Below are 71,712 nucleotides of genomic sequence, written 5' to 3' on the forward strand. Positions count from 1 at the left end.
GGGATACCTCGATACGTGTGCTTTAAATAGAAAGGCACCTGCATACGAGATGGATTTCCGTGTAGCCGTAGAAATGTTGCGGTAGTTTACACTTTCTGTAACCGTGATCTTTGTACCTTCGGTTTTGGTGGGCGATACTGTGACAGCATGGGAGCCTGAAAGCCGAAGTGGAAATCCCACGTTTGTAGTGGTCATTTCATCAAGAGCCAAAGTTATTCACCAACCCAACAGCCCAAGCTACAAACCATCCCTCCTCCCCTTCCCGTTTTACCCCCTGCGTAGAATAAAGGCTGGCACCGATAGTTACAAAATGTGGCAGTGTTAACGTCAGTCGGTGTTTTTTAATGCTTAAGTATTCTTTACAGAGTACCTATAAAAACCGTGTAATGCCTGGTGAAGACACCAAAAACGAGCGATTAGTTGCCTAAAAAAATTTCCCCGCATTTCCCCGAGGGGCAGAATGTGAAAGTGCGAATGCACGAGTTGAATTTGCGCGGTTCGGTAATGTTCGCGAAAGAGAGATCACACACACACACACAACTACAAAGAAAGAAAGATGCATTTATTCACAGACACCTATTTGTGTTGTCGTTGTACTTGATTGCTAGAGCGGATCTCAGCTTTGAAATTTCGTGTCAGTACTCCTTTAAGCGGGTGCATTAGCCCTTCTCACGCCCGATTCCTGGCCAATCCCCCACGTGCGTATGTGCCATGTCAGCGGCCAGGCAGCGCGCGCCCATCTCCCCCCGTTGCCAAGGAAGACGAGGAGATTCCTGGCCAATCCCCCCCCGTGGGTATGTGCCATGTCAGCGGCCAGGCAGCGCGCGCCCATCTCCCCCCGTTGCCAAGGAAGACGAGGAGCGCGCGCACCCGCAGCTGTTGCTATGTGGACGGACGGCGGTCGCCGGAATTCAGGGTCGCTTATAAAGTGCATTCGCACTTAATATAGGTGCATGAGCCCGAGTCCTCTACCACAGACAAATTTCCGACACGCTGGAAAAAGTTTAGATGTGGAGAGGGGGCATGGAAGTTTAAAATTTAACAGCAAACTCATCTAGCCCTCGGTCTAATGATTATGGTGGTTGAACACGAAGCTTTCTTCGTGCGAAATCGAATGGGAAATGGTCAAAGTCAAAGACGCTGCGATCAAAAGACCAAACTGCGTGCTGGTCAAATTCGACGCTTAACTAGTCAAAGTTTAAATCCAGAAGGCAACCAAGGAAACCCATACGATAGAGCTTTGCGATAAACAATCATCGTCGTTAGACGGAGGTGTGCATGATTTTTCAGCGTAGGTAGCAGCTTGTAAACCGACCGCAGCATTCAGTTGTGAAGCTGAGTACAGGAAGGACTCTGGTACAGGTTTCGGGCACCCTCCTGTCTTGCGTCCTTCAGCCACGCAGGAATTGGTTTTTGAAAAACCATTTACCAACTAGCCAGCGACCATTGCAATTCTTGTAAAGCAATGCTTCTCCACGACAAGCAATAACATTCTACTATCATGCGGTATTTATTCTATCAATGATTCCCGATGACTGTAGTAAGAGCATTTCTGTGAAATTAAACACGTTTCAGCCGTAGGTAAAGAAGATACGGAAGCGTCGTCCGTCACAATTTCTGTTTTGAGGTAAATCTTCGAAGACACCCTCCAACTTTGTCTTTCGCTTGTGCACGACGTCGGCGCCGTTTCGTCATCAACTGCCAAAGGCCAGCGCCGCAGCATTCCTAGATCGGTTGCACACACCGGCTTTGTGGGAGCATTTAGCGGCAATATACTCATCGATTCGCGAAACTGCATGCAGTCATGAAAAAATTACAGGAAGCAACGAACTTTCACTTCCAGCTTGACTTCCAGCTTGGCGCATTGAGCGTCGTCTGCTATTTGTAAATACTGAGTATGGGCGTAAATAACACACATGGCATGCCTCGTAAACATCACATCCACACTCAAGATTTACCGATCTGAAAAATGCGCGTGGGGTTACGTTCGCTTTGCAAGCCGCACCGCAAAAAAACTAAAGAAAGCCATGCACAACTACGCTGCGCTGACCGCCACCGACATTCCACTGACGAGCGGTTCGCCACGGGCGGCGCTGTTCGCTGAAACGACGGTGGTGCCATACAACGGCCGCCCGGCCGCCGGTTCCGCGACGCTGGCGTGTGACACACACCTGGCGCTTATACAGACCGAATATACCACACTAAGATCGCGTCAGAAACATTTACACTCTCGTAAGCACACCCCATTTGCGAGCAGAGTGACTGCTCAACATAAACATGGATTTCAAACGCCCGCAAACGGTAAATCTCAGTCGTGAACGGGCCGCAAAAGCAGCGGAGGCACTGGGGAGCGTGGCGCGGACTCCCGCGGCTGCCTTTGAAACGGACCGCTAGGGGGATTTCAGTGGCGCCCCTACAGGCCGCGCTCGAGGCGTATAGGCGCGCCTATAAGATGTCCCAAGTTCGACCCAAAACAGGTGGGCTCCTTGAGAAGGCTGGAGGCCGCGTGGGGTGAGGAGACCAGGCTCACGACTCTAAACTACTCGCACTAGACCGCTTTTGAGATAAAAGTGTGCAATTAAAGCCAGCATGGAGGGCTCCAGTGTACGAGGGTCAATGTATAAAGAGGATGTATTTGGAGGAGGCTTGAAGGTCCTGTAACGCGCGAATTTCGAATTGTGCCAAATTAGGTGCTGGAGATTGGCGGGCGTGGGGGAGGCGCAGAAGGGACATCGAGGCTGCAGAGGTGGGGTGTGCCATTTACGGAAGGTCTGTGGGGTGAGGCTACCATTGGCAAAATATTCGTTTACGAAAATTTCGGCTGATCTTGGGAGCGAGGGCAGAGCGGATAAGAAGCCGGTTGGAGTGAGGGGCTTGAGGCGGTCTTTTTTTTTTTCCTTTTGTAACGTAGAAGCTGTATCGCTGGTGGTAATGTCTCAGAAGGTGGAGGAACCAAGTCGGGTAGCAGTGGAGGACTAGAGGTTATGCACTCCCGTGCAGCCGAGTGGGCTGCCTGGTTCCCCGGCGATGACTCCTCGTGTCCAGGTGACCAGTCATAACACCAGACATATGATGAAGGATTTTGTTGGCGATGGTACTGTTTGATATGGGACTGTAGGGATTCAAAAGAGTCCGTCAGGATGCGTATCTGGGAAGGAACGGAGGAGTGAAAGTCAAACATGAGGTAGTCTAAGGCTTGAATGATAGCATGGAGTTCCGCTTCCAGAGTGATAGCACATGGATGGAGGTCAGGTGAAGCCATGCGGTGTCAACTAGCAGAGGAGCAATGCTCGCGTAGGTGCAAATGTCGATTTCGTGGGGGAGTTCACTATTTCGAAGAGCGTCGATGCGGGCAGCGCGGACGGAGCGGGCGCTACGCGGGATGGGATGGGTGGCCGTAGAGTCCGTGACAGAAGGGCGACTCCAGGGAGCCAGAGGAGGTGAGATGTCGTGGGGTAGTATTGGCTTGAGATTGTCCCAGGCAGTAATGGAGACACCTTGATGAGTGAATGTGCGTTTATGAAGGGACTGAAGAGCAAGTAAAACAGAAACGAAATAAAAATGTTCTCATTTAAAGCGAGGGGGCTGACACGAGCAGCACAGCTCTGTTTCGGCTGCCGTTTATGTCGCTCAATCAGCGAACCTCGAGTTCATCGAGCCAAAATCTAATTAGTATCGGCTAGCGGAAGTCACGAGCTCTCTTTGGACACCAAAATTATCCAGCTACTCCCAGAATTCATCTAGAGACTACCATCAGAAGATCCGAGGCTTCACCAACCGAGCTGGGCCTACTTTGTAGAGCTGGCTACGAGCCCCGGCGGCGCGAGCTCGAGCGCAGCTCGAGCTTGCGTTCCAGACAACCAGGTCAGTGCACGTGCTTCAAGCTCACCGCCTGTTTGCGCCGACATGGACATAGATCCGCTGAGCGGGCGCACGCGCCCACCTGACAATCCCTGGATCCCTGTGCTTCGCAAGAAGTCAACTGCGTCGCAATCACCGAACAGGCAAGCTAACGCTACTGCGAAGACCACCACATCTCGAAACCCACCGCCTCGGCTACCGAAAGATCAATACACGATCGTGTACCGCCCGAGAACTGGACTGAACGTTTCAGCGTGGACACCGAGAGCTATTTCTCACAGCATTGCCGCGGCGAGCCAAATTCCACAGCAAGACTTCTACGATAACGTAGTAGTCCAAGTACAAAGCCCCAACAACCTAATTGTTGCTTGCACCCCGGATCCTGAACAAGCCATCACGCTAAGCGCAATCCAGTCCCTCAGGCTTGGAGCAGCGGACTACGAAGTCCAACCGTACATGAAGCCACCACCGAACACAAGCAGGGGAGTCATCCACGGCCTTGATCCGGAAGTGAACACTGAGACGCTACAGGATATGCTGCAAGCCAACAAGCCTTTGCTCCTGCACGCACCCCTCATGGGTCGAACCACCTCGGCCCTACTGACTTTTCAAGGTCCACACGTCCCATTTTACGTTAAAGTGGGAAGCCTTCTGTACCGATGCCGCCCATTCCGACGTTCTGTGCAAGTGTGTCGCTTGTGCGGAGAACTCGGACACCGACAAGACGTGTGCCCAAACCCGGACCGACCAAAGTGCATTGACTGTGGACTAAACAACCCAGCCAGTGACCATCAGTGTGCACCAACATGCAAACTGTGTAATCTGGCCCACTCCACCGCTGGGAAGGACTGCCCTAAGAGGTTAATCCCAACGATCCCAAAAGCTTCGACGGCCCGTCACACCGCTGCTCAAGGAACAACAGCGCAGAAGGTAAGCTGGTCAGCTATAGTTTCTAATGCTCCCGCTGCTCCAGAGTTTCCCCCTCTCCCAGTCATAACGCCTGACACACAACCACCACACACACAACCGGCATCCCAACTCACACAACTACTCAAGGAGATTAAACAACAAAACGCCGACTTGCAAAAGAGGATAGAGGCGTTGGAAACCTCCATACAGCGCCAACCTAGCCCACCACCCGTCCCAGAGCCAGCCCAGACATTCATGGAAGAAAAGGTGCTGCCAAAAGTTGTGAGCCTCATAACAGAGTCCACCCAGGTCCTCAACAAGCTAATCTCTGAAACTACTGAAAATATGCTCGGTCTCATCAACCAAATCGCGTCGCGGCTGTCAGCATTAGAAAACCGGTCAGCTCAAGAAATATTACTCCCGTCGCTAGAATCTCGGATTACCCAGTTGGAGACCACCATTGAAAAAGCCCACAAAAAGCCACGCCAAGATGGCTCCCAGCAGTCTCCGATGATGCAGTACGCTAGCGACTCTCCACCGTCATCATAATTCACTCCTGATGAATGGCGGGGAAATTAAATGAAATAAAAATCTACCAATGGAACTGCCGGTCATTCCGAAGTAAAAAAGCCCAATTAGAAAACTACATCTAGGCATCGCCTCCAGAAATTCTCGTTCTTCAGGAAACGGATACGCCACAACCTACCTTGCGTGGGTATGAAACGTACTCGAGTGATCGCAGTCACAGAACGGCGGTATTAGTTAATAAAGATTTGACGGCCCAAGAGCATTTAATCGCCTCACCCATCGCTCATACCTTCATAGAAATCATTCCGGTGAAGCCTGGCCAGCGGAGTCTATTCATCCTTAACATATACAGCCCACCGAACCAACCCCTTACGGAGATCAACCCACTTCTGGCGGAGGCAATCAAGAAGGCAGGCCCAAACCCCTTAGTGTTCCTTGGGGATTTCAACGCACCTCATCACTCCTGGGGCTACCCACAGGCAACTAAGAAGGGAACGGCGTTGCTGCAAGCAACACAAAATTTCCAGCTTGTGCTTTGCAACGACCTTACCTATCCTACGAGACTGGGAACAAGTGTGTCAAGGGACACCATTCCAGATCTTACATTTGTACGACATGTCACCCAATTTGATTGGCAACGGCTACCGGACAATCTTGGGAGCGACCACTATATCGTCAGCCTGACACTGGCTCACGGCACCCTACGCCGCGGCCTAGGACAAGCCAAGCTCACAGACTTGCCCGCGGTTCGGCAAGATTTGACTGATTTACCACCTGTAGAAGAAAATCTTGAACTTTGGACAGCAAAAATAGAGGAAGTGATACAACGCCACACCAAAACTGTGACTTTGACTACTCAAACACCGGTTATTGACACTCACCTCGACCATCTATGGGCTGCACGCAGAGGACTAATCAAACGCTGGAAAACCAGAAAAACCAACCGAAAACTAAAACTAAAAATAGCTCGAATTACCAAAGAGGCAGCAGAGTATGCCCTAACACTGCAAAAGCAAAATTGGAGAACATTTTGTAGTGAATTAAGTGGCACGTTGAGCACTAAAAGAACGTGGAAAATACTACGACATCTACTGGGCTCGAAACCGTCCAAGACCACGACGCAACAGCAGATCCAACGCCTGGTGCATAACCACCCAAACCCACCGGACCAATTATTGCGAACTATACAAAACAAACTATTCGGCACAGAACAGCGGCAACAAAATCACCCTCCGTACCAAGGCGAACCGAACGCATGCATGGACGCCCCTTTTACAATGCAAGAGCTACAGGGGGCACTTGCGCGTCTGACCCGTAACACCACGCCAGGCAAGGACAGAATTACCAATAAACTTCTACGAAACCTGAACGAGGACACGCAGGAGTCCATACTGGCACTTTTCAACAAACATTGGCTAGCCGGCACCCTACCACCACAGTGGAGGCACGCCGACATAACGCTAATTCCGAAACCTCACAAACCAATCAGCATTGAAAACCTTCGACCAATCTCGCTTACATCATGCCTTGGAAAGCTCTTCGAACACCTGGTGAACCGTAGACTGACAGAACATCTTGACGATAATAACCTCTACCCTCACACAATGTTCGGATTCCGCGCCCATCTGTCTACCCAGGACGTATTGCTGCAGCTGAAAGAACAAATTATAGACAACCTCAGCAAAACCACCCCCAGTACCATCCTGGCTTTAGACGTTCAAGGCGCCTTCGACAACGTCACCCACGAAGCGATCCTCCAAGGACTCCGAGACACCAACTGCGGAGAAGCGACGTACAACTTTGTACGAGCGTTCCTGTCAGGCCGTACCGCTAAAATTCGACTGGGTCCAATACAAACGGGCACATTCTCAACACCGTAGAAAGGCATGCCTCAAGGCTCCGTTATTTCTCCCTTACTATTTAATATTGCCCTGCTTCAACTGCCTTCCCAGCTTTCAGAGATCCCCGAACTACATCACGCCTTTTACGCCGATGATCTTACAATCTGGACGAACACGGGATCAGCTGGAGAACAGCAGGACAGGCTTCAACAGGCCATAGACTGCGTGACGGAGTACTTGGAAAGACGGGGCCTTGCGTGCGCCCCTACTAAGTCAGCTTTACTGGTCCTTCGGGCACGCACACGAGGTAGGCCACCCACTGATCTCCACTTAGTTGCTGGATGGCGCTTCGCCGCTGTCGCGGCCGGGCGCGCGCACGGCCACCGGAAGTTCAGCGGCTCGTCCCGGAAGTCGGGCGTCTGCTATGCTTTTCAACCGCTGATAAGCGTCCCGATTGGCGGATTTTGGCATTTTGTTCTCACTTTATTGCATTTTGGCTATACACATTGCGTTCAGATCGCAACATATGCTATACCGAAATATGCGACGTTAATATGAAGCAGAATTTAATTGCAAAGGAGAACGAAAATGTCACTTGGGTCTTGGTTTGAGAGACGACGCAGCTCTAACGGGATTTATGCTAGAAATTTATGCTAGGGATTTATGCTAGAAAGAAAACAACGTGGGCACGGTGACAGGCTGTAGCCGAGTTCGTGCGCCCGTTCTGTCAAAACAGTTGTCAGTAAAGTGGTCACTGCAGAGCCTGCCTGGGGATGGAGAGCTAGTTACACGGGCACAGTTAACCACGGTTAAGCAAACCGCGGTTAGACAAAACCGCAGTTTGCTGCGTTACACGACAGACGAAACTGCGCTTACGTCGCTAACCATGGTTAGCGCAAACTGATCTTGGCACCTCAGTTCGGTTACGCTAACCGCACTTTCTGCAGCCGCAGTGCTCAAAATCGCACAATTCAGTTCGGACGCAAGTGGCGGCGCATCAGCGGAGGCGAAAAAAAAAAAATCACCTGGCGTTCGGAAGAGACAAAGGTTCTCAAATAGCGGGCGCCCAAAAGCTGTCCCCAAGACGCGCTTACGTTCTTTGCATCGCTCTCGCAATCAGCGCGACTGCCCGTCAGCAGCGGCTCGTTTCCCGATCCGCCCGATCAACTACGACAAACGCCGTGCTAAATTTGTAAATTCCGCGCGTCGTCCGCCAGAAATGGATATAGCAGGCAATCTTGAAGCGTTTTCATGAAACGCACACGGAAACGATCGGCGCGCGCGTCGGCCGTGCCTGTAAACACGCCGGCGCGCCTGCCCGCACGGCACTGCTTGCGGCCCGAACCGTCCCAGACCGCGGCACCAACAGCTTATCGCATCGCCGCTCTTCGAAATCAATCTGGTCGCGGAAAAGAACTTCCGCATTCGAGAAAATGGATTTTAGTGCGGTGAAAAATTGTGCTATGGATTGTAATTCGCAGTTGTAGAGATAGCGGTGGTCAAATATCTACCGCGATGCTAAGATGAAAGTTCCCAACACCGAACAGACCTAAGCAAACCAAGCCGGTTGCGAGCTTTGGGGAAGCCCCTCTTCTCGCCACGCACGAGTGCGTTGCGTTTGTGTCAGAAGCGAATGCTTTAACGATATTTCTTTTTGTCTACACTGCTTCTCTTTTTTTTTATCGTGAAGTTAAAAGTGTGGTAATTTATTTTTGTTGCGCTCATAATCAAGTGACTGCGGTTACCAAACTTGCAATTTCGCGTGCAACATCCAAAACCGCAGTTGGCGATAACCGCGGTTAAAGTTTAGTATCCACGGTTAAACTTAACTGCGGTTACTTTCGCCATGTAACTAGGGCATAAGTTTGCCACCCAATGCAGGTATAAATCCGGCTTGAGCGAGGGAATCTGCGTAACAAGAGCCCCAGCTTAAAAACGACACTGATATGACATTTGCGTTTCGCTGCGTATCACGCACGTCGTTCAGAATATTGTAATACTTCCAAGTAGAACGTCTTCCCTGACGACTTCTCTGGTCTGCTTGTGCAGTTTACGGCGCAACAAGCAGGCATTTTTGGCGGAATGCGTGCGAAACCAGCCCATGCGTAGCATGCGCTATGCTGGAACAGCCCGACTTCCGGGACGAGCGCTCGAACTTCCGGCGGCCGTGCGCCGGAGAGCTCGAAGCGCCATCCAGCAACTCTGGTGGAGATCAGTGAGGCCACCCAACCCAACGCCCGACCCAACCGTCAGCATCGCGTCCAGCCCGGTACCTCAAGTCACATCACTTCGCATTTTGGGAGTGCCATTTCATGCAGACGGCTCCGGTACCGACTTACTACCACAACTTAACACCACGGTCATGCAGTTGATGCACTTAATCCGACGGATCTGCACCCAGCAGAGCAGTCTTAAAGAACAGGACACCTGCTGCATCGTCCAGGCACTTCTGACCAGCCGCATCACCTACGGCACCCCATACGTCCAACTACGCCCCAAGGAACACTCTAAAATAGATGCCCTAATTCGGAAATCGTATAAGCTGGCCCTGGGACTTCCAGCCTTTACACCTACAGACAACCTACTCAAGCTTGGACTCCATAACACCTTGAGCGAAATTCTGGAAGCGCAACGAGCAAGCCAACTAAATCGACTAACTCTAACTCCAACGGGCCGGGTGGTTCTGGACAAACTGGGCTACCCCATCCCTGCACCATCTAACGCGCCTACCCGGATCCCATTAAACATACGAACCAACATCAAAGTAGCCCCCATTCCAAGACACATGCACCCGGAATACAACAAAGGGAGAAGACAGGCGAGAATAAGATACTTAATCAATAAATTCACCGACAACCCGGATGTATATTATACAGACGTCGCAAGAAATCCCCACCGCCAGGCCCACGTTGCAGTGGTCGTGGGTTCCGAAGGGACATCAATCTCAGCTGCAACAGTCCGAACAACCGACACCGATGTCGCAGAAGAGACAGCCATCGCCCTAGCGGCCACCTCCAGCAAAAAGCAAATTATTACAGTCATTACTGACTCTCAACAGGCGTGCCGGCATTACCTATCAGGACGAATATCTCTGCATGCGCTCACACTACTAAAACACGCCAAAACTCTCCCGACCATTCACATTGTTTGGACGCCTGGTCATGCCTCCCTCCCGGGGAATGAGGCGGCTCACGCCGCTGCCCGCGACATTTTACACCGGGCATTCCCAAGGGAGGCCGACGACACACCTCCAATCGCCTCGCCCAGCCAGTCAGTCCCAAAAACATACACGGACATCTTATATCATTATCGCCGGGAGCGCCTCCTTTACCCTCCTCCTCACCCATCACTCAATACACAAGACTCTCGAATCTGGCGCAGAATCCAAACACAGACTTACTACAACATGGCAATTTTGCATCATATTTCACCAACTGCTTTTCCCTACAACTGCACAACATGCAATACACCAAACACCACCTATCACCTCGTATGGGAGTGCGCCAAACATCCCAACCCAATTCCATCACCTACATTGGAGCAATGGGAGCACAGGCTGACCAGCTTCCAGCTCGAGGATCAGGAGTAGACCTGTGCGCCGCCGCGCCACGCCGCCGCCGCCGCTTATTTTGGTCGCGCCGTCGGCGGCGCCGCCGAAGTCGCGGGAATGAGCACGCCGCCGCCGCCGCCGGGCAAAATTTTCGGCGCGCCGCCGGCCCCGCGCCCCGCCTATTATTCTTTTCTTTGAGGGGAGCTTCTGAAGGGCGACTCTTCTGAAGAACGAAGGAGTATGAAAGGAAAATACGTCACTTCGCTTGAAGCTGTCGTTTCTCCCTCTGCAAGAAATCCCTCTCTCAGCGGTGCTGTTCGTTGGGAAATAATCGCGATCCACCATGCATCAATGGATGATTTCTTCTTTCTGCCTGGAATCAGTCATTCTGCTGCTCGTGTGGGGAGACTTCTAGTCCCCTTCCTTCTCCTCCTTCTCCGAATACCTTTTATTCCCGGCCCGTCCGCCCCATACCAATCCTCTTACATTGCATGCGTACCGCGACCTTGTTAACAAAGGATAAATGGGTGATTGCCTACCGTCTCGACGCGCTTGACTCGGAATCCTCTTGAAGCACCCCAGCTTCTCCCGCGGCCACACAAGCGCGACATCTTTCTTGTGCTATCCGCTTTCTCAGAAACTCTAAAATGACCAGGCACCCATATGTTACTCCAGGCATGGTTAAACAGGCCCACCCGACTCTCTCTGTGTCAATAGCCCTCTTTCTTTCTTCTCCAAAGGGAAGTAGGACGGAGGACAGGAGCGAACGCCAACTTCAGCACCTCAAGCCATATAAACATGACCAAAAGTGTTTGACCACCTTAATTCCTTCTTGATAAAGGCCGGTCCCTTGGCGTATTAATAACATCGTCATCTAACGTGGATAAAAGTATACACTGCAGGGAAAATAAAACATTAACACAAAAGATGCGGTCGCAGACAGACTGAAAAGAATAACTGCGGATGAAAGAGAACGACCGGAGTACACAAGTCTCCAAAATCAGTGCGCCAGCTCCTCCCACCACTCGCCGATTCTCTCGAGGGGACAAGCCGCTAACATCGAAGAATGAAACCCCATAATCAGCACGGGAACAGTGCACAAGAAACCGCCGCAGTAGCGCGCAAGCTTGAATGGGCAGCGTCATTACGGGAAGAGTGCACGGGAAGTGGGTCAATAAATGAACTGTCCAGGTACTCAGGAAGGGTCAATGAAAGCGCAGCTAGGATCTCCGGAACTGTGATCCTGGTACAAGCATCACAACTCATTAACATCACCAATGCATTGTGAAACACAAAATTGGAAGGAAATTCTAATACCCGCACAATTTCAGATAACCAATGTCGTATTTGAGCACTGTGATAAAATAGCATCCCTGAGGGCAGAGGAGCGTACGTCATGCTGCCCTTTCTGCGCTGGAGGCCAGTTAACTAGAAGGTTTGGAGAAAAAGAATTCAGAAATAATGGTGAAAGGTACCATAAGAAAATCTACAGAAATTGAGAGGGTTGTCTACCAATGCATTCTTCGACGAGCAATGTCCACGCTCCGCACGAAAGCTATGATTTTGAAACGTAAAAGTTGTATATTAATAGCGCGTGCTGCGTGACGATTGATTGTGGGGTTTAGCGCACCGAAGCTACACATGGGCTATGAGAGAGAGAGAGAGAGAGAGAGAGAGAGAGAGAGAGAGAGAGAGAGAGAGAGAGAGAGAGAGAGAGAGAGAATAAATTTCGTCAGCACAAAAATTGCGAAGTAGTGTCCTCATTTCAGAACTCCATTCGTGGTGCCAGCTGGCCGTCCGAAGCGCCTCATAGCCCATGTGTTTTTTGACACCTGTGATAAAAAAAACCCCATGGGCTATAGAGGCGCGCCGTAGTGGGGGGCTCCGGATTAATTTTGATCCCCTGTGGATTTTTACCGTGCGCCAACATCTCAACACAATGGGATTTTCGCTTTTCCACTCAATCTGAAAAGCAGCCACCGTGGCTGTGATGGGTGAATCCCGGAAACGGAAAAAAATGGTCCCACCATACTCCAGTCTACATTTTTCCCTTCAAGTTAAATCTTAACTTTTTTTGCGGTTTTGATTTTATCCCTTTGAGTTTTAGCAAAGGGTTGAGGAAGAGATGGAATGCTTTAATATTCCTATAGGGGCAGAAATTAACGCCTCTGGAGGCTAAAACCCAACAAACCAAATTGGGTCGACAGACGGAGGGTTTGATGGATGGAGGGATGAATGGATGGATGGATGGATGGATGGATGGATGGATGGATGGATGGATGGATGGATGGATGGATGGATGGATGGATGGATGGATGGATGGATGGATGGATGGATGGACGGATGGATGATGGATGGTAGGGCTGAGTATCGATTAAAAATTTTAATGCAAGTAATTGGATTAAAACCGCAAACAAGAACTGCGAAGCCTGGAACCGTTGGTTTAGTAGCTTAGTCGGACATAGCCATCTAAGTGTCTGGAATGTCATAGAAGCTCTACGCTGCGAGGTTTCATCAGTATCGGTGAAAATTGCACTAGAAGCCGTGGGAGCTCCACCAAAGAAGCGCACAGCGTCGTCCCAGGTCTAGGACTTTTCGTTGCTGGACATTCCAGTGCAGGACGTTTCGGTGCGGACATTTTGGTGTACGGACGTTTCGGTGTACGGACGTTTCAGTGTACGGACGTTTCGGTGCAGGGCATTTCGATCCTTGGGCGAACATTTCGGCGACCGTATTATCGGGTGCTTGTTTGTTTGACGCAGCCGTTATATTTTTATTTTTGCTTAACATGGGTTTTGGACAACAATCTAGGGCAGCGATTGCATTTTAACATTGATGCAGTGTTCGCGATTTTTTGCCAGGTATTTTTAGAAACTGAACATTTGTGTATTTTTCTTTAATACCTAGTTCAGGGAACATCTGTTTTGCAGCCAGCTGATTGAATTCTTTTGCACATGTTTTTTTTATTTACGACAAGACGTTATTTATATTCGCTCTTTTCTGGGCCATGCCAATCAGCAAAGACAATTACCCGATGTTTACGATGGCTAACGCATTCTCTATGTTATTATTTCTAAATAAAATGCACACAATCTAAAACTTTACACACATTCGGTTGCCCCTAAAAATGCAGACAATCTTATGCATAGTTTATTTAGGCTGCGCTGTCAAGTTTAAATGAATTTGGAGACACTGTTCTCGCCAGCTTTTTTTTTTTTTTTAATGGACAAGTCCTGGATATTGTCGCGGAGGAAGAACGGGCCTATTGAAAACAGCTGCAGCTTCTATATCTCCTCAACGCTGAAGCGCGCAGGTTGTGCGTACAAATACCAACAATTCTGTTCGGTCAAACCACCTCCGTTTTAGCTTTACATGCTTACTTTCATTTCCCTTTAATTGTCCCAGCCCCCTCCCCCCCCTCTCCGTCTGTAAGTTTTAACCTTCCCTGATTTATTTTTCAGTAATATTATGTATTATTTTTCAGTAATCTTACAGGCATAGCGGCCATCACCTTCTCCAAAGAGTCACCGCATTGATGCAAGAAACAGCGATACATTCGGCGTGAGCTCGCACAACCACTCGAGTGCACAACAAAAAGCCACCCGAAAAGCCGCTGAGGACATAATGACCAGGATCGTGGGCGCCTGTCCCCCCCCCCCCCCCCTCCCCCACTGAGGAACCAGCTCGATGGCTGCATTCTTCCGCGCGTAGGCCACACGGAAGGCGCCCCTCTCCAGGAATCGCTTTCAGTCGCCCCACCTGCAATTAACTCTTCATGTCGCGCATATCATGGACACCGCAGACATTCCTCCTTTTCTTCCATTGTAAGAGGGGAAAATTTTGAATAGGCTGGTTTTGCGAGAGCTGCGACAGTCGTATTCACTTTTTCGATGCCCAGTTTACACTTTGAAGAAGCACAAGTGACACCCCCCTCTCTCTAGCAAGGGGGCTGGTTATGCCCGGCAGTGCTTAGCCCTCCCCACTCCCACCCCACTCCCACCAACACCGACTGCAAGAATAAACCGATAGAGAAAATTTTAATTATTAAAATGGATGCACGCGCGCGTAAGCTAGCTTGTTTCCTTCCTTTCTTTCTTTTTTCGCGGCGGTTTGGCGGACGGGGAAGTGGGGGGGGATAGGAATGGACTAAACGCAGCAGCATCTTGCAGGGGTGGGTGAAGTGAAATCAAAGCCTTTCGGTAACACTTGAATTAAAATCTTAGAGATGTTCACATGAATGCTAAAATAAAAAAAAAAGAGGTAGAAGAGAAAGAAATTAACAACGTTAATTTTTAACATTTAATTTCGAAATTGGGTTTTAGGCGCTAATGCTCCGCCTCGGTTTAGCGTTTTTTTCCTTGCAGTGCGGCCCAAACACAACTCTCGAACGTAAAATTATATCATCTGACGAAACAAAAGTATTAAAGCTAAAATGTTTAAAGAAATGCCTGGGACATCCCGTGCACCGAAATGTCCGCACCGAAATGCCCTACACATAAATGTCCGGATCCCCCACGGTTTTTGCATATTTTCTTTTTCCCCCTATTCCTTACTCTCTCTCTCTCTCTCTCTCTCTCTCTCTCTCTCTCTCTCTCTCTCCAGCTCCTCCTCGTCCTCCACCACCACCACGCCCACCACCACCACCCGCTATTCCGCGCCGCGCCGCCGCCGATCCGGGTACGCCCGCGCCGTTACACGCCGCCGCCGGAGGTGGGAACACCGGCGCGCCGCCGCCGGCGATTTCTGACCGGCGCACAGGTCTAATCAGGAGTACCTGATCTCCCGGGCGAGGGCTGCTGGGGCCCGGGGGGCCTGAAGGCGGCCTGGACTGAGGCCACCACCCACTCTCCTTTCCCCCTCCCCTTTCCCTTAAAAATAAATGTTATTCCTCCTCCTCCTCCTCATTTAAAGCTCCCGCTTCTGTCACAAAGGCAACCACGGCTTTGTATTGTGGCGCCGCCGTATGGCGCAGATTAAAACAAGTAAATGCTTGGTAACATTTGAGCTGTTAATAATTTAAAATTGCAATATCCACATTTATATACTCAATATAAACTTTTAATTAACACAATTGTTAATTTTCATCTTCTTGAACGCAGGCGATGTAAAGTAAAAAAACAGAACGGAAACTAGCTGATCCATAACCGCTTGGGCCAAGCTCTCAAAGATGGCCGGCTCGGATCGGTGAATCGGTGCGCATAAGCGACCGCGTGTTTCCGCTGTTTACCGCGGTACTATTTATTTTTTCAGGCTTTTTTTAGTACTGGGCAAAGCGATGGGCCAGGCCCGAAGAAACCACGCAGCCCATAGCGCGAGGCTAGCCACGTATCGCCCGAACGAACTCGTAGTTTGAGTGCTGCTGTATGTCATCGAAAAGATTTCTTGGGTAACGAAGAATGAAACACAACATGGCTGCGTCTCTAAGTACACAGGAAGAGCAGGTAAAGTCGTCTTCTTTTTTTAAATTTGATTTTCTGTAGCAGAAGAGGTGAAATAACACGCTTGTGTGATTCCTTTGGTTAAGCTGCGTCCGGTCGCCAACTGTCTTGTTCCGCCTTGGCACTTGGCCTTATCGCAACCCGAAACCACTCAAGCTTTTTTTTATGTATATATACCTTTGTAGCTACCTGGCATTCTGTTGACTGTGCAGTCATTGTGAGTTACTCGACTTCAAATGTCGTTTCTAGCTTGTTCTTTCGCCAACTTGATCTCCAGTTCGGAGCCCGCTGAGGGAGAGTCGAGATTTGACAAGTCTGTCTGCCATTTGTATCCACATTTTGAGATCTCTGCGAAGTACCATTCACTGTTGCTACTTTTGCTGCATGCTCTAGTGGGGAGTTTTGTGGTCCGCCGTATCGGTGATTATGTTTCTGGTGCAGCTTATTTCGGTCTTTATTTTGCTTGGTGAAGCGATCCCGTTTCGTTTGAAACCGGGTTCGTCAGACTGGAGCACCTTCAGGTTGCTTTTTGTAAGGTGGTGATTCAAATGTAGCCGCACCGTAAGTCAGCAACACTGAACTTGGCATAGCAACATGCTTTTTCTTATCTCGCTGAATCAGCATGATTTGGCAACTTCTCGTGTACCACGTCTCTCTCTCAGAAAGAAAAATCGTATCATGTCCTCTTTTTTTTTTTCTCTCCCCAACAGCTTGTGAAGGAGTTTATGAAAATTGTGAATGAACAGAGGTTGAGTCACAGTGCGGGGCCCCTGACATGGAACGCAGCGGTCAAATTCATGATGGCCCGAAAGTTTGATCTTCGGCGCGCTCTCTCCCTCTATGAAGCTCATGAGGTTTGTGGTCTTCACCTCCTGAGCTTGTGTGTAGTTCTGGAAAGCCGCAGATCAACAGCAGTCTTCTTGGCACGTCCTCTCTATTTGTTCCCGTGGCGACAGATCACTCGATATCGAGAAGGGCTGTGCACTTTTGACCCTACAACCGACCCTCTGAAAGGAGAACTGGAAACTGGGAAGTTCACAGTCTTGGTAAGTCTTGCCTGCCTTCTTTGTTGCATGAGGAGACCCACCTCGTACCATTGCATCTGTCTGTCTAGCCTGGTAGTAAAAGTTACTCAGCGAGAGAATGCTGGCTGAGTATGAAGACACAGCATTCCGAGGGATTCATGTGCTGCGGTTCTTTATTGCGCCGATGCCCCTCCACCCAGCGCTGGGACTATTTCAGAACTAGATGTGGCTCAATCAGTGCCCACGCCAGGCGGCTACTGTATGTGCCAGCGAAGAGAGCAGTATGGAGACAGCGTGTACAGGGTGGTGCGACGATAATTGGTACGCTTAAAAAATTTTTTCTGAGCGAACCGCCGCCCTGTTCGCACTCAAACTTCACACGAAGGTCGCATTTTGTGGTCGATTTTGTTTGACACCGGGAACAACGACGGTACTTACCTGTTTATTCTGAAAATAAATAAAAAGGATTTTCACCTATGGGAAAATGGCGGCTGATTTGGACGTGCGAGCCAGCACAAGGTGACGTTGGAACGACGGTGCCACCTGGGGCATGCAGAGCGAAACACACGTTTGGGATTTACGGTAGGAAGGAGCCAAATGGTGCAGCAGACGATCAGAATATGCACCTAGGAATGAGCTAGCAGACGATCAGAAAACCCGGTTTCACATTTTCTGATTCTCTGCTAGAGCACTGCACGGGCCCGGGCCGGCCCGAAAGCCCGGGCCCGACCCGGCCCGCGGGCCGGGCCGGGCCGCCCGAAGTCGATTATCGGCGGGCTCGGGCCGGGCCCGGGCTCAGTGCCGCGGGCCCGGGCCGGGCTCGGGCTCGACGCCACGGGCCCGGGCCGGGCTCGGGCATGAATTCATAGGCCCGGCCGTTAATAGTTCCGACGTGAAGTGTAGAAATGAGCATAAAATTGAATATTCTGAGTACACTTTTACGCGCTTTTTGATGTTAATTGTACACATTGTTATAAAAACGTGTTTTGCTAGGTCTGATAGTCACTATACTGTACTTTAATGACATTTCATCTACTGCATCAAGATTTTATATTTTGGTGTATAAGATATCAAAGATACGGTTACAAGGAATGCCATAGCGGGGAAGGAATTAATTAAGCCACCCTGGACATGGCCTCCGCGATCGGCTGCCGGCGGCGCGCCTGCGGCAGCCGATCGCGGAGGCCATGCCCTGGAACTGTGCACCTATGTCTATGTACGTGTATTTTAGATGTCGAACCAATTTAAATGCGGCAGCCGTGGCTGGAAATCAAACTCGCGTGCTAGAGAAGCGCCACCGCTTAACAACCACTCCAGGAAAAATATCTCAACGCATGCACATATTCGGGGATTCAAATGGAGAGCAAAAAATTTCATTAATACCTACTTGTGACCGAAACAACCACATGAAGTTGCCAAGAGTCTGGTCATCAAAGGTGATGGTGTCTCTCGTGTAAGAATGCGAGCTATTATTACGCCCATGTGGCGTGAACTGCAGACGGTGTGAGCTAAGCTACGTGTATTTTTAAACCATTATTTTTTGCGTTACAATTCAGGGCATGCTTCTGCAGACTAGATGCTCCGTCTGATTTCCCGCTACGAAGACACTCGACCAAATATAATAAACAAATTTTCTTCGACGTCTAAGACCAGGCCTGGTCACACACATGCGGGCCCTCCCTAGGCTTAAAAAAGAAAAAAACGACCGTGCCCGGGCTGGGCGTGGGCTTGAGACGACGGGCCTGGGCCGGGCCTGGGATTGAGACGACGGGCCCGGGCCGGGCCTGGGCTTGAGACGACGGGCCCGGGCCGGGCCCGGGCTAGGCTCACTTATGAATGCCCGGGCCCGGGCCGGGCCCGGGCTCGGTGTTACGGGCCCGGGTCGGGCTCGGGCTTCACAAAGCGGGCTCGGGCTGGGCTCGGGCCTTAAAATCAGGCCCGTGCAGTGCTCTATTCTCTGCTACACCAGTTGGCCCCTTTTTACTGTGAATCACAAATGTGCGTTTCACTGTGCATACCCCAGGTGGCGCCGTCATTCCAACATCAACTCGCGCTTGCTCGCATGCCCAAATCCGCCGCGATTTTCCCATAGGCGAAAATCATTTTTATTTATTTTCAGAATAAACAGGTCAGCACCGTCGTTGTTCCCGGTGTCAAACAAAATAGACCACAAAATGCGACCTTCGTGTGAAGTTTGAGCTCAGGAAAAATGTTTGAAGTGTTCCAATTATCACCGCACCACCCTGTATATAGTGGCGTTCTGGCTTATGGCGATTAACAACAGGGGGACCACCTAAGAGCAGAGTAGCTACCCAGGCTACCAGAAGACAGTTAAAAAAATCGAAACTTGGTGCTGGGATAACCATCATCATCAACAGCCTACTAGGTCTACTGCGGGACAAAGTAGTCCTCTCCCATCGACCTCCTCCAACCGCTCCTGTCCTGTGCTGTTCAAGTCCATTCCTTGCCTCTGGATTTCCTTATTTCATCCCCACCTCGAGTTATTGGCCTTCCCTTATTCCCTGCCCGTCTCTCGTTATCCACACTGTTACCCTGGTGGTCAACCGGTTGTCATTTTACCGAACTACGTGGCCAGCCCAAGCCCATTGATTTTTCTTTATTTGGACTGGCATATCCCCTACTCGAGTTTGTTGTCTGATCCAGGAAGCTCGTTTCCTCTCCCTCAACGTTGCTCATATCATTCTTCGTTCCATGGCCCACCTAGCCGACCACTGTTTGCTTCCAAGTTGTTTAGTAAGGCGCCAAGTTTCCGCTCCATATTTCATCACCGGAAGGACACACCGGTTGTATATTCACCTTGTCAGTGATAGAAGCAGCTTACTTTCCATTATTGGGAGTGTTTGCCGAGTGCACCCCAGCCCATACCTATTCTGCACCGGATTTCTTTCTCGTTGGGATAAGCGCAGCCGACCTGATAGAGGTAGTTACCTTCTACTTGTTCTAGCGTTTCGTTACATATGCTGAGCAGGGTGCTTTCAACATGTTTATTCATCATTATTTTAGATTTATTCATAATTATTTTCAGCCCCATGGCCTTGCTTTGTGAATTCATTTCCTCGAGCATTTTTTTACAGGTGTTCTGCAGACTCGCTTAGCAAGACTATGTCGTCTGCAAACCTGAAATGGATCAACTATTCTCTGCTTCTATAATCCTGTGCTTTTCCAGTCAAGCTTCCTGGATAACCCCCTCTAGGCATGCTATGAACAGTTTTGGCAAGATGGTGTCACCCGGTTGTACGCCCTTTCGGATTGGGAATTTATTGTTTTGCTTGTAAAGGATTAACCTGCCCATACATGCCTTATACATGGCGTCTAGAAGTCTTACGTAGGTCTGTCAATGCTTCGAGCACTGCTGCGGTGCTCACTGAAGCAAAGACTTTTTTCGTAGTCTATAAAGGCCACGTAAAGGGGTTAATTATACTCTCTGGGTTTTTCTATCACTGGATCGACGACATGGATGTGATCCATTGTTGAGTATCCTTTCCTAAATCCAGCGTGCTCTGTGAGTTGCTGAGAATCTAGGCTGTCACTTGTGTAATTAACTACTACTTTGGTAAACAGCTTGTATATAACTGACAGTAGGTGGGATGAGTCTGTAGTTATTGTGGTCTTTGAATCAGAATTGTGTAGGTGTTTTCCAGGCAATGGGCACATTTGAGATAGGAAAAGTAGATGCAGATGTTGATGCAAAGCAGGAATGGTTATCTTTGTAAGTAAGGGGCAGAGCAACAAATGGGACGGTACGGAGACAAGTCAAGTCAAGTTCATTCGACATCGAAATACAGTTGAGAGAAACACTTACGTGTTTGTCTCGTCTCTGTTCCGTCCCATTTGTTGCACTGCCCCTTATTTACAAAATATGAAATATGTACCAACCAGCTCAAGTTTCAACTCTTCTTCGAGTGTTTAGAAGTTAGAGGAGAGGCCCTCATCCCACAGGGTGGTGGTGGTAATGATGATGATGACGACCTTGTTCTCATCATCATTAACCTGTTTGTGTCGACTGAAGGACAAAGGCATCTCTGCGAGACCTTATTGTGTTGGTGTATTTATTATTACAGGCTTGTTTTGTGTAGTATATCACCAAAATTACCAAGTAGTTGCGTTTCACTAACCCAGACGAGTGTGACCTCTGTGAAATTAAGCTTGAAGCCTTCCCAGCCTGCATTGATGTGCCCTGTTCGGTTAAACCTTCCATGCAATGCACTGTCTGGCGCCATGCAGCCGACGCGAGACAGCTCTGGAGCCGCCATCACCATGTTCACAGCAAGCAAGCACTGGCCGTTGCAGAGTTCGCACAAGGTCACCCTGCAGGGGGTGGTCTACCAACTGGACGTGGCCTTGGAGAGGTGCGTGCTGCCACCATGCGGATGAAAGCGGCATCGCTCCGCTTCGCTAACACCTTCGCAGCACTGAGTTGGCAGCGCGCCACGAAGACAAAATACAACTTTGCTCACTTTGAAAGAAATAGCCTTTGGAAATTTGCTCAGCTTCATTTCAGCCATGGAAGACGCTTGTTTAACCAAAAAAAAAACACAAGAAATGTACAAAAACTTCGCACCACAGGGACGTATTATGGGCAGGAGTTGCGTAATACGCGCCAGCATTAAAAACATTTTTATCAGTTCTTAACTGCTCATTCACATTCAAGTGATACGATGAAACGAAACTAGAGGGCTAACTACAATGGCCCAACTAGGTTCCTTGATGCGGTCTTAGATCCATGACCACTAATCCCGCAAACAAGATTCTGTGCCATCATAGAAAAATCACCAGATAGTGGCTGAGGAGTTGCCACTGCCTTGTTTTTTTTTTTTTTTTTTCAATACTCAGATTATTAGTTTGAACTTTGCGATAAAACTAGTGTCATTGTTATTGGGACAAATCTGTCTTTTTACAAAACCAAATGTGTATTTTTTCTTCATGGCCCCTTTAACCTCTGTAAATCCCGCGTGCAACGTATTGCACATTCAGATTTCAGCACTCCGTAAACAAAATTGGCTGAAAGCGAAACCAAAACACTCTTTCGAAGCTAGAGTAGAGGCTGGTGGTGCAATCTGTGTTTCTTGCAACTGTAGGTGCGAGATAGTGCTCATACTAACAAACAAAAATGGCGTTTCTCACTCCAGAGGTTTTCTATCGACACCTCAAAAGTAAATCCTTTTCATGCGTGTACAAATTCCGTGACACTGATTTTTGTTTTACGAGCTTATAAAGGACTAAGGTATCATTCACCACTGCTATCTCTGCCGTGACTTTTCTGTTTTCTTCATTTCACTCGTAAATTCGATGTGCAACAGGTTGCATGTCGGGAAAATGTTGACCCTTTGTGACTGCATTTGGCATAACCCATTATTTTAATTTCCCCTTTCTTTTCATTGAAATTAGAGGTTGGCGTCTCCTTTCGTCGTCGTCGTAACCGTCGTCTCGTATTCACGGCACTAAAACACCGGGATACTTGTTTACGGCTCGCGCTAGAACATAACGCGTACTAAACAAACACCGGGACACTTGTTTACGCCTCGCGCTGAAGCACTTCGTACTGGAAAAATCGTTTACGCCTCACGCCAGATAGCTTCGTGCTTCAAAGACGAGACTTTTACAGCAAAGCTGTATACCTCTACCTCCCAACGTTTTCATCACCGCTGGCAAGAACGCCAAGCTGCCAAGAATACGCTTATACACTGCATGCTTCGCCCCTCGCCAGGTTTCACGTTAGTTAAGATGGCCCGGGATTTTGTTATTGCAAATAATTAAAAATCTCTTCAGAGGCCACCGATGCCTCTGCCCTCAAAAATCTTTAGAGGGTTGCGGCAAATGGGGACAAGCAGCACCGATGACATGTTGTTTCTTTTGTGGGAGAGTTCCTTCCCCCTGAAAGATTTCAAAATCTAAGACAAGGCCTTAAGATCCTGCCAAGATAAAGTTCTTCAGTCCTGTCCGGTTGGACTTCCCAGGAACTAACTGCTCAACTGGGCACTTACCGGTGGAGGGAGTTATTTGCTCATCAGTGTAGGTGCTTTGTGAGCATGGCAGCACTAATGAGGCAAGCATTTCTAATGATGTCAAGAAGAGGACGGACTTTCAATAGCCGATCGGGTTCTTTGTGTTCATCAGAAACCACGAGGCACACACACGCACACACATACACAATACAACGCATACACACTGTCTATGATGTCATGTTTCATGGTTTTTTACAACTTAGTCCCAGTGTGCAATATATTGCAGATCTAATAACTTTTCAACGAAAAGTCATAGCAGATAAAGAATGACATCAGAATTATCTCTGTACACTAATAAATTCAGTTATTTTACAAAATTAACTGGTTTTCTGCGTTATGTCTCGGGTCTCAGGAGGTTAATGCATTTGTAATGCACAGAATAGTTACAGCTGGTGTGGTAGTGTGTCCAATGGGAGTACGTCGAGTGGATGTAGGAAGCGAAAGGAATGCAGAAAAGCATGGTATGGCAGGAGAAACTGAAGAGAAAACTCTCTCTCCTGTTTTGTACCCGAATCTTTACCCTACAAGCTCAGAACAAACAATAGGGAACAGTGGAAATCATTTTTGCCAAAATCATTAATTATCCCTAATCACGCTCGTCGTTGGGTTAGGCTTCGCAGTTCAATCTCCCAGTGTACACTCTTGATGGAACTGGCTGGGATGTCCGCATAATTGGCTGTTTATTTCTCCTTCCTTCATTTTTTTAATTTGAATATCTAGTGTCTGAAAGAACTCTTTGAGTACCAGTGCTTTAATTAGGCAGCTAACCAGAAAGAGTGAACAGTATGTCTTCATAAGTTACTCTCTTTGATTCTGTGCAGCCTCGAAAGCCAGAGATGTGGTATAGTGTTCATCTACAACATGACCGGCTCAAAGTACCAGAACTTTGACTATGAGCTCAGCCAAAAAATCTTAAACCTTCTCAAGGTAAGGGTCCCCCCCCCCCTATTTTCTTTTACCTACCGGGTGTTTTAAGCCCTCTTCAAACTTGAAATAATTTTTACCGCAGATCTTTTCCGTAGGCTTGTAATACAGATAGAAAGTAATATGAAATATACAGTGGAAAGTAATGTAAGATAACATGGAAGTCCAAATAAGATAATGAAATAATGTGCACCCCATTATGAATGTTTTTTTGTTGTTTTTTTTCTAAGTTGCATGCTCTTCTAACATCATTCACCAGGATCCCATGCCTCACCCAAACTATTGTAGGAAGCCTTTCAGGTGGTCACTTTGAATGCATAAACAAAGAAGCTCGAGAATTATCAAAAATTATGTCAGCCCCAAAAATACCTCTAAAGAGAAGGGGTAGGTATCAAGCCCTAAGCCTGGAGAATTGTGAGTTAGGGAGTAAATTCATGTTGATGGCATTTTTAACTGGAATTATGAGAAAAGGAGTTGGTATTCCCAGGTCATATAGGCTGTGGAGGTCAGACAACAGGTTGATTGAACTGAGTGAGGGAAAGAACAGAAAGAAACGGAATGGATGCAGACGCAATTAAGAAACAATTGGGTATTGCGCAATGAGGTAAGCACATCTGCCTGAAAGCGTGGATCGAGTGGTGCAAGATAGGAGGGGCTTTGTCGTCGTGTGTTGAGGTATTTTTTATGCAGTGGACAACTGTGCTGTTGGTGATGATGGTGACGATGCCGCCTTTCAGGGGGCCTACCCGGCGAGGCTGAAGAAAGTCTTGATTGTCAACGCACCGCTGTGGTTCAAGGCGCCATTCCGGATTCTGCGCCTGTTCGTCAGGGAGAAACTCAGGGACCGGGTGAGTCCTGGCTCACTAACTGCCGGTTGCAGGTCAGCTTGTTGGGGCACTCGTTGAGAAGTACTGGCTTGTCCAGTCTATCCAAAGGTGGCGGTTATGAATGGGCCAAGGACCGCGCAGGCAGAGACGAACGCTGATTAACACATTGAAAACTATATTTGACAGGATGAAGGACAAGCACAGGACGGGTGTATAGTAGACGACGGGATGTTACAGACAGGGTGGGTTTGGTTCACACAGAAAGCACAGCCAACAGTACGATGGTACATAATATAGTCTGGCAGTTCAGAAGGTCCCAGAGCAATGCCCAATAAGCAAGTCAGCTCACGTTCCGCTGCAATGTGTTTCTAGTGGCTCCAACAGCAAGAACGGCAGTTGTCAACAGCCAGCCCAGAGCGCCACGATGACGGCGCTCAGACGCGCTGTCGAGCCTTGGCAGAGGGTAGCGATGGCCTTGTTCAAGGTGGCCCGTGAACTTGGCGTCCCACGGGGTCGTTTCCACATAACCGCGCCTTGTTCCGCCGCTTGGCTTCCAGCCGTCGTCGTTCCAGCTTCCGCGATTACTCCCCCGTGGCTCCTCTTGTCATCGTCGTTGTAGTTGCATTGGCTCAATTGCGGAGTCAATCGCTCGCGTGGCCATTCATCACAGTGGCCAAGACGTCTTGCACTCTCGTACGTTTCTCTTTGAAATGTGTGCAGGTATTCAGTTCAACATAAACAAGTTGGGACTATGCCAGCACGTTTCCCATTGTGAACAAAGACATTTTATAGCTTAGCAGGGCTCTGGCATGAGTTAGTTGGTTCATGATTTCGAAAGGGGGGAAAGGACTGGAAAACATAAAGGAGAGAGAGGGACGGTGTCTCCTTCAATGAAACACAAGGAAGCAGCGTGAAAGACAGGACGTAGACTTAAGAGATACAAACACTGCACGAAAAGCATTTTGTGCCGTTTCCTTGCATTTCAACATGCACCAACCAGACAACTTGCTCTCTATTCTGAGTGCCTTTGTTCTAGTCCTTAGTCCTGTTTGTTTGTGCTGTTCGCACTTATTTTGAGACATTTTATGATGTCAGGTAAAGGAAACTGCAAATGTGTCATTGTTTGTAGATCTAAAGGATCTAGAGTTTACTGAAACAAAGTTGAATGGAACCTATTGAAGCAAATTTTCAACTGTTCGACCAGAAGGAATTTGTTTTCCCTTAAGTCTCATCAAACTTCGCGAGGTTAGCTTCCTGCACAGACGACTTTCTTTTTCGGGCTGCAAAAGTATTGCAATTTACATTTTCTTCTGTCAGGGAAACATAATTTAGCGCCTGTCTCATCTGCTCTGTTTCTTCATCCGTGTTTTTTTGTTGCTCTTCAAATCATGGCAACTATTCACCAACCAGCCCAGCAAGAGGTTCTTCTCATAAAATTGAACAAAGTGGATATTCCTACCTCATACCAGCAGGCTCTAAAAAAGAGGTTCAAAGTGCTATTTCCCTCCCCTTTGTATGTTCTTCGATAAAGCATCCCCTCATTACAGATTTTCATACTTAGTTGGTGTAGGAGGAGGAAAAAGGGGGAAGGTTGCCGACTGGCCCTACTTCTGCACCAGTGTGCCCCATTAAAACTTGTCACATTTTAGCTACAATGGCCACGCAGCATTCTGGTCTTAAAAGCTACTGATAGCATCTGTTGGGTCTTTCTTCACCTTGCTATGCTACGCCCTTCTAATGTTACGCCCTTCTAACCCAGGCGAACCATGGGTTACTCAAACTTCCCCTTCTTGTACACCAAAAGTGCTTGTAAGATATGCACAAACTCTTTTCAAAAGTGGCTGACCCAGCGAATCCTTTCAAGATGTGTGCTTCCAAGCGCCCGTCTGTGTGGTGGGAAGCTGGCCCCGTCGAGCGTGGTCAGCTAACTGGGTTGGATGGGGCGCAGGTGACAACAGTGAGCCTGGAGCAGCTGGGGGCACACATTCCGTACACCTCGCTGCCTCGAGAGCTGGGGGGCAGCCTGGCGATCAACCACAAGTCCTGGCTCCTACATTGCCTCAAGTCTATGGCTAACAGGTATGCGGGGGAACAGGGCTCTTACGCGTGAAAACTTTGCACCATGTTCACTTAACTTGCAACGTGCACATCCCCAAGTTTGTCCTCACTGGTTTTTTTACTGGTGCTGCTGCTGCCGTCACAGCTTCTGCGGTTCCACAGCACGTCGTCGTCCAGGGTGAGCCCAGTAATAGCAGCAAAAAAAGTATTGCGAACGAGCATTCAGAATAACTACTGTACGCAATAGGTAGAGTCGGAAAGCAAGCGCACAGTCACTACTACGCCATTGTGTCCCCGATTTCTCATTTGGCTTGCAGTTTCCGTTTAGATTGTAGATCGACTTCCTATCTTCAGATATTCCAATTTGAAGAAACGAGTCGACGTACAATCATGCAAATATGGTACGTTTCTCTGCGTCAAAGTCGAGTGCCGAGAAAAGACTTCTGTGATCAACAATTGGCCGAAGACATCAGAATGCAATATTATTCCAGTTTTCCACCGATCTTCCAGGAAGCAGACCCTGACTTCTGCTGCGTTGGCTCTTCAGAACAGGATGAACTCTTTCCTTCTGTCCTGTTTCTTCTGCTCCGCTACCCAGCACAAGACTGAGAACTGCACGAGTGACATGACCCTGGCAAAGAAGCGCCATCAACTGGCGCACCACATTGTTTCGGGTACACGGCAAAAGGTCACCACGTCCGTGATTGCCGACAAAAAGAGCAATGTCAGGCACGCAAACGATGACACACCTCATCTATGTGCGACGGTCGTAATATGGAAATACCCTCCTCGACTAATGTTCACCAGCTGAATGTTACGATGTGAGTCACAGCACAAAATGCCTCAGCTCCTTGACTTGACGTTCTACTCCAGACGTTCTGAGCATGGATGATGGCGTCAAAGCATTTTGTTGCTACTTGCACGAAGTCATCAACGATGGCAGCCAGCGAACGTTCGTCAGAGTGTTGCTTCCAAGCTGAAGCTCGCTACTGTCACCAAGACAGAACTCTCCATCAGTGCTTTTGGGAGAGTGAGCGGACCGAAACGACAATACAGAATAGTGAATGTTGCTCCGCAGTCAGCACGACAGCCTTACGGTCGATATCGAAGGCATAGTCATGCCTTTCATATGCGAAGAGATGGCTGAACCACCTAGTGCTATCCCATTTCTCTAAGCCATAACTGCGGAGGGAAAACATCTGGCAGATGAAGTCATTTATCTGGGCACTAATCGTGAGCCAGGCGCGAGTGTCCTCATTGGCTCTGACCAACTTTGGAGGTTGATTCTGAGTATGAAAGAAGTAAAGTGGGATGAAGACAACCCTGCATTAATCGCCACTTGCACAAAGATGGGCTGGGCTCTGCAAGGCGCTTTAACTGGCGGTGGAACCACACGCAATAAAGCAAGCAGCAAAGTATGTGTTCTTCGAATAAACTCCCACGAAAGCGGCGGGGCCGCCTTTGCATTACAAAGACCTTGGGACCGCGATACCACTGGAATGCCGCAGCATGATTCGAATCTTAGTGAGAAATTTCAGAACACTGCCATCATTCCGCACGGGCGCTGTGAGAAAACGTTAGCTTGGAAATTGCCTCGTTCGCATGGCTGACAGGCTTTGCAGACTCGTCAGGCTACTGTCATCAAACGACGAACCTATGAGAGCCCGGGACAAGGTTAACAAGGAAAATGGTGGGGATGGGTGTAACAGAAATGAGGAAAAGAAACAATATCATCTTGAGCATCTGTGCTAGAAGTCACACAAAAAGGTCATCCGTGAAACGTTTACGACAAGACTTCACATAACTTTTGACGGCTCACTGCACACATCAGGGGTGTGTTCTAGGAGCAAGCAGCTCGAAGGACGTCTGAGTCTAAATGCTGACCTCCTTAACATTGTGAAAAAGGTCACCTCTGTGTGATTAGAAGACTGCTGGAGAAGGCGTACCACATCTGTGGCTGGCATATTTCTAGGTTAGCGGCAGTATCCCGCGGATCAAGAAACATAACGAGAATGTGGATTGAGAAGACGTGAGGTGCCTGAGCTTGCTGCTCGCCTACCATTGCTGCACGTACCTCATCACCAACAGCGTGCACCGGCGCCTACTTCACGGCGTAGTCGGCACGCTTGCGGTACTGCATAAACAGTTTTGGGTTATCAATGGACGCAAAGGAGACACAAAACCAGGCATCCATTTCAGCGAGTGTCGGGTGCTTTCAAATTGACAAAACAAAAAACACAGGACGCGCTGCGTGCTGCACGTACATCTCTCCTTTGTAGTCTCCTTTGCGGGGCTCATTCAAACCACGTTGCAGTTCCGTGGGAGGTCCAAACACAATTGACAACATCCTCCGCACCAGGCAAAGTTTGCCCCCCAACCTCAACAGGCGCAGCAGCTCCACTGTGCACTGGCACACACTTTACACCTAGAGGTGACTCTTTTGATAGAAGACGTTCTAGATGAAAAAAATAATTGAAGATAGTACTTGAAAATACATGACCATGTCGTCACTCAAATAGAAGCTGACCTTGCTGTGGCTTCAGCAATCCCCAGCGCTGTGTCTCGTGCACGTCTTTCGATCACCGCGCTAACCGTGCCGACCGTATAACCATCTCAGTTGTCATGCTTGCATTCTTCAGCAGTGGCACTGGCTGCTTGTCACTCTTTTTGTTACCCACCAGTGCCGCCATTTTGTCGCCGTGGTTCCCATTCCTTCCCCCTTTTATCGCTCTGCACTAGCTGCATACTCGGTTCTACAGTGGCCACAAGCATTGGAGAGAGTACCGGGACACAGTGGCAAGCCGTGCTTCAACTTGACGTTGCCTTGGCAACGTCAGCTGCTTCCTTCTCTCTCAAAGGCAGCACTGTTGTCCTCTGATGTGCTGTCACTTGCTCTGTTGACAGATCAATACTAAAATTTTGCTGACATGCCTGATCACACATAATGAGGAGAAACAAGTTGGTTTTTACAGGACCTCTGGATGTGGCCGCATAGGTTACTTAAACAGGTGTTATACAAAAGGAGGAGCACGCGAGATTAAAGGGCTGGATCGCAGGACGGTGTAAGTACAGTATGGGTCAAATAATGAATCGCAGTTATGTTTGATGAGTGCAGTTGCAGGTCAGTGTAAAGGCCTTTTTAACAAACAGCCACCTCCGTGAAATGATGATGGTGGTGGTGACAGCCTGTCACTCCTGTGGTCTTCTTGTTGTAGGTACAACTTGTCGAGTGAGGTGCCCGTCATGCCCCCAGCAGCGGCACTGCAAGACAACCCTGCAGAGCAGGCCATGGAGAACGACGCGGTGGCGGGGGAGGTGACGGAAGAAGAGGAAGAGGAGGAAGAGGCGTCCTCGGCTGCGCAGCCAACGCCGTGTGTGCAGACGCAGAACTCCGTCCAAGAGAAACAGAACTGTGAGGAGCGGGAGAAGGAGGTGGAGGTCATCAAGGAGCCCGCCGCGGCCACTGCAGCAAAGGCAAGGGGCACTGCGCCTGTTTCACTAACTATGTCACTAACTCCGTCACGCCTTTAAAATGGTTCCGTAAAATGGTCACTAACATACCTTTAAAATGGTCACTAACTTCGTTAATGACCATTTTAAAGGGGCACTGAAGTGAATTTGTCAAGATCCAATTTTTTCTTGCACTGCGTAGACTGGCTCAAATTAACGCACTTTTCATCTTTTAGCCAGTTGATAAGTTGGTAATTATTTTATAAAGCTTGAAAGAAGAAAAACTACCATGCGCGGTCTGCAACGGCCGCACCAACTAAAGGCTGTGTCGTCGGGAGGAGGGCCACCATGATTGGACAATGTCCAAGGTTAGCATTTGCAAGATATCGTGGGGTTCTTGGGGGACAACCTTGCCAGTACTCCTGTGTAGGCCACCACGCTAGCTCCCGGCGTGTCAACCATGCGGGCTCCCGAGCCTATGGTAGCCCAGCGAGATTCACCAATACGAGAACACAGTAGACAGTAGTGCCGAAGCACAGCCTTTTATCTGGGGACTCCCAAAGCATGCGAGCACAAGGCTCGACGGCGTTCACGAATAATGCCATACGGGTCGTGACCGCGAACGGGAGGCAGGCACTCAAAGCGAGCGACAAGCAACAGTTCCCACCTGAAATACAGGGTATCCGCCAGTGCCGCGCTGTTCCACCGATCTTGCCCCAACCGGGCCTCCAGCGAGACTCTCCCGTCTTCCGCGCGCACACGTTTGCGCCGCCCGCGCGCCTATCCCCACACGGACTGGTGTTGCCACCTTTCGGGGGTCGCCAACGAGCCAGTGGAGCGCCGGACCGGTTTCAGCGCAATGTGTCTCTCCCGAAGTGTGCGGTCAGGATCGTGAGCCGCGGTTCTCGACGATTCCCACACATTCAAACAAGTTTCGGTTTCAGTTCTGTGAAACATGCTTCCCATCCGACATTATCGTTGGATGGGCATTCTCGATATCTCAATAATCACCATACCGCGCTTCTGCCATGTTGTCGGCTGTAAAATGCAAGCCTCCCAGGACGGCTTGGAAACGTAGCAATCACTAGCCGAGGCCTACACAGTTGATGAACGCCCTCCGCGTCACCGCAGACGCTCAAATGCTATGCGCTTTTTCCCCCCTATTTGGAGCTTGCCTTACTCATACCTGTATCGTAAAAAGCGTGTTCGCACCAGGCCAAGGGTCTGCTGATTCTGGCCTGTGCCCACTGCCCGCAAGCAGTCGGTGCTTATGGCAACAGCACGCCAACGAGAACTCGCTAGCGCGTCAGTGTCAGTCCACGTGTGCTCTGTGAATTCGCTCGTGGAGCAGTGAACGTTACGGCCCAAAAATGGTGAACTCAATCAGTATAGAAAACATCGGCCGAAAACAAAAAAAAAATCAACTTACAAACAAAAAGAATGTACCCTCGGGGATTTGAACTTACGACTTGCAAGATAATATACTAGCGCTCCTGACCACTTGGCCACGGGCCAGCACTGCTGGCGGGGGAAATATATGGTATATAATGTATAACCAGTTTACACTTTTATTTAGTTTTAGCATTTTAAGCAGCTTAGGTGACTATTTGTGGTAGAGCGCTAGTGCAGTAAGCATCCCCCAAATTTCCACAATGTCTCGCGTCTAGCAATTGCATTTCTTAGACGGAAAAGCATTCGCAGATGTGTCATCATGCTGCTGACTGCTGTGCTTGTTCACCCAGCGCAAAAAAGTGCTTTTTGCTCCCTAGTTTTACGCTGTACGGTAAATGATTCAGCTGATTTTATTTCCTTGGTACCTATATATTGATTTCGCCGACTCTTCTCCCGCCTTCAAGTGGCCTTGGATTTTTCTGCTAGCATACCAGTCAGCGAAGCGTCGCATGTGCGCTTGTGCAGCGCTTGTGTGGAGCGACCTGGACTTGGAGCTAGATACAGTGTACAAACTAACAAAGTAAAATAAACAAAGGCACATTCTTCCATTCACAAACGCGTCGTGGCTTAGTGTCAACTGAGTGAACAAACTGCGACGACCCGTCGGCTGCTGGCGGACTAAGCGCTGGGCCGACTCTGGGAAGGTTGGCGAGCCGTACAGTAGTGCAGCCAATTGCCAGCTCATTTCCTCCTGACGTCACATGAAAACGCCACAGAAAATGGGCATGGAGAAAAAAGTATTTGAGGATGGGGAATCGGCTGGGCTGGGACAGCGCGGGCAGGCGGCGCGTTAATGTCACTGTCTGGCGAGGAGGAAATGCAGCTTGTGGAGCAGCACAACAGATGACGCGTCAAGTGCGTTGCCATAGTTTACATGTTCTTCTACGGACACGACGCACAAAAATTGTAATATCATTGAACATATTGTGAAAATTGCCAGATTTCTTTCTGTAGAATAAATAAATAGAAGTGCTGGACACTTTAGCAGCAGTTATTAATAAATAATGCCCTAGTTACAAGCCGTGCCACGCTTGAAATGAATCACTAGAAGGAATCCCGGAGCAGACGACGTCTGCCGATGCCGCCTTCCCGTCACGAGTGGTTCGCTCAAGCCGCTCTCACCTCTTGCGGGCTTCTCAGATTTGCACGCGCTTTTCATGTTGCACAGGCAGGGTGGCGAAGCTAGAACAGTCTAAATATGAAGTAATAGCATAGAGGATAAGAACCATCATTCACTGTAACTTAATCACACCAAGATTCCCAACCTCTTCTTCTTCTTTTTTTTTTTTTTTTATTGTAGTTGTCGCATTCTAAAAAAATCAAAGCCCCTTTGTGTTACGATGACGATGTTTGGAACGCAAAGATGATTTCTTCCGCCGCAAACTGACTCCAATGAAAGTCCAGTCGCGTGACGGATTCGTCGGTGTTGGTCTTGGTCTGCCCACGACGGCAGCCGGCTATGCACTGACTGACCTTGAACTGGCGAGCCTTTTCTCTTTGGCACCTGGCGACAGAGGGTGCGTCGGGTCCGTGTCTGGCGCTGTGACATTATCGCACCGGTGGAGCAAGCCCTGTTGCTCCTCGTCAATAATTCTTGCTCCGTGAAAATGGGCGAGGATTCAGAGAAGAGGACAGCATTTTAGAATTGATTTTTCTGCTAAATAAATTCGCGTAAACGCACTCAGAGTGGTCGAAACATGGCCTATGGACTCCGGCCTACAGTTTGCGCAAGTAATCCCGCTAAGTTTACAAATCACTTCAGTGTCCCTTTAAGAGAATGATGATGTGAAGTGCAGACTCAGAGGGAATTACAGAAACAAAAAGGAAAGGAAGTGCCAGCTGGAATCGCGTGATACGATGAACTGAAGGGTGGTGGCACTTTGGAGAAATGGTGACAACTGTGGACTGGTTCCACAAGGGAAGGAGCGTGCATGTACACCCACATTTCCTGCCTTTTCTCATCTTTTATTCAGTTATCCACAACTAGGTAAGGGCCCGAAAGTGAAGCCTCTTTTTTCCTACAGTGTGCATTTTGCAAGACAAAAGTTGTGAATGATGTGTTGTTTTAGGAGGCAGCTGTTTTCTCCAGCTTTGTGGCTTTGCAGGCAACACAATGAGTACTGTCTAAAATTTGTTTGAAATTGGAAACTACATCAGAATATAATAAGCATAAAGAAGACTTTTGGTCCTGCAGTGGACAAAAAATTTAAAATGAAATTGCAAATTTAGACCAAATGCTAGATTGGTGCTCACTTTGACTCCCCTTATCTCGTACGTAATGTCCGGCAGGTCCTTCTAAATGGTGCGGTGGAAGTTGTCTTGTCTTTGAAAGGTTAAAATAATTTTACACAGAATAGTTAACTGCTGTGGTTTTTCCAAAAGGGCATAAGTTTAAACCCTGAAATAAGAAAAAGCCAGTTCCGTTTATAAATTTTATTTTCTGACTTGTTTGTTGACTGAAGATCTGCTAGCCCAGCTACACTTTTGGCCGAAACCTAGCACAAAGTTCACTTTTATGGGCCTGGCAGAGGCCGTGTGAGTGGTTCAGTTGGGCTGAGCCTCTGTGTGCTTGAAATGTGGTACGTTCCCATTAGAATCAATTGCCTTGCAGTTCTGTGTTTCGCAATTTATGCGTTTAAGCGGGATGACACCCGCTGGAAGTTTTCATCCCCCTTCAAGTGAACGGTTTTATAGCACTTAAAGCCTCACGAGTGACATTTATTGAAGTGGTAGGGATAGCTTGTGAGGGTGCTTGAGGCGCCCTGGATGACATGGAAGGCGTGCTTCCTCCATGCTACCAGAAAGAAGAGGAGCCCTCGGAGCAGGCCCGGGTCACCACTGCCTCGCCCGAGCTTGTCACAGAGGAGGAAGAAGACGAGAAGTGCCCCTCTTCCTCGTCCGTGTCATCCTCCTCGCAGTGGGATGAGGGCACAGCCAATGGAGAACGCAAGGATGGGGCTGTCACTCTGGAGGAGTTCATCAGCCAACTGCAGGTCAGTGTCCTGCGGCTTAGAGCGGCCCATGGAGACAAAAGGTCCATTAAAATACTGCTTCGTCCCAATAACAACGATACCGATTTTGTCGCAAACTTCAAACAAATAATTTGTTCTGTAACCACACATCACATCCTGTGGTGAAATGCTCGAGTCGTATCTGGATGTTGCATCCCGTCAATGTTGCATCTCCACACACTCGTTGTGGCTTGCGGCGCACTTGTGCAAGCAGCTGTGATGCTGCATTTTCTCATTTTGATGAGGTCACCCTGCCACCTAATGCTTCTCCTTTGGTCGTTTCACAGTAAGCTTGTGTGCACTGTATAGATGCCTGGCTGGTGACTGTAGCGATAGATGCTGCTGTTTCCTTGCCTCGTTGATGCACAAACTAGATGAGCAGAGAAAAGCACTTGTTGTTGTTCGTGCCTTGTTTACTTTCCGATGCAGGTCAAAGGTCGTCGTGGCTTGTACCAGGAATATTCCGAACTGAAAGCAAAGAGTCCGGAAGGCACCTTTGTCACTGCAAGGTAAACGAACGTTGGTTGTTCTGTTGTGTTTTGAGCAGTGCTTGCGTTGGGCCTGGTTACCGTTGCTCAACTAAACACCCAGTAGGCTATGGCTGGTGTTAAAAGAAGTGTTGTGGGTGACACAAGTTGAAGCAGCACAAAAGGAAGTTCATTTCTTTTTGTTTTTATATGGACAGTTTTACATGGCAATGAAACTGCTGTTTCCTCCCTCCCCCTGCATGTCTATATGTGCATGCATGTGCGTTTGCTTTAATAGGGGATGAATGTTTTATTGTCAAAAAACAATCTCTTGTTAAAGCATGGAAGTGGGCAACCAAGCACTTGTTTTCTGTTCACGCTCAGTGGCTCTGAGCAGCAGTACTTCTAAACTTTTGTTGCTAGGGCAGCAGTGGCTACAGAAAGCGGCACTCAAACCAGAGGCTTCTAGTGACGTAGTACCTTTTCATATAAACTGTGAAATGCTGTTACCAGCTCTGTGAAAGCACAAACAAATTTATGTTCTCCCCTACTGTCAAGGCAAAAGCAATTTTCTTTGCCTTCACGCTAGAAACTCCAGCTTTTAGTTGGTTGTGTGTCTCTGCACACCCAGGCCAATGCTGGTTTTAAACACATTGCACTGCAATTTGGCCATATTCAGCTGTGTACGTGTTACTTCAAAGCTTACACTGAATAATCTTCGTTCGTTATTTAATTCCCGTAGAGCACTGTTGGAGAAACACAGCAGTGCCAATTGATGGAAGGCTGCTAGTGTTAGTACTGCTTTGCCGTGTTCACAAGTTTCTAAAAGGACGCTGAAGCTAGCAGTGGTAAATATTGTCAAATTATACCTCAGGAGATTAAATTTCAAGATTCATAGGCTGTGTTCTTAGTTATACTCACAAATTTTTGTGCATTTCTTTTACAAAAGGGTATTAGAAGTGCCGTTACCCTTGCAGCATTCTCCTCACTGATTTCCTAGCATCGTCTGATGTTGCAAGCCACAGGCCAAAATTTAACCAGTATAGCCTGCGTGGGAAAAGCATAATGTCAATATTTGCTATAATCCAGCTGAACAAAGAGTTTAAAAACTGAGATAGCCTTAAACCAGGTTTAAAACGTATGAGATATTGTTGTTTCATCTTGTAATACAGTTTAATCCACTTATAGCAAAATCCAAGTGCCAAGGAAATCCCATCATTATAACCAATAATTGTTATAGTGGGTTGCAAAAAAAAAAAAGATGAAACTGGGCTTAAGCCATTTTGTTCGCTTGCAAGCGAGGTTGTACTGCTACTAATTTGCAAAAAAGAAGCCATAGTCGATGAGATTTGTTTTGTGCAAGTGAAGCTGGCTTACATCTTTTTCAAGAGCATTTATAGGCCCTTCACCTAGCTGAGCAAAGGGTCCTTGGCGGAAATGAAGTTCCTGAGGGACTGAATCATGCGCTGGCACTCCTGCGAAGACACTGCCTGAGTAGGCTGTTCAACCACGTTGTCAGAGTCGTCACTGCCACCGCTGTCCATGGCACGTATTCGAAGCAACGATCACCTCATCAGTGAGGCACTTGGACATTTTCGAAACATTGGTTCTGAAGTCCCACTCGCCGAAAGGCAAAGGCAGTTGAGGCACCGAGTGAAATTCAAAGCGGTGTGCACATGGCACAACCAGCAAACGTGTGAGCGAGTGGCGCGAGTGAGTGGGGACAATGCCAAAGCGGCGGCGCTGGGAGGGGGTTCAGAAGGAAAGCTTCTCTCCTCCTCCCTCATGTCCTCGTAAGTGGCGCAGTCGATTCGTTTTCCGAAGAGTGGAAGGGATGCGAGGAGGCTCACGGCGCATGCCGGCAGATGGCGGCAGCTCGCATTTTTGGTGCACGCTGTGATGGATTCAATCGTTATATCTGATATCACGGCACTGGACGATTGTAACAAGCGGTGTATTTTACCATATAAAGCATACAAAAGTGGACGGTGCCATAGTTGTTCATCGTTATATCCAATATATTGTTGTAAACGGTATCGTTATAAGTGGGCTCGACTGCAAAGCCGCTAAGACCGTATTACATATCATATCAAGGGCCACATGTAATAAGGCCGCACAGTGTATTCTCTTCGGACGAATGTCTTATCTGTCGCTGTGCAAGTTTTCAGCTGCACTGGACTTTCGTACGGTTCTTTGTGACTTCCCTTTGCTTTGTTTTTTCTCTGGGCAGGTTGAAACCGAACCAGTGCAAGAACCGCTACACGGATGTTCTCTGCTTCGACCACAGCAGAGTGGCACTCTCCATGAGGAATGAAGACGACTGCAGCACCTACATCAATGCCAACTTTGTTGATGGCTATCGGCAAAAGAATGCCTTCATATCAACACAAGGTAACAAGCAACGCGTTGTCTTCTTTCTCTTGCCCCGTCGGCAGCTCACACTTTCCGGGAGTGTCCTGTTACGCCAACCCGTTGAAGAAACCACCCTGGCAAGCAACACTTTCTTTGGTGGCAAGTCAGGTATTCATGTAATTATCTAGCCTACTTCAGTTACCTAAGGTGTTGCTAGTCGTCAATTTGAAGATCTCTCTGTTATCTCTAATCCTGGCCTGAGGGGGATTATGGATAGAGTTAAGGGGGAACCACGGCAGGTGGAAAGAAATATCCGAGTAGACCGGTGGGAATTTGTTTCCTAAATAGTGCTGCAATAGAACTTGCTGTGTGCAATTATCGCCGTCTGGTGTTTTGCTTCGAGGCACTGTTAAAGGGACACTGAAGTGAATTTGCCAAGCTCCCGTTTTTGCTTGCACTGCGTAGACTGGCTCAAATTAGCACACTTTTCATCGTTTATCCAGTTGACAAATTGGTAATTATTTTACAAAGTGCGAAAGAAGAAAAACTACCATGCGTGGTTTGCGGCGGCCGCACCAACTAAAGCTGTGACGTTGGGAGGAGCGGGCACCGTGATTGAACGATGCCCAAGGTGAGCAACCAAACAAGTTTCGGTTTCGGTTTCGGTTCTGTAAAACACAACCGGTGGCGTTGTTGGATGGGCATTCTCAATAACTCGGTAATCATCGTACCGCGCTTCTGCCATGTTGTCAGCTGTAAAAATGCATAAAGATAAGCCTCCCAGGACGGCTTGGAATCGTAGCATTCACTAGCCGAGGCCTACGCAGTGCATGGACGCCCTCCGCGTACCCGCAGACGCCCAAATGTCATGCGCTTTTCCCCCATATTTGGAGCTTGCCTCACTCATGCCTGTACCGTAAAAAGCGTGTTCGCACCAGGCCAAGGGTCTGTTCATTCTGGCCTGTGCCCACTGCCCGCAAGCAGTCGGTGCTTATGGCAACAGCACGCCAACAAGAACTCGCTAGCGCGCCAGTGCCAGCCTGCGCGCGTTTTGTGAACTAGTTCGTGGAGCCATGAACGTTGCGGCCCAAAAAAAGGTGAACTCAATGTAGAAAACATCGGCAGAAAACGAAAAAGTTAACTTACAAAAAAAAAAGAAAGCATGTACCCGCGGGGACTTGAACTCGTGACTTGCAAAACACTTGCGGCAACATATCTTGCGCCCCAGACCACTCGGCCACGGGACGGGCTCCGCCGACTTTGGTAATATAAGGTATATATTGTACAACAAGTTTACACTTTCATTTAGTTCTGGCATTTCAAGCAGCTTAGGTGACTATTTGTTGTATTGCGCTCGTGCAGTAAGCGTCCCCCGAGTTTCCACAATAGCTCACGTCTAGCAATTGCATTTCGTAGACGGAAAAGCGTTCGCAGATGCGTAATCGTGCTTCTGACCGCTGTGCTTGTTCGCCCAGCGCAAAAAAGTGCTTCCCGCACCCTATTTTTACGCTGTACGGTAAAATATCAGTTGATTTTATTTCCTTAGTACCTATATTGACTTCGCTGGCTCTTCTCCTGCTGTCAAGAGGCCTTATATTTTCCTACTGGCGTACCAGTCAGCGAAGCGTCGCATGTGCGCTTGTGCAGCGCTTGTGTGAAGCGACCTTGACTTGGAGCTAGATACAGTGTACAAACTAACCAAGTAAAGAAAGGCCCATTCTTCAATTCACAAACGTGCCCTGGCTTCGTTTCAACTGAGCGAACGAATTGCGACGACCCGTCGGCGGCCGGCGGACAAAACGCTGGGCCGACTGACTCTGTCTGAAGGCCGGGGAGCCTTGCAGTAGCGCAGCCAATTGCGAGCTCGGCTCCCCGCGACGTCACACGAAAACGCCGCAGAAAATGGGCGAGCGTAAAGAGAGGAGGACAGCATTTTCGAATTAATTTTTCTACTAAATAAAATCGCGTAAACGCGCCCAGAGTGGTCGTAACATCGCCTGGGGACTCCGGACTACAATTTGCGCAAGTAATCCCGCAATGTTTACATATCACTTCAGTGTCCCTTTAAATGGCGCTCACCGGGAGGTGTAGAGGCGCCGTTTTGGGATGAGGGTGGCTCTCTATCTCTCAGGTCATTTTTGTTACAGAATGCAGGTTGTCGTAGCTTTGTGTTTGAGAGTCGCATAGCTGCGGTTACAATGTCACTCGGAGATTGGAAATACCTCCTCACCTGCCGTGTTTGACCCCCCTCCCAGGGCCCCTGCCCAAGACGTACTGCGACTTCTGGCGGATGATCTGGGAGCAGCGGTGTGCAGTGATTGTGATGACGACGCGGACCTTTGAGCGTGGGCGGGGCAAGTGCGGCCAGTACTGGCCCCCGGGGGAGCCTGGCTCAACCGTGGAGCTGGACGACCTCTTCCGCATCACCGTGCTGGCCAAGGAGCCCAAGCCCGACTACCAGGAGACACAGCTGGAGCTGTACAACTGCGAGGTGACCACTGCCTCGGGCATCGGGCTGTGTTTCTCGCGTGAGATATGTGCAGTGTCAGTGTCCACGTTTATTGTGAGGTGCAAGTCATTGCCCTTGTCTTTGCCCTTGCACAATTTTGCCACTGTCTGCAATCCTTGTACCATTGCCTCTGGATGAAGTATTACAGCGGCCATGACCAGTGTCCAGCTGGGAACTTGTTCCCTTTTTTTATTTATTTATTTATTTATTTTATTTAGACGTACTGCCAAATGCATCAGGGATTTTGCAGGAAGGGCATGAACATAAAGTTACACATAAGTATACCGTAAAGACACACACATTTCAATAAAAATGAAAAAAAAAAAACAATGAAACTAACAGAATTGGATGATTTTAAATTTTTGCACCATGTGCTGCATTCAAACATAGGGAGGAGCAAAAAATTGCTAGTAGAAAACAAATGCAGCGACTGGATTAATGGTTGGAACGTTGCATGTGTAACATGTAACCCAAGCATTAATAAACCGATGTATAATGCTGGTGAGTGTTTCAATAAGAGCAGTTACATAAACAGACAAGAAACATGACCTATAATCGCTGGGGTATTTGCCCTTGTCTATACAAACGTGTCCAGATCTGTTGCATCAGAACTAGATTGGGGAATTGCGAGCATTAGAATTTTTGATTAAATCAGGAACAGAGGTAGTTTCCTGTTACTGTGAAAATCTAGTAGAAACAAAATTTACACGGTTAATTGAGATCCGAATCCGTACCTGCAGTGTGGGAAGTGATCATTTTACACCTGCAATGTACTCCAGCAGTTGTATTGCTGCTAAAGCTTTTACTCTTTTCTTTCCTCACTTTCTGACGTAGTGGCACGTTAGCCGTTGGTGGCACATTAGCCGTTTCGCCCACTCTTTTCACTTATACGCCTCGAGCGCGGCCTGTAGGGGCGCCACTGAAATCCCCCTAGCGGCCCATTTCGAAAGCAGCCGCGGGAGTCCGCGCCCCGCTCCCCAGTGCCGCCGCTGCTTTTGCGGCACGTTTACGACTGAGATTTACCGTTTGCGGGCGTTTGAAATCAGTGTTTATGTGGAGCAGTCACTCTGTTCGCAAATGGGGTGTGTTTAAGGGAGTGTAAATGCTTCTGACGCGATCTTAGTGTGGTGTATTCGGTCTGTATAAGCACCAGGTGTGTTCCACAGGCCAGCGTCGCGGAACCGGCGTATGATGGAGCCGATTGTAGTTACACTGACCTGAATTTACTAGCTGTGTCTCCGTAACGACCGGTTCCTCAGATGTTCATGCTACGGCTATACACTACGATTTAAATCGGTTTTGTGTGGTTACATAAAAAGCAAAGCACTCATACCTGACAGCATGTCAGTTGCGTTTGCCAATATTATACGTCAGGTATTGATCACCACCATTTACAAGCCAGTCTATGTTAATTTCGGGAATATTCAACAAAAGTACGATGGACAATGCATAATTGTACTCGGGGATCAGCGCACGACAGAATCGTCATCGTGAGGTGAGCGCCCGCACACAATTTCATCTGCTACATGTATCCTGTGCGAGCAGCGCGCAGAGACGGGCTTAGAATATAATCAGCGTCCGCGACTAAATCCTTCTTCGAAATATCGTCATATGGCACAGGGAGCCTGCATAATAAAGCAGAAACTGAAATCAGAGGGCCTTATCACATACCACACTCTTCCAACGTACGACACCTTTCATTGCGTAATTGTTGAACAGCCGAGCCTGTATACTTCCAAAAATGCGTCCGCCGTACGATCAGCTCTTCGTTGAAGTAGAAAAACAAAAGGAAAGTGAACGAGAGCTAGATTTGTGCGTGGGATTACTAAACCGGTCATTGCTTGATTCTGCTCCGCATTTGTACACAGCGTCCCCCTCCTCCCCCCCCCTCACCAATGTCTCGCGAAAAAGCAGTGCATTTCGCGTATAGTTGGTCTAGTGAACCCTACCTGGCTTAAGTTTCAACGAACGTCTTTAGCATGTCAGAAGCTGCACTTTTTTTTCATTTCTGTTAGAGCTATTATGTTTCTTAATTACGCACTTGCACAGCATTTTTTCCCCGTGGTTTCATTAACTTGCCTTGGTTCTTGCTATATGGCGTGTGTGGGCACATATTTAACGACGCACAGGCTTGGAATTTACTTAACATTTTCGCATGGTTTATATTCTTATAACAGGCATTAGTTATTGTCCGGGATTGGGTAATCACATCCCCGAAACACATTTTTCTGCGACGTATATATTCGAAACGAAGCCGCGTTCATTGTCCACGCTGCAAAATGAAGCCATTGCAACCTCTCATTGTGCCAGTATCAGGTCTAAACGAAGTGACAGTAGAATTCATTTGTGCCTGATGTTTTGGAGGTGAGATGGGTGATATGCTGCTGCCGTCGCCGACGCCCGGAAGAGCGGTGACGAAGCGCGCAGAACCACGTCCCCGGGTAGCTCTTGCAGGCGATCGCGTACTCTATGAAGACGCAGCTGCTTTTTAAGTGACCTAAACGTACTCTTTGCCTATAGACGTCAACATAAGTTTTTTTTAAGGCGCGGAAAGGCGAAAAGAAGCGAAACAGAACCAAAACACTGCACGAACCCCTATCAGCCACACAGCACAAATCCCGTCAACGCCGCGGAGAAGCGGCGGCAGGCGGCGCAGCGATCTCAAAGCTCGAGGCGTATAGCTCACCCTTGTGACGGCCCCTCCCCTTGTCCAAATTGAGTGGTCTGTTCTGTGCCTTTAAGTGTCTTTACCTCATCACTTCAGCTCACTTTTCTTGCCTCCATCATTTTTCTCGTCCTGTTCTTTGGTTATGTATCATCACGCTTGTTGTCGGCCTCCTGCTGCCCTACATGTCACAGGGAGGAGTGTCCCTTTTCGGGGACCTCAGTCACTGTGTGCCTGGCAATGGGAGGTAGGTATCCATGCAGTTGGAAGATGAGTGAGGTTGAACCCTTGCCAGCCTAGTTATCACTAGGGAAAGGTCTGTTTGGCTTGGTTTTGCAAGGACTATGCGCACAGTGTTTCATGAAAATTAGGCTACTGTGTGATTGGATTCAGCCTGCCTCTTGCGCAAAATCGCACTCAGAGACAGCCCAGCCAGCATGCCATCAAGTGCCGGAGAAGCAGCCGTTAAGCTCTCGCCTAGTCACGTGGTGCTGCCACAGTGGTGAGGCGCCACGGCGAATCACGCGCCGTGACCTCACACCTGCCACACTTGCACTCTGGTGGCTCAAGTCACTGCGATGCAATGAGTGAGCTTGCGAGACATGGCGTAGCAGAGAGCTCTGGCTCAAACCATTGGGGACCCGCTTGCCTGCAGAGCCAGGAGTCCCGGTCGGTGAGCCACCTGCAGTTCACCAGCTGGCCCGACTACGGGGTGCCGGACTCTGCCCTGGCCATGCTGGCCTTCCGGGGAGTGGTGCGGGAGAAGCAGGCCCTGGCCACCGCCTCGATGGAGCCCAAGTGGGAAGGCCACCCTCTGGGGCCGCCCATCGTCGTGCACTGCAGCGCCGGCATCGGCCGCACCGGTGAGGGCCTGAGCATTGGGATGCTTCCTCGATTCTTCCCGCCGGGGTGGGAGGCCGCCAAAGAGGACTTTGTGTGTGATAGAATTGTACTATCCAGATACATTGAAATACGAGCAACAGAGCACATGCCTTTTGTTACAAGCTCCGCGTTTGCACAGTAGCATTAAGTTAAGTTCGTGCCCAACCTGGGTATGGATGAGCACCGTTTGGTGTGTGAGCCTTTTGGTTTGGCCATCTTGGCACTGGTTCACGCTCCATCTAACTTCCTTTGTGAGCCAGTTTGATCCTACACAGCGACGAGAATGATAACAGTGTGATGATTTGATGCACCGTGCAGTGGTCCCCAGCAGGACTTTTTAGCCGCGGCTTCTAATCAGGTTCCCATGAACAGCAGCACCATTGCTGTTATAACCAAGAGCTGCCACCACTCAACAAAATAACTACACACAGAGCATGAAGTGGGAACTTTGACCAGTACTGCACATAAATTCTGCAGACAATTTCTACTTTCTGCACGCCTGCAGCATCTCTACACAGCGTTCAGGCTGGGTAAAAGAATCGCCTGACGCCGTTTTCGAAGCTTAGCACCGGAGCCTAGAAAAGGCCTGCGGCCGACTGCACGCAGGCCAAGTAACGCAGGCACTATGCTAGAAACGCACATAAGCTGAGCAAATAAAGCGAGAATATAACTAGGAGCAATTACTAATTAGTTATAAAAAACAGTCAAAGCCAGCAGAATTAGCGAGGCTCTTTTCAAACCCTTAGTGACGAGGAGGCTGGTTTGCCCAAAACCGTCCGTCAAACAATTCGGATCGCTGCCTGGCGTTCCCCGAGGGCAGCTTCTGCAGTTTGATATTAGTCTGGTCAGTACAACAGCTGATACGAAATAATGTGATGAAGGACAGCTGTCAAATCGAAAGTTACCGTGTAAGGCAGAATATAAGTCGAGATTTTTCAAGGAAAAATTTGCCAAAAAGTCACCCCTCGACCTATATAGCAGTCACTGCAGTAATGTTAGTTGTCGTCTGGCAACTGGGCAGCGCACCGAGCCCATCCGAACCGCAAAGGCACCACCGCCGCCATCTTTGTTTTGCTGCTTCCCTTCAGCTGTCCCCACTGTCAGTGAATGTGTGCGTGTTATTTGCTTTGTGCTGAAGATGAGTTTAGGCATTTTCACTGCAGCATTTCAAAGAGAAGTTAGGGAGTATGCCAAAGCCAACGAAAACATGTCCACCTTGTGCCAGTTCAGGGTCACCAAAAAAAAGTGTACGCTACTTGCATCATCTGAATAGGCAGCTCTCAGTATGCAACGCTCGGAAGACCTAGTTTCGTGGGCACTTCTGGGTGCACGTCTCTACGAATGGATACCCCAAGACGCTTGCTGGCCGCCTGTGCAGACTGGCTCTCACAAGGGTCTGTACATGAGTGTCCCATGCTGTGTGCTCGCTTCACGATGACATGGCTTTGTGAATGTTGCACAAGCAATTCCCTAGACTGCACCGAGGATGACTTGTTGAGTGGGAAGAGCCAGCCAGAAGCAGTCGTCCGATGACATTTCAGATAGCCCTAGCAAATAATCTGAGACGAAACAAGTTATAGCCTTAGTAAAACGATGTTATGTACCTAATTTTTTGCATTTTTCGGTTACAAGGTAGAGGGGTCGACCTACATCCCGGCTCAACCTACTATATTCCGCATTATATGGTAGACCAGTTGGATTGCGCACGGCCAGCGGCAAATTGCACACAATGAATGGAAACCATTCCCCTACTTGAAGTATTTCTTACATTTTTTATTGAAAGGACCGGGAATGATGCCTGAATGAGAATCATGGTGTCGGAACGAAACGAAAACCGGAAACGAAGAACGAAAAAAAACAATTTTTTTTGGCTGGAACGAAAACGAATTTCGTTCAGGAGCGAAACGTTTCGGTTTTCGGGTTGAGTGGCCATTTCAGGTATTTCAGGAATCATTTCAATTTCCATTCTGCGAGATGAAAAATTGTGTTGATTCTCTGGCATAAAATCGTCTTTCGTCTTTCTGGCACCCATTCTCCTTCAGAAGGCTTGCTGCCTGCTCCCATACTCTCTCCGTTTGTTCCGATAGGCGCAGTGCTGAGCTCCACGCGGGATTGCCGCGGTCGTCTGGCTGCGATGCAGACGTCATGGCCTTATTTATTTATTTATTTGGTTAGTTTAATAAAATACCTGTTAGCCCTACATTGTATGGGGGGGTGTGATACATGTATAATAAACGCTAATATTCTAAAAGAAGACATAAAAGCAATGAGGAAAAACTACAACCTTTAGTGTGTACACCACTACCAGCGCGAACAGCCTTTTGGTGTGTTGTACTGGGTACTGATGTTAATCCATTGCTACCTATTCTCTTACATGCTCTTTTAAGATTAAAAACTGGAGTTTTACAGTGTTCCATGAGACAGACCATTTTAAACTTTTGACAATAACATTACAACTATATGAGTTACTCAGAAATTATATTTTTTAATAACATATTAGGCATGACTTCGCCTTTTTCAACGAAATTTCATAATTCTCAATCTTTTCAACAATTTCACAAATCTAAATTTTTTTCGCGCAAACACGAACCGTTATGAACCGTTACAAACCATTATTTTTTTCGTTCCGGGGCTGAAACGGAACGGAACTTTTATTTATGGAACGAAACCGAAACGAAAAACATTTCGTACCAACACCCTGATGAGAATAATGAATGCCAAACTTCACTGAACACGAGTTCTTTATTAGGGAAAAAGACTGTGTCTAGGGCAGACTCGGCCTCCGGGTGCACCTTTTCGCGTATTCGAAAGTTCTGTTCTTCAATCTCACCGGAGTCGCGTTTTTTGGCAGCAGCCTTGTGTTCTTGACAGTCGAAAACTGGTACTTCTGGGGATGTTGGCCTGTTTTTCACTATGTTTGACAGCGTTAATTATGCTCAATTTATCTACGAGTGAAATCGACTATCCTGCTGCTCATGCTTCTGGTTGCATTAAAAAAAAAAAAAAAAAACGGCCACCGGCACTGGCTTGGCTTGGCTGCGCCAACGACCCATTCTATGCCAACCAAAATAAAGAAAAGGCGTACCAGGCGCCCCCACTGCAGAAGTCCGCTATTATCAATGAGTCTAAACAATTTTTGCCTAAAATTTAGTCTGTTGTAGCCGTTAGTCTGGTATAGCCGAGCCCGTTATGTACGGAGTGGACTTCCCTTAAAATGCACGGGGACCAAACAAACGAACAGAAATGGTCTGTTGTAACTGGAAGTCCGTTGTTGCCGGATGGCTTTTTTTTTTTTTTTTTTTTAGAAACTTGGGATTTCAGTCAAGGGTTCGCAAATTACGTAAAAACGCACTAAATATAGTCATTTAAATAAGTTAGCCCACCTGTCGCATGAGACCGCCTACTAGGGCAGCATTTACCTGTACACTGGTCATACGACAATTTGGCGCGGTCCCTGGAAAGCCATATCATCGAGTTCCACTGCACCCTCATCAGGTTGAGAGCTAGAGCACATTTTACTCTAGCTCTGGGGCAGGGTACGTGCGATTGTATGTCAACATGACCCAAGATGCACCCACAATTTTGGTCAGAACCAAAACAGTTTTGTTGTAAAAAGCTGCTCTCTGGTACAGAGCTTCTGGTGAACCATGATGTACAGAAAGGGGGTGCTGTGCCTCAGTTTCATGCTGGGATCGTTTCTCGAAGACGCCTCCCCCGTTCTCCCTCTCTACCCCCTGGCCCCCTGGCAGGCACGTTCATCACGCTGGACATCTGCATCCGGCAGCTGGAGGAAGAGGGCCGGGTGGACGTGCGTTCCACGGTGGAGCGGATCCGCGCGCAGCGGGCGTTCAGCATCCAGATGCCCGACCAGTACGTCTTCTGCCACCTGGCCCTGCTCGAGTTTGCGCTGCTGCGCGGGCTCCTGCAGGACGTCGCGCTCGACGGCTTCGACGACGACGACGACCGCGACGGCTCCGATTCCGAGTAGCGATGATTTTTCGTTTCACCTTTTGCCACTAGGAGATTAGGATAAGGAGGTTCCTTCTTGGCTCCGTTTCTGCCAAGTCTTTGTTGGCTCAGGGTCGTTTGGTGCGGGAATGTTGTCTACGACACACCGAGCAGTGTCGCGTTTTGGTTTTTGCGTTTTAGTCGATTCGTGAAGCAAAAGAAAGGGGCTTGGCGGGTGAGTGTGAAATGCTGAAGTTGGTCAGACAAGGGATCAGATCGGGAGATCAGGAGTTAAATTTTGTTAGTAAAAGTAGTGTGAAAGGTAGGAACAGTTCACCTGGTTGGGTAGATATACGACAACACGCTGAGCCTCATCACGTTTTGGTTTTCACGTTTTAGTCGATTTCCAAGGCACAAAAAGGACTGGGGGGTGAGCGTGAGATGCTGAAATTGGTCAGGTTCAGAGAGAGATGAGGCGTTATGTTTTGTGATCAAGTAGGGTGGAAGGTAGGAATAGTTCACCTGGTTGGTTAGATGTACGTGTTATGATGTGGTTATGGAGGACAAGCACGTCGGGTAGACGAAAGCAAAAACCACAGTGTTCACTCTCTTTCCCCCCACCTCTCTCTCATTTTTCTGCATGATGTTACCGGCCTCTCTTGCCGTAATCCAATGAAAGCAATGGAGTGCACCGACACCTTGACTGATGTCGTCGACAAATCAAAGGCATTATTTCTTGGTGATCCGAGCAAGGATTGGGTGCCCTGTATGCCAGACACGTGAAAGTAGCTGAGGTGCTGGAAGTTTGGTTTTAGGCACCTTAAGTGGTGTACAAGGAAGAAAAAGAAAAACAGTTGTGATTTTTGTCAGCGGTATATGACGTCATGACAAAGCCAAGTTGAAATGCATGCGAAGCACACTGTCTTCAGTTTTTCGTTCTCAGTTCCCTGAAGCAGTTTGGTGCAGTGTATAAGCTTCATTTTGCTCGTCTTCAGTGCTGCACGGTTCATCAAGAGCACTGTGGCTTCGTTGGTGAGCTTATGGCTTCATTGGTGAGCTTATAATTAATGCTGTTTGGAAATTTTGGCCAGTGCTCCAATCTCTGTCCATTGGTCGAGCTTCAAGTACACAGTGTGAGGTTTGAATGAAAGAGGCTCAAACTCTTCACTTTGGTTATGTCTGCAGCCAAGCATGATTGCACACTCTCATGTTTTCCCCCCCGAGATTCAGCCTTAATTTCAATAATTGCCGAACTATCCTCGCCTTACTAGTCGTCTTATTCTATCGAGACACCATTGTCTCAGCATTAACAAGCACTGTGTTTCATCACTGCATCACATTGCGAGGTGCTCGTTAGGTTCTGTAATACCGTATTACAGTCATTGCTTGCAGAGAAACATTGCTTAAATAGCTTTTGTGCCATTACATCTTTGTTTAACAGAGCACTTACAAATATGCCGAGTTACTCCGAAAAGAAGAAAAACAAAACAAGAAAGGTGCAGAAGGACAAGGCAGGAATGAGTTGGACGTATATACTCATCTTTTTGAAAAATTGCCATAAGATCACCGTTTCAAGTTTTGCATTGTGTGTACTGAGCCCGTTGCAGTCATTTTCTCATGCAGTCTTTGTTGAGCTATTATCCCTTTTGAATCCAAAGAGTCCACTCCTGTGTAGGTTAGGCACGAAAGTATGCATGGAAATAAGTGCTGGACATGGTAGTTCAGGGTGATAACTGTCATTTGCCATTTCAAATGCAATCAGAAATTGTGCTTGTTCTTCTACCATTGCGACAAGATTAATGCAAAGGCATTCGCTTTCGCTACATAAGCTTCGGAAGCCTAAAAATTAACTATTGTAGTCTAAACTCTGTATACAGGGCACCGCAGTGCTGAGTTCCCTGCAAAGGCTTTGGGCTTTGATTGGTGCCATTGGTGGAAAAATGATTGTGCTGAAAATTACGATGAAAGGGCAGTAGGTCTCCGCACATGACACTCTCTGATGTGTTTTGAAGGAGGCATCATTTATTAAGCCATCGTGGTTTAATCATTTTGTCAATGTTGTCCTCTCAGGCAGGGAGCAAGCTCTGAATTTCTCATTTCTTCTGAGCGCCAAAGTTTTCCTGTCACAGCTACTGTCTTATTCCTGCTGTATAGGATGAGTTTCCTGTCAGGTTTTCTTTGTTTTTAATGCCTTGCGACGTATCTGCAAAGGAAATCCTTTTGAGATAAGTGCTATGTTCAGCTTGGTATGCAAATGCTGGTTATAATGTCGTCTAGTGGGACACCAAATTTACATTGTAGTTTTTAAAAAGCCTGGCCATCCGAGAATATTAATACTGCTCAAATAAAAAAAAATTCATTTAAGGGGGGACACTGGTCTTAAAACAGCCTCTTTTAATTTTCAAGCAACCTTTGTGAAACTTGTCAGTCTTGCTGCTTTTCTCCCACTGATTTCAGATATGCCATTATTTTCTCAGTAGGTCAATTAGTTCCCAAGATAATTAGCACTAATTAGCCATTTTTAGTCAAGCAATAGACAAAACAGTGTTGGTCATAAAACTGTAATCTTTATATTTTCCAATACTATGAACCCTGGTGAGTGCAATAATCGAAGCAGTTTTTTGATGCATTGCTTGGAACTAATTTTACAGCTCGTTAAACTTTGGTGTTTGAAATGGGCACTCGAAATGGCTCCTTGCCACTGGTGCTACCAAAGTTTAATGAGCTTTAAAATTAATTCCAAGCGATGCATCAAAAAACTGCTTCGATTATTGCACTCACCAGGATTCATAGTATTGGAAAATATAAAGATTACAGTTTTATGACCAACACTGTTTTGTCTATTGCTTGACTAAAAATGGCTAATTAGTGCTAATTATCTTGGGAACTAATTGACCTACTGAGAAAATAATGGCATATCTGAAATCAGTGGGAGAAAAGCAGCAAGACTGACAAGTTTCACAAAGGTTGCTTGAAAATTAAAAGAGGCTGTTTTAAGACCAGTGTCCCCCCTTAATAAGAAGCCTTCAGTTAAAGGGAAAGTGAATTTTGCTTTATTAGAAAGACAAGGCAGTTTCCACATTACTACAATTTTGCTTGGCTGGAAATGGTGCTTTTGTTACCTGATTATTTGCCGCAAATTAACCACTTCATGAATACCTTCATGACAGACTAAAAGTCCTTATGATGCACTTGGCGGCGCCAAACAGAAAAAAAGGACAGCCAATACGCTGAGTACATCTGATATTTGGTGAAAATTCGACCGCTTGAGCCCGCTTGAACTCTGTGTTGGATGACCCACATTCCTGACATTTCCTTTGACTTTGAGAGCATGGTGGAGTTACCACGGATGGTGCCACAATCTTAGGTTCAGGTTTTCTGGGGTTTTCGCTACTGTAGTTGTGCACCATGAGCAGTTGCACTATTTTAAACTTCGAGTAATTTATTTCCTGTAGGAAGCCTACAATGGCATCAGCCAACTGATGACATTACAAGTGACATCGTTGTTTCGTCAGTTTGGAAAAGTGCCATGAGGTGATGTCACCATTTTCTCTCATTTTCTTTATTGCCTAGCCTAATCATGTACAGTTTTTCGTTGTTACTTGACACATTTTTTTATTCCACAATGGCAATCTTTTGACTGAAGCAAAGTTGTGTGCTGTCTTTATGGCCCCTTTGAAGGTGTCTGGCAGCTGCTCTCAATTGTACCTCAGTGAAGGAAAGTGCTTTTTGCGCTGTTTAACACTGTTTAAATGTGATCGGCCTATGACAGAGCTTCTGGCTGAATTACACATATAATTCCATTTCTCAAGAGTATTGATTCTGCAAACTGTAGTTGCTTATTGGGGGGGGGGGGGGAATGTTGCTGTTTGTGGGGTATAACTGTTTAGACGAATGCCTTGCTTTCTGCAGTGTTTCAGCCACGTAGCAAGAAAATTTGGGAGATGGGCGTAGGCTAGCGACCAGATAGCGTCACAATGAAAACAAACGCAGAATAGAAAGCTTCGTAGCTGCAACGGTGAAGAAGAGGGTAGTGTCACCTGATGGACGAAGTGATGGCTGCCACAACTCATTCTGGGGCTGGGCAGTGAAATGCCGATTTCGGCAGCCATGCATTCCCGCGACAGATGCTGCCAGCTTACCTTCGCCAAGTGCTTGTGACGTTACCTGGCCACGTTAGGAAGCGTTGTTTTTCCTCCTGTCTTGTTCTTGCTCTGTGGCTTCAGCCAGGTGTTAAAACCATGTGAAACCGAGCTCCAGGTAGAGCTGGCGTTCCCATAACCAGCTTGCGTAACAAGCATATGGTACAGATCTCTTTGAGCTTGTATTCTCTTCTGCTTGCTAATAGTATTCCATTTGGTGCCATTGTTCTATATTTTATGCAACCAGAACATTTTCGCAGTGTAAATAAAGAATGGCTGTCGTGTGGCAGCAACAGAGCAACATATTTGCACCTGTTTCTGCGCACACCCCCGGTTTTAACTGAATGCTTGATCAGCATTGTGCTATTCTGCGAAGGTGTGGATAAATCAAGTCCTTACTACCTTTTTTTTTTTTTTTTTTCATTTTCATTTTTATTTTCGGTGTGAGAGTGGAGTCAAGATTTGGTAACTGTCTGATATCTACCGACTATGCACTACGTACGTGAGCTGCTCTATTTACACAAACTGCATCTGGGTAGTGCTTTTGAGCAAAGGCATTGAGAGTTAAACAAGAAAATGAAAAGGGGGGTATGTTGAGTTCGAATCCTTATTTCTCAACTGCGCAAGTTTAGAATTAAATAATGACATAATTAACGCTCATTCTGCCATTTCCACTTATTGTAAGTGTTTTAATACACGCAGGAAATTCTCGCGGACTTCTCATTAAAGAGACATTAGAAATTCGTTAAGGTTATGTGTAGTCTGTGTTAAATATTTGGATAGGGAAGCCAGAAAGTTTTTTAATTCTCCAGAATATTCAAGAATTTAAGTTCAATGGTAAAGCATCTCCTGAAAAAACTTGAATTAAAAGAGAGCTCATCAACTGTATAATTCCTTAATTAACAAAATGCCATTTTCAAAATCTCATAGATTCATCTCAGTGAGGTATACCTAGTACAATTCATTCTGTTAAAACAGCACCAAAATGACAGACGAAGAAAAAGGGTCACAGCGTGAAACTTCTTTATGCTTTCGTCCATTTTGCCATGTATTAAAATAAAACAATGAACCTGTAACAACTTTCCCAACAGACAATTGTTCTACCTGGCACAGTGAATTCCTTAGTTCTATGACAGTTTCCAGGTTTTGTGTGTGCTAGTTTGCTTCACTTGGTATTTGCTTTTTTTTTTTTTTTTTTTTGTTGATACATTTTCAGATTTCAGTTTTACTGCAAGTACACTGCACGATCACTGTTTGCCATTTGCTAAGCTCCAAACAATAGCAGTTTGCTCTGGCCTTCACAATGGAATGCCCTTTCCAACAATCCATTAGTGCAGGAAAACTGTGCTACATTTTATCCAACCTAGTATGTGGCATATCAATGTAGGTAGCAAGGGCTTGCGCATTTCACCTAAAGACTTAGGTTCACACAGTTTACTTCATTTTTTGCAAGCCAATTTAGCTCAATTCAATTCAGCCGAGCAAATGAGCTTTTACGTGACTTTTGTTGGCACTCGCAAAGTGCAGCTCAGCCTACAAGGTGTGGGTGCATAGTTAGTCAATTGTAGTAAGAACAGAAACCTGGAATAACTGAACTCGCCTTTCTCAAAATTGTACAGCATCATCAGCACTTCATCCTGACCTGAATTTAGACTTGGCGATATTCATTTTTAGTGCTATAACCACAGCCCTGATGTCTCACTCAAGTTCAGCCATTCTGGCTCCATTTGTATGTGACATTGCAACACGGACAGAGTACTGGAGAAACTGTGAATTTTCAAGGCGTGTTTTCTTGGACTTCAGTGCTTCGATCCCGATTAGTTTTCTGTGCTGACTAGTTGATGCAGCTTTGAAGCACACCGTGGCAATAAATGCATGAAACTTAGTGGCCCATGTATGTAGTGCTAATGCTTGCGGCGTCTTAGCTTTGACAGCACAGTTCCGGATTTCTCTGTCCCTCACTGTGCCATTTACGGCCTGATGCAGCCCAGTTCACAGGTTTGCAAAGACCAGCTTAGCCAATCACGGTCTGTTGTTGTGCGAAGACGCTGTCTATTGGTCGTGGACGTTGACATGTTTCCTTACCATCTGTACCGGCTCCCTCCCTAAAGTGCAAGTGTATTGTGTACGACACCGTGCTGAAGTTGATGCCGGCATTTCTCCGACTGGATATAAGCGCAGCGTGAGAATTTGCGGACTGCACCGGTGGTATTTGAGACAAAACATCATGTTTGAAATCCAAGATGCCCTAGCATAAAACAACACCTCTTTCGATCTAGATGCAGTGCAGAGTGTGTCTGTTTCCTTACAAGGGTAAATGGGTTGTCCCTGTTTTGTTTACCCCTTCTGTCTCTTTGCTGAATGTCATCCCCTTAAGTTGTCGTGCATGGTTTGAGGATCAGTTTGGTGATTTGCTACATGTGACTGGCTACAGCAGCTACATAACCTGTGGCTGATGTTCTTATGTGACGTCGAATATTTGTGCACTGCAACTTCTGAAAGGCAGGGGATGGCTACGTGTGTGTTCTATCATTTGTTTGTCCCTTACACATTTATTCTTCCGTTTTCTACCCTCCCCACCCACTTTTCTTATTTTTGGCTGTGTACAAGTTTTCCATGCTTCACGCAAGCATATGGCAGGCAAGTCCAAACAATGTTCGGAGAAAGACATTAATATTTTGTAACAGGTGCGAGAATAATGGACGCAAGGTGTGTCACATTCGTGGCATGTTGCCAGCGTGTGTGTGTGTGTGTTGACTGTTACGTGATGTGACGTGATGTGCTCCCGCCCATCGTAGAACTGTGCGTTTGAGTCGCTTTCACTTTGGCAAGTACATTTCTCCTTCTGCTTCGTGCTTGCAAAGGCCGTAACAACAAGTATTGTATTGCATTCCCAGTGTCAGTTTGGCTCTACTTTCTGGGGCGCTGATATTTCAGTATAGTGCTTTGGAATTGCTCGTTCAAGGCTTTTTTTTTTTTTCTGTCTTTGAAAAGAGAGTTTGTAAATACTGGGGCGTATTGTTCTGTGCTCATGGAAGTGAGCTTTCCCCCCCCTCCCCCCCCCCCCCCCCCTTCCATCCAGAAGCGCTGTATCTGTTCATGCATACGCAAAACATTCATATTGTAGAAATGCCTTACTCCGTGAGATTTTTATGTATAGAGTGTCTCTTTAACTGTACATTGATTTATTTTTGTCTACTTAACGCCAGCAAATTGTCATTGCCTGTGTAAAACTTGGAACGGTGCATCACGGATTCCTCATAGGGCACGACCTGACATAGCTGCTGTGTGCCGTTTCTTCAGCGAGCTCTGAACAGAGACAGAGGAAGAGAGCAGAAACAAAAGGCTCGTGATTATTGCATCCAACCTTGGGTTTTAAGGAGAGCAGGCGAACTAAAGTTGCAGTGGTGCCTGTATTTCCAGCATGTTGCATCGCTCGCCTACAGTTGCTCTTGCCATAAGTGCTTGCTCGGGGTGCACAAACTTCGCTAACGAATTGTGGAAGCTGCCTTTTTTGTATGTTACGAGGGCTTGTTCAGACCGTTCCCACTCGGACGCCTATTTCGTCGAGAAGCATGCTTCACTCTGGTGTCGTGAGAACCGCCACGTTCGAAGCCTTAATTTATAGCAAACAGTCCCGGCAAATACTGTCATCAAACTTCCTGTTAAAGAAAAAAAAAGGAATTTGACCTTTTCTTTAAGCCAGCGACACATGCCGGAAAGTCAGAATTGCATCACAAGAACTGACATTGTCACTGGTTATGATGTCACTTCCAATTACGTTGCATCGTGTTGTGGCATCGCGTGGCTGTTCCTAAAGATCTGTATCAGTTTCCATTGCCTGTGATCTACATAGTCCTAGCGAGTGACCTTGCCATGACCTTTACATGCCCTTCAAAACTGAGGCTTCTTGGAGCCGGGCTGAGTGGATTTGCCTGTGCTAATCGGTGTCGAAGTTAACTCGTAACTGTTCGCACTTATGCAAAGTATGAGCATGAACAAGCAAGCATTTCTGGCGAAGGGCTTTTCAGTTTCAAGACTGGTATGGATTGTTTTTGTTTTGTAGGCCTCCCTTTAGTGACTCACTAAGATGTTGTCAGTGGCACTGTCTTGTAGACTTTCTTGGAGGGGGACTGGTGTCGTGACTTGGTGTCCCTGTCTGTCCTTGGCCCCATGCCTGTTATCCTAGTCACATTTTAGGTGCGCGAGTCCAGTGCAGGGCTGGGTGACGCGTCCTTACGCCATTCGGTGGGTGCACTGAGGAGGACGATGAGATTTTTTTTCTTCCGTTTACGTTATTATGCTATTTAAAACCATACTTTTTTGCCAAGAGTGCTGGAGTGGCCTCTGCCAAACTAAACTATTCTTTTAATCTCTTTCCATCTCTTCTCACTCTCTATATATGTATATTTTAAGGGGTTGATTGTTGCCATGAATGTGTATTGTGCACTTAATATGGCCGGTGAATTTTATTTTTCTAGTGGTAACTACACTTGTACAATTTGCCGTACCTAAGTGCTCTGTGATTACTATTTATTCTATGTTCTGTTCTTGGCACGCTGAAGGCTTTTGTCCAAGATAAGGGCTGGATCCCTGTGGCATAAAGCATTTTTTGTTTTTGTTCCTTGCATTCGAGGCTTTCGGTTTACGTGCAGTCAGTGCCTGTCATTCACTTCACAACTCGATAGTACCAGGTATTGGCTCTGGTTGCCACTACTGGAGCACGTGTAATGTTAAAAATTTAACAATGGTTTTATATTGAGCCAGCGTGTCTAATATGTGCAGCAAAAGGCTTATGTGTTTTCATATGAGGTTATTGTTTGGTTTAACATGAATAAAACCACTAGGCTTTGTCCCAATCACCTGTCGAAAAAAAGCAAGACTATTAAAGAGCACTCCAGAATTGGCAAGTGTTATTTCCATTGTGTCTAAGTCGTGACTACTGTATTTCAGTATCAGTGGGGATACTTCTGCCCGATATTTTTGTTGCTAAAAATAATAACCGTAATACTATTACATTTCAAATACTAATCATCGTACTAGTTACCTGATTGAGAACTTTTCCTTTACTTTTTACATAGTGCTTCATGGCTGGTGCATAGTTCACCGCAGCCAATTAATTGAAAAACACAGAAATGGGCAAGCATTGTTTGCTGCTTTACGTATGTCTGTTGGTTCGGCAGCATGCTTCAGAAAAACTGGAACAGCTGCTGCAGTGGTCAAAGCAAGGCTTACGAAATATGTCTCGATGTTTCCAACAAAATGTGTAACATTGCCCAGGTGGCTGTGACGTAGGCCTTATGTTTGTATCACTGCTAGGACATGTTTAATTGAATCCTAATTTGGTTCTGTAATGTATCGGTGTAAACTTATGTTGCAATGCACCCTGGAGGCTTACTTTGTGTAGTGTTTTACTGGTGCATAAAATGTTATCACTAGTTTTGTCATTCTAGAATGCCATCACAGGATGCCACACACGTTATTCTCATGTTAATTCCTTGTAGCGGAGGTTAGTTTTGAAAACTGTGATGCCAGTTGACAGTCATCAGTGTTTATTACAACTTCCTTCTTACAAATGTCCAGCAACAACACGTCACCGGTACAGTTTTCGTCATTCCAAAGATTTACAAGAGGGGGAAAAAGGGGGGCAAGGGAGACAATTAAACGAGTGACGGCTATTTTTGGGTTAGTAGCAGCTGCTGCATCACAGCGAAAGAAACGATGCCACAATCACTTTCCATAGTCCCAGGGCTTGCAGGGCCCGCTAACATTAACACTTTTTATCACATGTAGCATGAAAATAAAACATATCTCAAAAACAGAAACTGCGTGCGTCCCAATGTTCTGCTTGTGCTGCTGCTGCTGCTTCCTCTTGCAGTGCAAAATAATCTCACAATCTCGTAGCTAAACACTGCCTGCCATGCTGTCACTGGGTAACGCAACACTGGCGGGTAAACGTGCCACACATTTGTCAGCGCTCACGTTGCTATTAAAAAGGTTTCATGAACAGACCACGTTTTTAAAAGCATTATGTGAAAAAACGAAATTGCATTTTTGAATTCAGTTTCATTAAAACAATTTTGAAACACTTAATTTGTAAAATGTGCATGTAAATGCTCAAAGCAATGCAATGAGACATCCCCCACACACACAAAAAAAAAAAGGGTGGGGAACCAAGAATCGAAGGTGAATCCATCATTACGTCTGCTAAGTTAGGAAATTGTGAAAGTAAATGCACTTTTGGAAAGTAACCAGCTGCTTTGAATTTCATAAGTTGCGCACCTACAACTTGTGGACACGAGAGTCTCCCACTCACATTTCAAAGCTCATTTTAATTTCGCTCATATGAATACTCTTGGCATTCTTAACTCTTTCGTTCAACTGCCGTTGTAGCTTTAAAGTCGCAGAAAGCCATAAGAAAGTCTCAGAAGGGTAAACTAACAGTGCAATGTTGGGGCAAAATAATCCGAATGAGGTACCGTAGTCTAGCAGCAAGCATTAAAATTTGGCCAAGTTCTTTTCCCAACTTTGAGGACCTTACTGTTTCTCTGCACGATGGAGATGCGTCTTAGTTGTCGGAGCCCTTCCATGGCGTTCAAGTTTCTGCTGAAACGCCGCTCAGTTTTGAAACAGAACAGACTTCCTGGTGCTAATACACGTCATTCCAGTGAGAGCTCTTTCACTGTTATCATACTGGGCTGTTGTAGGTGTGCCTACAAAAATATCCAAAGAATGTTTCCGCACAAATCCTTCGCGCTCTCTCGCAGTACTTGCAAGAAGCACAACTTTATTGCGAATGCAACGACACTTTGGATTCTACAGATGATGAAGTCTTGGCGCTTTGTAGACAGACCGTACAGCTGCTTTACTTTGGTTTTTAACGTGGCTATTTTTAGAACACAACGGGTAACATTTCATTCAGCTGCAAGGTAACAAACCTAACACAAGAAGGTTAGCCACACAGATACATGAGTTTATAACTGAGAATGAGAGTGTTTTTCTTGCCACCTGGCTAGTGTCAAGAGTAGCAAAGATTAACAAAAGGATTCGGCTCTCTGATAATGAACCCGTGTAATATGCTGATTTAATCACGTCGGCAGATAAAATAACTTATTGAGTCATTACAGCAGCACAAAAACGCTGCTGATTACAGTGTTTCAACAGGAAAAGCAACACTTGCAAAATTATTTGGCAGGCTAAGGCAAGAACAAAAGACCACAGATAGGTTTAAAAGCAAAGGTTGTAAAAAGTAGAACACAACATGGTGTTACATGAAAACATCAAAGCATAATCCAATACAACCACAGACTTTGTTGCTAGCGCCTTGTCCACAAGAAAACATAGTAAAAAGGAAGGTCAAAAAGACAATGACTTCAGAATGTGCATTGCTGTAAGGCAACAGATGCCCCAAAGCTTGGTCACAACACAGTTTGTGCAAATGTCAATGATAGACCTACTAACACTGCAGACTTAACACCCAAGGCCTACCCTGTCTATACAAAAGCAAAGCAAAAAAAGTTTACGTTTACAGAAATAAGTTTTGGGAATGTTCATTTCTGCAAGGCAACAGCTACTTCGGAACTTGGTTACAACATAAATAAAATCAGAAAATTTAAAAACGAGATGCTTCATCAGCTTCGCTTAAAGCCTGCACCACAGGAACATGCAAAATAAAACAGGGAATGAGCAGTTTTGCAATCAGACAAAACAAGCAACGTGTCTGTGCGGGAGAGCAAAATACAGGTGCTAAAAGATCAACACGCAAAACGTAGTAACACTGTCCTGTGGTACGGAGCAAGCTCAAGTTAGTACTACAGTGATAACTGTGGCTCCGGGCTAGAACAACATCATGTCATCTCTTAGGTACTTTGATACCACACACGTGGAAGCAAAATGGGATTAACAAAGGCAAAGTAATCTCGCATAGTCAAATTAGCATTGCATTCTTTTCTTGTCACCTCACTACCACACGTACGAAAGCAGCAAAGTAATCTCTCAGTAGTCAAGCCCACTTACACTGATAGTGCTGATAACAAACGGTCACTTATTGCAACCAATGGTGGTGCTGCATGCGTGCGATCAATTGTGAAAGCCCGCTTTTTATGGGACTCCAGTTATGTAAAAAAAATGCCACGTGACCATCGTTAATGTATATTAGTACATGCAAACTCGGCTGCAGTCACCACCTTGTACCAGCCGACAAGAACGAGGATTCGCTGAATATACACCTCTTTTGTTACACTGGAAGCACTTCTAGTGGCAGCCACAGCAGCCCGATGTAGCAGTACATAGTAGAAATAATCGTGAACCCAGAATGTGACCCATTCCGACGAGCAAAACGAACGCCACACGGCGAGCCGAAAAACCCAAAGAAAATGAGATATTGTCTGTGACGTTCACCACACTGACGAATGCATTGCAATGCACGGTGGCAACCGGCAGGTGCCGGCGAGGTAGGAGCGATGCCTTTACTTGGACCACAGGACACCACACCTGGCGCTCTTCACTTGGCAGCCAGGTAACTGGTGACACGCTGTTTGAACGAGACCCCACAATCAGGGCAGAGTTCCCGTTTGCTTAAATGCATGCCCCCCACCCCACACACACACTTTTCTGTCTGCCTCCAAAACATATAGAATGCAAACACACCTCCATGTATAAAGAAAGCAACTACTACAAGGTAATAACCCGGCAGTTCTCCCGCCCCTCCCACATTGCATCCAATCAGGGTCACTGTGTTTGCTGCATGCAAGAGTCATACACGTTGCTGTGCCATCGCGGTCACGGCGCATCTTAAACCTTGGGTGGGGGTCCACGCATCTTATGAGGGGGGAGGCCAGGAAGCTCGTTGCACTAGCATGTGTTGCGGGGTGGCTTTGAGCCATTTTTGTGCGTGGGAGTTTTAAATTACAGAATCTGTGATGTGCCAAGCATTGTTGCGCACTATCGAGAATCGACAATTTTTTTTTTTTTCTTGAAGCAGGCGTCGAGCATGGTCTATGGAGAGTCTAAAGCTGCAAAAGCAACGAGCGGGAAGCTTACTGGAGAACCGTAAAATGGCTAGAAAGAATGAGCCATGCTTCCATTTTGGTTCGGTCGGTTTGAAGAGTTGAAGGCCACGTCAGGTAACAAAAAGAAATACGAAAGAAACCTGCGTTACATGAGTGTTAATATGGCACTCTGCACATAAAAGGCAACTAAGTGCGAAGAAACAAGGACACAATCTGTAAACCTAGTTACGGCTCGAGAACTTTCCATCCAGCTTATTAATACCGATGAACTTAAAGGAAAATAGCTGGCAGTGCCACTGTGCTGATCATTCCCATCTTGATAATAAGTGTGCGCATGATACTTCATCAGCATTCCAGCTGTTGCAATACCCGAATTGTGGCTAATGTTTTGTACAAACAATGGTCGCTGCACTAGCTACACCACTTTCTTTTTTTCATTACAATGTTACTACATTGACCTGTTCATGTTCAAATAACTCATCCAAAAGCACGTGCACAGCTTCCCTTCGCACTTTCTCAAGCCAACAAGAAGGCAAGGCTACACCACAATACCTGTACAAGAGTGCATAAAACTGTTTTTTGCATCAATCACCAGATATACAAAAAATACAAAAAAGAAGAGGAAGATGGAGAAATGGTTTTAAAGTCATAACACAGACAGAAATGAACACAGGAGGGATCTCCACAGTGGAGCATGCAGTCCTTACGTGTAGGGCCTTTCCCCGCCTTGGAATCTTCTACGGGCCGGTGTCTCCTGGTTGACCCACATCAGGATCCTGCTAAAATAAATAAATACGATATGAAAAAAATGTTATAACCTCCCATTTTAGGCAACATTTTGTCAAAGTGTCAGTACTGCTGAATGGAAGCAACAACTTAATATAACAAATGGACAGCTGAACAGATAGCCAACATGGGAAATGTAGCGGTCATGTCATGTAGCTGCCACTTAGTGGAAACTAAGTGTTAGAAGAAGCTTAGAAGCTGTTCTAAGCTTAGAAGCTTTTAGAAGCTGTTTTTTTTTTACTTCCTTCGGTGGCTAACAGAGTCTGACAATTACAGAGAAACTAGGTGGCCACTTTTTTGAAAACACATTCCACATTCTAGACACTTTCAAATGATAAAAATTAAGAAAACACATTGTTTTCTTAAGGAAGTGTTTTCTTAATTAGCAATATACCAGCTAGCCCACAATGGAGCTCTCGTTGAAATGATGAAAGTGCATTACAACACTTCAAAAAATGGTGCAGCATTGCTGTTCTTCAGGCTGGTAAAAACAAGTGGATCTATTGTAATGCCACGTAAACTGCCACACAAGAAAGCACCGCGTCCAGTTATAGCAACAACTCGCCAGTGTTATGGTCAGCGCGGGCACATGGGGGAACCATCCCTCCACCCTAAGTGCCTTCTAAACTAGCGCGGCTGGTGTGTGCCACCCCTTGTCTTATGCCCATGCCTGAAGTGGCCCACCACTCTCCTTTCTGCCCCTCCCCCAAGAAGCTTTGTAAAAGGTTAGCCATGACTACGTTTGTGCACAGCAATCACAAAAGCAAAATGTTCGGCTTGAAGATGTCGTCCCGATAAAGAAAAACAAAGAAAACCAAGAAAAAAAAATTGTGCTGAGGCATACTTATTGTCTGTCTCTTTAGTGTTCACGCTATACAGTGATGAAGTGCATCGATTGTTTTCCCAAGGCCAAAAAGAAAAAAAAAATGTGTTATTTTCCTAGTTTGTTGACATTCGGCTGCAGCTACTGCCACGCTTCGCTCAAATGACGTACAAACTTGAGGTGATGCGACAGCAGCAGCGTTAAAGAATGGCACAACACAAATTCTCTGCTGCTCATCCACCATAGCCTGCCACGTGACATTTGCATCAGGAGGAATTGTCCACACATCACTGTACTCTTCACTTGATATGGAAGGCCTTTTATTGCCTGTGTCTATACCTTGTAAGGCAGATTCTACTCTGAGGGCCAATATTATTTCTCAAAAGTTGAATTAGGCCGAGGAAAAAAATAACTCTTCGCCACTGTGAATTCACGCATCTGTTTCATCATTGGCACATAGTAGACGGGTGTCATTACATGTGCCAATTTTTTACATTCACCTACAGGCTGGAACTAGTGCTGCTGTGACTTACTATTATCGGAAGTTGATTTATAGCCTTGCAAAGAAAGTGGTATTGTCAAACAGGGCTTCTAAATGAGCAGGAGCTTTGGCACGAACATTCTTTTTCTGGATTACCTGTTATCAATGCCTGCCATGGTATGCGCTATAGTCAAGAAACTGCCAAACGCTTGGCACGCACACCTAACTGTAGCATATAAATGTATAAATAGCATAGAGGCCACAGTTAGCAGAACAGCGTTATAATAAACACACGCTGTTGGCACACCAGCTTTGCCAGTGCTGCAGTTTCAACATCTTCTTGCGAAGATTAACTGGGGTCATAGGAGTAGGGAGCTAGACAAGCACCTTAATCTTTCGCGAGTATTAGGAAAGGCTGCTTCTGATGATTATGAGAAAAAATGGGGCCATTACGAAATGTGAAGCTAGGCTTTTTTTATCCAGAAGGTGTTAACCAGGTTTGCTCCTTCACAATTACATTATCAGGATGCATAAATAGGAGCACAGGAAAGGAACTGGCCTCAAACCAAGCAGGCAACAAGAATTGAAGTTGGGCAAGCTTGTACATGTCAGAGCGAAACAGCACAAAAAAACAGGTCAAAGGACTCTCACTTTCTTTCCCAATTCCATTTATTGAGCTGCTTCAAACTGCCAAGGAGATAGGGGAGAACTTTGAAGGCCCTTTTCTCTTTCCCTGAAGCCACGTGCCGGCAGTGCATTGCAGGTGAGCCCTTTACCACTACCAGAAAAAGTTGGCACATCTGCGGTGGTCCCAAGCGCCTCAAGTGCGAACTGATCCAATGCTAACTTCTTACAAAAGATATATTCCTGTGCTTCTACTGGGACATTTCTTACTTCTAAAAAAAGGCACAATTCCCTGCATACAAGTAAAGTGAACCTATTTGCACTTTAGAACTCTGAAATGGATCAAAAATATGTAAAGTTATCAAATAATGCTATATGATTAAAAATCGAATCGAATATTGTCTTATCCACATTGATATTCAAAGTGTCTCTGAAACATGGGACGTTTTGAATCTACAAACCCTGAGTGCAAGCTGTAGCAAAGGTGCCGTACATAGGTAACAAGTAAACATGTGTGAGATAGAAGATAGGTGTCTCTTCAGTGCTCATTTATTGATCCTGTGAATTCTGGATATTTCCACGTCGCTACCCTTGCACTTGTGGTGGTGGTGTTTGTTGCTCCTGTAGGCCTCACCATGTTATCTTGTAAGGCGTTCCCAAGTTCCTTCACTGTCTCTTCTTTCTTGGTAGATGGCTCCGTTTCCTTTTTGTGACTTTGGCTTGCACCAGCAGGTGTTGCTTTTTGCCTAAGTTTCACAAAAAAGAACCAGGGGGAGGGAACAAGACAGTTACGCTTCAGAAAGCACAGGCTTAATTAATAGTGCAGGTCTTTGGAAGGAGTGATGGTACAGGCACGAGACTTGTTTTCCAAAAGCAATGCAACAAACGATAGCATAAGGTAGCTTGAGCACTTAAAATGCAATGTCGAATATACTTCAAAAGAAGTACTAATAAGCATGGAAAATGCAAATATACTTCAAAAGAAGTACTAATAAGCATGGAAAATGAAAGACAGCAACACTGATTTCGGGGCAAAGCTTGCAAACAAAAGTCACAAGCAAGTTTTAGGAGGTGCTATTTAACAACCACCAATATCCTTTAGCAGAAGTTTTAATAATGCTTTGTCAGTCCCATTTCTTCTTTTTTTTTCTTTCTTTTTTCACTCTTACTACTAACTAAAATACTCACACTCTTTTGTAGTCTTAAATTTGAATTTGAAATTTAAATCTATTGAAGGCAGTTTTACACAGGCAGTTTAACTAACAAAAATGTCAGTGACGTAAGCCTCCAGCTGCACTAGCCATTGCCCCCCCCCCCCCCCCCCCCCCATTCAGTCTAGCACATCAGCCAAGAACTGCACATCATTTATTCAAAATGCCATCTCACACAGAAGGCACTTCCTGAAACTGCAATCAAGATGGTTTCCAATTTGTTCTCCTTGCTGAGCTGCACCACTTCCAAGCAGAGCCAGACATTAGTTGAGGGCTGTAAAGCCTGAACATATAACAACATCCCTCCTGTATTCCAAACAACCCCCCAGTTAGCTGACAGCACGTTTATCTTAATTTATGCTCTTCTCTGTAAGACACGACTTCTCTGTGGTGTGCGATTAGGACCTGTAAACGCAAAGGTACAAAGCAGCAAAACTACATGCCCAGTTGTAACGCAGGCACTCTGTTCAAATGTCTGAATTGAAATACCAAAGGACAAACTCATTCCATTCAGGGACTCGGTACGAAATTGTTCGGTACGAAAGTTCCAAGGAAGATGACAACCCATGCCTTCATTTTTAAGGTAGGTCACCACCTTCAAAAATGCATTTCGAAAAAAAGAAAAAAAAAGGCTTGTTTTTTTAATTTAGCATTTGCAACATCCCTGTTTATTGAAGAATACTTAGCAAAAAAATTATGCTAAGTTATGATCATCTTTTCCCCTCCTAGATGCATCCAAAACTGAAACTGAAGGTTTCCGATTCCATAGCATCTGCCCTATCGTATAAATGTATCTGAAAATTTGTGTGCTATTTCTTTATAAATAGAACTATGCAATCGAGCAGAATGACTTAAAAATATCGGTAACTTTTTATATTATGGCCAGTTGTGTGAAAACAGAACCTGCCGGATATCAAATTTTTCAGTCTTTTTATGATTATGCAACTTAGCTTAAAGATGTGATAATCGTGGAGGTTAGATGCACATGTTATTGTCCTCATTACAATCCTGCCAAGTTGTGTTTGAATCACACCTACCATTTTGTAGTCATGACTCTTCGCGCAACATGCATATTTTCACGCATTTTGATTTATAGAAATTTTTTGTTAGACATTTTTAGTAATTGTATGTTTTTAAAGTTTTTAACTGCATAAGCTTTACAAGCCAGAAATATAATTGTAACATTTGGGCTACACCTGTAAATTTTTTTTTTTCGAAGGTGGTGACCTACCTTACACTACCGACATAGCCTTTATTTTTTTACCATTTGAATTATGAGGGTACATACCATGAGCAGGCAACTGAACCTTTAGTCCCAACACAAATTAACCGCAGTGACTCGTTAGAATATTTACACACCAACTACATTCAGTGAATGATTGAGTGCAGAGTCAGGGCAGCCAAAACAAGAACCTTCCTGCGAATGGTTTCCGACACAACAATCATGCATGCATGGCAGAATGCAGTATCGCATTGACGCAGTAAACAGACCAACGGGCAAACAAAGCCGCAACTTACAAGACATTAGGTGCAGCAGCAGCCTTTTTCTCGAACTCTCTGACAGCTTCCTTTAATGTGTCGATTTCACTGGTCAGCTTGGCAAGTGAAGCTGCAGTTAGAGAGAGGGAGGGGGGGGGGGATAAAACATTGTCAGCACATTATTTTTTTCAATTTCAAGGCAGTAAGCTCGTTTACTATGCACTGCACCTTGAAGCAATAAATGTCTCGCACATAATCATGAAAATTCCACCACTGCTAAGTACCCAATTGTCAAATAAAATTCATGATCACAACCATCACTGCAACCACTGAAATTGATTCAATTAATCCCGCTCATTATTTCTTGCAGTGGGGTGAAAAATGTGATGAGTGGAAACAACAAACTGTTTTTGTTCCAGCTTGACATGGTTACTGTTGTTAAGGCAAACCAAGCCAGTGATCCTCCTTTCATAAACTTTGAACATTGCCAAGCTTCAGATGCTTTAAAGAGGTAAATATTAAATATACATTACACTGCTGCTAATCTAGGCCACACACTCTTAAGCCATATTCCCAAATAGGTCCAACAAATGGACGTTGTTGGCAGGTTGTATGTTAATGCAATGCAAAAAAAGAAAAGCACCACTCATTATCAACATGAGCAACTAGCTTTGCGCATTTCGGCTGTACAAAATTTCTGCAGTACTATTCATTCAGGGCAGCAAGGGGAAGCAGAATTTTAGTGGAGTCTTAAAGGAGCACTGACACGAAAATTATATGTCACACTTTTATTGCTTTTATCGATGCTTAATGGTCTGGCGAATCTGAAACAGCACTTCAAATACTTCAGCGCGCGATAGTTAATTACATTGAACGGCCTGAAAATCGTTTGTTTCAAATTCCCGCGCTTTCATCCCGAACGGCGCATATGACAGCCTCCCGGTTTGACCTCACCGCTTTGTGCGGACGTCACCAGCGCCCGCTTGAGGGTGTTGCGCCCGCTCGCCGCTCGTGCGGCCGCGCGCGTGAAGTGACGTCACGAGTTTTTGACGAGCGCTGTCGCGTCACTTCTTTTTCCTCTCCTGGAGTGATGTCACGCTGATGTCCATTTGCTGAGTGCCGCTCCGCGCGCTGCTCCGTCGGCGCGATAAATGCGATCCAATTGAACTATGTTCTTCGCGTCGCAGGCCGCTCATATTTCAGCCAGGGTATTCTGTAGAGTGAAGGAAGCGAACTGTGCAATAATATTAACGCTGAAAATTGGTGTCAGTGCTCCTTTAAGGGTTAAAAGTACAGATTATCCCATTTTTTGTACTTTTGCCCCAGTTCTTTCATTTTGCGTTGAGTTTAAACCTGCCGTAGTTTTGTGGTGTGGGTGTTGTCCCCACTTCGTTTTTAAGTGTGTGAAATATGCGGAGAAGGGCTTTTTAAGTTGGTCTCCCAGAATGCTGGAATATTGACTGTACCCGCATCACAACAGCAGCCAAGCTGCTTTCCACGAAACTGAATTCAGGAAATATTACTTGGGCGTTACATTTGGTGCAAGTTTGAGGAACATTTTGCACGTGCATTATTTAACAACATACAGCCCTGCCCACAAGAACCATTCAAGCATCACTGAATGCAACACTGTTTTTGCAAGCTGCCGCTGAAGCAACAGGTATGGGATTAAGGTGCATCAAGATACACTTGGGCCTTATAACTCATTTCTTGCGTGGCTGAAAATGTACCCTGGCAGCCGCAATAAAGCATATCAATGACTTGCGAGTCATGGGACTAGGCAACAGCAGTCATCACTGAAAACAGTAACATACAAGGAGACAAAGAGAGGTTCACAAAAATAGTGCTGTTTGTAAACAAACAGTGTTTGCAGCATGTGGAAACAGTGCTTAGCGATCAGCCAATGATTAACTCGAAATTGTTATGGTCATAGTACAAGCGGACACGAACCCACAAGATTCAAAATGAGCAATAAGTCATTATACAAGGATAATGCCCGAATTTCGGACATGCAGAAGCACTGTCGTGCCCGTTTAATGTTCCGTGTTCGATCAGTTTAGGACTTCTGTAAAGTGTGCAAAATAAACTGGCAGAGCATAACAACAGAAGGAATTCCTTACATTCTTTCTCTGACAGCTTGGAAGATGTCTCATTGAGCCTCTGCAAACATCCAGTCTGAAAAGAAAACAGAAGTTGATAAAGGTGTCGAGCACACGGCAGCAATGCAGGCAGAAAAATTTATGCACTGTAATTGCACGACAAAGTGCGATCACATTGTAGAGCACAGCATGGCCCAAAACATACTCCATAAAATGATTGCTAGCTAAAGTTCAAGCTTGTTCAACACAAAAGCTAGTTCTCTTCAGCTGTAGGTACAAAGCAAACAAACTTTTTTTTACAATTTCAATGAACATTTATCTCACAAAAAGAAAAAAAAGAATGCTATAGCAGATATAGCACAAGTTCTGGCATAGAATTTGTCGTTCCCTGCTAAAATCTTCATCTAAGCTATGTCCACCTGTTTCTTATGTGTATCAACAGTTATTTCGGAGTTATGGTTTGATAATTCGACTCCAACAATTGTAAACCACGATTCTTTTTGGATGATTGTCGTTAAATTTTAGTAAGTTAATTTGGCCCAACAATAATGTGTCTTGCCGCTAACGGCCGCTACTATAGCACAAAAATACTAAGCTTTTGTTTTTGCTGCATCGATATGCCGAAAGTCACTGCAAGTCGTATGCCTTACAGTTAGGGCTCCAGCACTCAGTTAAAACGCAGAAATTATCAACAATAAAATGCGCACTATGGCAACTATAAAAAATCCCATTAAATGGTATAAAAATAATTTACCGCCCTCCCGCTACTATGAAAATGGAAGAGCAAAGAAGCTGTATGGTGACTTACTATATTGATCGAATAAAGACACATACAAATAACTTCTTTAGAATTACAGTCAAGCCCACTTATAACAAACTCGATCATCACGCTGAACTCTTTCATTTTATCCACAGTTCGTAATAAGTGTTGCCTTTTCTGCATGGGCAAACGTGGCGCACATATGGCAGATGCACTGACATGGTCACAGACGTAACTGGCGCAATGTTGGCTGCAACAGTGAAGCTCCTCAGGAAAGTTTACTGCTCGCCCGCCAGAAGGGAACTGTACTGGGCCAGACAACACCACACGTGCACGAAAATAGCTCATAATATGGGTGAAAATCATGTTATGAATCGTAATTTGCACCACTTATAAAAGATGCCATCAAATATCAGCTGCAATGGTGGTGCCAATGCTTCGAAACCGCCAATACTGGTGCAAGCAGTGCCAACTCAGAAAACAGCGCATTGATGACCGAAAAGCACAGAACACGTCACGCTTCACTTCGGTTTCATGCGAAAGTGCAGATATCTTCTTTTTTTTTCTATCCCCTATTCTGTCTTCCCCCCCAGGCAATGCTGAAGAAGTGCATGTGAGGGGAGGTTCCCGTTTGAACCCATTCCCATTTCGACCTTCCTGGGTATTCCCTCCCATTTCAACCTGGTGCAAAACGACCTTCCCATTTTGCCCGTTCCCATTTGCATCCATCCCCGTTTCAACTTTCTCGTTTGTTCCCTCCTGTTTCAACCCGGTACAAAATGGCCTTCCGGTTTCGCATTTTCCCATTTAGCCCCTTCCTGGAATAATGTACCCAGTTCAACTCAGGTGACTCAGACCGAGGCATGCAATTTTTGAAATTGAAGTTACGTCTCACTGTACTTCAACTCAATATTTTGAGAAACGTCCACTGAACACAAAATCAAAAATTACACTTACGTCCTACGTAACCTGAAAATTAAGCTGAAGTTATGTCAAACGTATTCCACGGTAAAACAAAGTTACGGCTGGCAGAACCAACGTGTGGACATGCCCTATTAATCCACACAACCTTATGACAATGGTACGTTTTACGATGCGTAGCGTTAATTTCACTTAATTAATTAAACTTGGGTTCACGCTTCTTGATTATATATAAAAAAGAAAAACGCACAACAGTCGAGATTTGATCCCGCATCAATGCAGGTTGTTCCGTTCAAAAGTTTTCTGGCAGCGAAATATTTCCAGCCCCGACTGATTATTTCGCCGTGGTGGCCGCTAGGAGCACCGGTACTGAGAAAGTCTTTCGAGAGCATATTTTTGTTTCAGCGCGATCGTTTCTTTTCTGAGGAGAGCCATGAATGAGCAAACTTTTTTGATTGTGTATACAAAAGCCGGTCGAATGAGAAAAGTGAAAGCATTTCCTTCCAAAAGCTTCAAGAGCACAGCATCGGCCTCAGGCACTTGGAAAACTTTTATTGGCCGGAAATATCGGCCGTATGCTCAATTCCACACAAATTGGTGCTAGTTTTTGAAGTAACGCACAGCCCACTCCTTGGGATGCACACTCTTGGGAACACTTACAAAAACGGTAGCGCATATTTTCAGGAATTCAAATCGGTTGAAATAATACGAGTCCAACTGGGAAAGATGTTTTGCGAGAGGGTTGAAGTGGGGAGGGCGTTTTTGGAAAGGGTTGAAACAGAGAGGTCGTTTCACGAACAGACGTACACAGGACGGATAAAACGGGAAGGGCGTATCGGGAATGAGTTCTAACGGCACAGGTTTAAACAGGAATGGGTTGTTTCGGGCTACACCCCAAGCGAGTGAGCAGGAAAGGAGAGTGCAGACACTTATGCCTGGCTAACTCAGCGGCTCCAGTTTTCTTTCTTTCATGACTGAAATCATTCAGCCAGTTTGTTCTACCTGGGCTGGAGGAAGGGGGGAGATGCAACCCGTGCTTCGCAGGTCTTGCTACCGTGCCAACACCAAGCTTCTGCGCATCTAACCTATCGTCTTTCCTGTCTCGCATCCCTCCTGTTGACATGCTCCCTGCGTACGGGGGCAGATGGAGGGGGGGTGGAAACCTCGCATTTCCGACAATGACGTCCTTTTTTGTTTAATTTTCGTTCACTGGTGTTTTCTTTTGCTGGCTGCTATAAGCTCTGTTAAGAAAGGGTGATCCCGCGCAGTACATATCACGCTTCGCAGGCGTGAAACAGCTATCGAAGTGGCGATCAGGACCGCTTGTCGCAGACAGGCGAGGGTGGGTTGTCCACTGTAGCCGTGCTGCATCCTTGCGCTTGTTTGTTGTATTTGAAAGTCACTGCCATTGCCTTAGTGCATACTGCGACAGTCATGCCACATTCGTTTGTAATAATTGAGCATTCATTAAAACTGCGGCTATTGTAAGCGGTATCGACTATGATTCTAAATTAATTGCGCTATAATTTACTTTGGGATAGTTTCGATAAAACAAGAGTTGCAGCCGGTTTCTGTAACCACGGCCATTTACTGACATTAGATGGAAATTCTGTAACGTTTACAACTTCACTGTGAGCTACATGAATTAAATG

At 46.5% G+C, this 71,712-nt stretch overlaps 2 protein-coding genes across 4 annotated transcripts in view; one reads left to right on the forward strand and one right to left on the reverse strand.

The window, feature by feature from the left end:
• The first annotated feature begins 15,825 nt into the window (after positions 1–15,825).
• On the forward strand, positions 15,826–48,765 carry Ptpmeg2 (Protein tyrosine phosphatase Meg2). Of its 2 annotated transcripts, XM_077700727.1 has the most exons (14): positions 15,827–16,130; positions 16,838–16,981; positions 17,084–17,173; positions 21,398–21,522; positions 24,000–24,105; positions 24,840–24,950; positions 26,878–27,008; positions 30,203–30,461; positions 34,691–34,882; positions 35,330–35,409; positions 37,598–37,758; positions 39,975–40,210; positions 43,549–43,756; positions 47,525–48,765. In XM_077700727.1, the coding sequence occupies exons 1-14, from the start codon at positions 16,086–16,088 to the stop codon at positions 47,761–47,763; spliced, it is 2,127 nt and encodes a 708-aa protein (XP_077556853.1). In that variant the 5' UTR covers positions 15,827–16,085; the 3' UTR covers positions 47,764–48,765. The 2 variants fall into 2 exon arrangements, with proteins under 2 accessions (XP_077556854.1, XP_077556853.1); XM_077700728.1 differs by lacking the exons at positions 16,838–16,981; positions 17,084–17,173 and having other exon boundaries at positions 15,826–16,130.
• Positions 48,766–57,400: 8,635 nt separating this feature from the next.
• LOC144170749 (uncharacterized) overlaps positions 57,401–71,712 on the reverse strand; it is a 16,252-nt gene continuing 1,940 nt past the window's right edge. The window contains exons 2-6 of one of the 2 annotated variants that reach the window (XM_077700730.1): positions 68,401–68,455; positions 66,320–66,410; positions 64,225–64,336; positions 61,584–61,652; positions 57,401–60,398 (exon numbers count right to left, since the gene is read on the reverse strand). In XM_077700730.1, the coding sequence (XP_077556856.1) occupies positions 61,614–61,652; positions 64,225–64,336; positions 66,320–66,410; positions 68,401–68,455 (297 nt within the window). In that variant the 3' untranslated portion in view covers positions 57,401–60,398; positions 61,584–61,613. Of the gene's footprint in view, positions 60,399–61,583; positions 61,656–64,224; positions 64,337–66,319; positions 66,411–68,400; positions 68,456–71,712 lie in introns of both variants that reach the window. The other variant, XM_077700729.1, reaches the window with a different exon arrangement.

The sequence above is a fragment of the Haemaphysalis longicornis genome, unplaced genomic scaffold (genome assembly GCF_048455015.1).
Source record: "Haemaphysalis longicornis isolate Haplotype H1 unplaced genomic scaffold, Haemaphysalis longicornis Haplotype H1 scaffold_2, whole genome shotgun sequence".
Classification (NCBI taxonomy): domain Eukaryota; kingdom Metazoa; phylum Arthropoda; class Arachnida; order Ixodida; family Ixodidae; genus Haemaphysalis; species Haemaphysalis longicornis.

What these genes read in the sequence shown, in the direction of transcription:
- Ptpmeg2 (XM_077700727.1), top strand. Translation starts at nt 16,086, where the DNA reads ATGAAACACAACATGGCTGCGTCTCTAAGTACACAGGAAGAGCAG. An exon ending in GGGAGAAACTCAGGGACCGG is followed by an intron (nt 24,951 to 26,877) that starts GTGAGTCCTGGC and finishes GATGGGGCGCAG; the next exon opens with GTGACAACAGTGAGCCTGGA. An exon ending in TGCCTTCATATCAACACAAG is followed by an intron (nt 37,759 to 39,974) that starts GTAACAAGCAAC and finishes CCCCCCTCCCAG; the next exon opens with GGCCCCTGCCCAAGACGTAC.